Source organism: Cyrtonyx montezumae, unplaced genomic scaffold, assembly GCF_038088225.1.
Source record: "Cyrtonyx montezumae isolate F1298 unplaced genomic scaffold, pur_monq_1.0 scaffold_3, whole genome shotgun sequence".
Taxonomy (NCBI): domain Eukaryota; kingdom Metazoa; phylum Chordata; class Aves; order Galliformes; family Odontophoridae; genus Cyrtonyx; species Cyrtonyx montezumae.
Window position 1 is genome coordinate 86,932,465 of NW_027072034.1, and position 72,089 is coordinate 87,004,553.

The window sequence follows — 72,089 nt, forward strand, 5'->3', positions numbered from 1 at the left end:
TGGTGGGCAAAGTAAAAATTAAACTATTAACGTGACACTCATTCCAAGAGGTATTCATGACCACGTTGGATGGGGCCCTAGGAAACCTGGTCTGTGGGTGTCATCCTTGCCCCTGGTGCAGTGTTGTAACATGGATTCACAACTTTCAGCTGTTTTTACCCAATATGGAAAATTTCCATTGCTTATTAGGCCAGAGTGTGCAACTTTTAAAACAGTGTATGTGGAATCCAAGGAAGATGCCCTTGCACCTACTCCCAAAAGACAGAAGTGTTGTATTATTACCTATATGCTTCCATGAGGCAAAATCATTGAGAGAAAAGACAAAAGTATTCTATTACGTCCGCAGTAGAAAATTATTAAGGAAATCAAGACTGTTAACCTACTAGAGTTGAAACAGAAAGTTTTAGAACTATCACTCCTGGATTCCTTTTATTAAACTAATATACAAGTTCTTAAACTAATGTACTAATCCCTGTCGCTAAACAAACAAACCTATATCACTGCTAACCTCTAATCCTGCCTGACCAAAGTCAGTTTTTGATCTATTTCTCTCTCCTAATCCAGTGCATACTTAAACAGCTTCTTCATGAGAATCTTATGAGGGACAGTGTCTAAAGCCTAAGTGAAGTCTAGGAAGACAAAAATCACTGCTCCACGCTCAGTAATCAGGCTGCTGTCTTCCTTATAGAAACTTACCAGATCAATCAACCACGAATTCCCAGTGGTGAATACACACTGGATACTCCAGATGATTTTCATGTGCCTGCAAGTGGTTTACAGAACCTATCTAAGTGTTGGTAGAATTACACTACTACCACCTAGTGTTAAAGGAATTATGATGCTGCCATCTCCAGCGTTATTTGTTTCAACCCTAGGATTTTGCTGTAGCTGTATATGATTATCTCTTCCTCAGCCTTATTTATTAACAATTCATATGATTTGCTGCTTGACATGAGTGCTCCTGGGGTAGATCCCACTACAACTGGTTCTGTAGTTTTTATGAGTTGCCATAATTCCATCATAATTCCAAACCTGAATGACTTTCTAAGTCAACCTAATTTTCTGAGCCTGGGGTTTCTTTCTCTCCTTGATTTTTCCATTTGAGTTCTAAGCAATACTTCTTATGCGGTCTCTGCCCTGCATAAGCAGTACTTTTCCAGGTGTTTATATATACATATATAATCCAGTTATCTCAGCATTTCATGGGATTCCTGAATGAAGGTAGTCTTACTGGTAAAGGCGGAGGCAAATAAGACATTCAGTGCCTCAGCGTTCTGCATGTCATAGGAAATTAGATCTCCCATTTACTCAGCACAGGACCCACATTTTCCTCAGTCTTCCTTTTGTCACTTATGTGGTTGTAGAAGCCCTTCTTGTTGGCAGATGCAATTCCATTAGAATCATAGAATTATAGAATCATAGGATCCATAGCAATGTAAGGGACCTTTAAAAGTCATCTACTCAAACTCCCTTGCAGTGAACAGGGACATGTCCAGCTCAATCAGGTTGCCCAGGATCTGATCTAGCCTCTTTTATCCTCCATTTTTTCCTGCTTACATGACAAATCCTTTGTGTCAGGATGCCAGGCAAGCATCTCCTGAGATGGCTAAATACCAACCCCCCCCCCCCCAGTAGATGAGTACCACAAAAAGAAAGTTCTCCAGTCATTGAGCTGCAACTCAATGCAACGTGCCCATCTGCTATGTCCTTTAGATAAAGAATTTCACAACCCTTGCCCAGGACTTGCTTGGACTTGTTCACTAGCAAGCTTTGAGGCAATGGTATAAAAAATAATAATCTTCTACAATGCACATACATCATAGCACACACATATCATTGCTTACTCATCACAATTCATAGACACATACTCATGCATACTTCTTGATTGCATATACAATCATCATGTGCATACACACAATCAACATTAAACACACTTCCTGTGCATGCTACCTCATTCTGTGAGGTAACAAATAAATGATTACACATCTACACACCTGCTGTGTATACTACATTGTGTACACATAAACACATAATTTCTTACACACTTAATAACACAACCCCTATCCCTCCTCCCTCTACAGGCACAAACCTCTCTGCTTACATATATGATGCACTCTGAGCCTATATCAAGTGCACAGCACAGTAGACAAGGGTCAAACTGTTCTCTGCCAGTGTAGAGAAGGAATCCAGGATGGCCATGTGTCCAAGGTTCTGGTTCCCATCAGCTCTGTACTGTGTTAATTATGGAGGCAAAAATCTGGACCCTATATTTGTTCTTCCTCTTTTTCATCCTCCTTCTAGAGTCATCCAAGACTAATCTCTCAGAGTGATAAGAGAACATGGGAACCCTTGTGAATGACAGCGTGGATATGGGTATAGTTGAATCTGTGTTCCATCTGTAGGGACTGTGATACTTGCAAGATTTGGCCATCAGATCAGGTCATGCTCCCTTGAACATTTAGCTTCCTAGTCCCTTCCTATTTTCTTCTCCAAGCTGCAGTGAGAATACAGTCATCCTGGCTCCCAATCCAACCATATCCCAGAGTGCACCAAACATGGCATTGCTTGTTTTGTCAAGGGAAGTGATTGTCCTGCTGTACACTCCACACTGGTGAAGCCTCATCTGTGTGCAGATTTGGGAGCCACAGTACAAAAAGGAGAGTGAACTACTAAAGAGTGTCCAAAGGAGGGCTACAAAGATAATGAAAGGTCTAGAGGGGAATATGTATTGGGAGTGGCTGAAGTTCTTTGGTTTGTTCAGCCCAGAGAAGAGGACACAGAGGGGAGATTTCACTGCAGCCTATGCATCACAAGGGGGAGCAGGGTGGTAGGTGCTGATCTCCTATTTCTGGTGACAGGGAAAGTACATCAGGGAATGGCATGGAGCTGTGTCATGGGAGGATCAAGTTGGGTGCTAAGAAGACATTCTTAACCAGAGGGTGGTCAGGCCCTGGATCAGGCTCCCCAGGGAATTAATCATTGCACTGAACTTTCCGGAGTACAAGCAGCATCTGGACAATTCTCTCACATACATGATCTAAGATTTTTGGGTGGTGTCAGCGGTTTACAGGCTGGTTCGGCTTGGTTCCATGACAGCTGGGAGAGGGGGACCCAAGGACACATGCCCTGAGAAAGGGGAAGGGGAAAAGAGAAAAAAGGAAAGGGTAGATGGGCCTAAAACCAAAAAAACCTGCAGCTATCTGAGGAGGAAAGCTAATTTACTAAACAAAATATCAGAATGCAAAATAACACAATATAATACAACATAATTGGAATTGAAGCTAATAAATCAAATAAAATGAGAGAGTGTTTAAAAAACCAAAGGCCTATGCTAAATGCTGAAGGTGAGGTGGTTAGGGAGCACCCATTGCTGAACTGATCTGAAAGGGAAAGAGCCTGTGTCTTGTGACATGTGAACAGTTTTTATCTTTTCCTCTGTGCAGAAAATGGAAAAAACACAAAGCAACGCAAAGTCCTCTGTAGTACGTAGTTCCTCTCTTCTGAAACAGGTATACCCGGAGCTATTAATGATTCATGGAACTGGAGCATTAACTCTTTGACTCCCACTGCACTACATGATGTTATGATGTGGAATACCAATAACAAAAATCATAAAGCTATAACAGGTGATACTATGTGAAGACAGGACCCTAATGGGTCCCTTCCAACTTAGAATATCTTATGATTCTGTGATTCCTCTCTTCTCCCCTCCTTGCAGGGACAACAACATGTCTTTCACCTGCTGCAATCTGAGAAGAGGTTGAAAAATTACTGGTTCTCTTGTTTCTGTTGTGAGAAGAACCTCTAGGACTATGGGCACTCCTGTGGAAAGTCCATTTAAAAGGCTTCACCACAATTCCTCATCTAACCTACAAATATGATCCAGGCATGGCCCCTCCCCAGTGAGAAAAAGAACAATGGCATTTCACCTCTGGGAACAAGGGAACTGTGAATGGAATTAGTGGTTATTAACCATCATAAGGAAAACCAAGATCTTGCTATCCTACAAACAGGATGATTTTTTTTTGTCTGCCTCTAATCACTATGTAAACTGGCAAGGAGAGAGCAAAATGTCTTGGTACTCTCTTCAAATAGGTTTAAGGACTTGGACACCTAGGTTCTTATCCTTGCTTCAAGAGGAGAGAGAACTTCAGTTTTAGGACAAGGGTTAACAGACAGTACTCTCATAATTGCCTTGGCCACATGCTTGACACCAATTCAGCTGACAGATGGGGCAGTTACTCCATTAGAACAGAAAATACTTTGTGTTCTGATGTATCATGGATCATAGAAATACTGGGGCTGCAACAGTATTGTCCATATCAGAAAGGGATTTAATTGATCAAATTACTATTGAACCTTAGACTAAAACCTATTGTTTAGGAAGATCCTGCTCTGAACTCAATTCCCCAGTGTACATAATTTAGAAAAGTGGAAATCTCATGAGGACTCAGAAAGATATCCTTCCCCTTCCTGGATTGCTGCTCTCAATGTTGCCTAGTCTATTGGAATGGACAGATGGAAATATTTGAAAGTCCAACCACAGGCTGCGCACTGAAGAAACAGTGATTTGGGCCATTCTAGGCCATGCTGGGCTTATATGGATTGGTGTAAAAAATGAGAAAAAGAAGCAAAAAAAGGAGCCCAACAACAAAACTCAGGGAGCATATCTCAAGCAAACCAAGTGAGGGCAGTTTGAAAAATGTTTGCAGGTTCAAACCAATCTCTCTCTTACCAAGCCCTGTCCCAGGGCTGCCTCACATCTCTGGCAAATGGGTTGTCTCTCTGCCCCAGTAAGATAACTCCTGTCCCAGCTTGTGTCTATCAACTTTCTCTGCTGTGCACCTCCAAACCTGTCCCTAACCCCTTCCCAGCTCTGCCTGGAAAAAGAGGAAAAAGAGGCTGCAACTGATGATTGCTTCCTGGCTGCACAAACCCAGAACTCTCAGCCTCTCTGCACCTGCCCTGTGTTCCAGCTCACACCATCTCCAGGATCTCTGAAGACATCTCTCTTGTCCTGAGGACTCAAGCTGGTTCCAGTACACAGCTGTGGGGCTCCTAGTGTGGAGCAGGGTGGGAGACCATCCCCTTCTTGGCTATGACAGCTCCATTCTGACTATCAGAGCCCCAGTGATGACAGTTTATTGCCAAAGGGTACCACTGTGACTGGAGGTAGTGTGTTGCCCCAGCAAGCCTCAGTCCTCTCCTGAGCTGCCTCCTGAACATTAGTCTTGGCTTTGCCCAGTCTATTGGGATGGGGGAATGGAAAGTTTCAAACCTCCCACCCCTAGGTGCCCACTGCAGAAACACTCCTATTACCGTGAAATTGCCATGAGGCCTCTGGGCCATTCTGGGTGCAGCTTTCTCTCTGAATAGGCACCTTGTTTGATAACAGTGGCAAATATTTATTGGAGATACTTTTGTCCTATTTGCCAGGTCTGGCCAGGAGGAGGCCATACTCAAAGTCATTGCCAAAACCACTGCCGAGTTGATTATGTCTGAAGACTGATGAAAGTCGGAGCTGGTAATGGTCTTTGCCAAAACAACCAAGGTTGTTGGAAAGTCATTCTCTGGCCTCCTGCTAATGCAAAGGGCTTAAGGATACATGCCACAAAGGAGACCTCTCCCAGACAGGGAGCAGGATAGAGCTACATCTGAATGTGTAGGTTCATCTTGAGCCAGAGAGACTTACTAAAACCAAACAGTCAGAACACAGCACTACTGGAAGGCCATGGATATCTCAAGGAGTAACGAGGTACCACCAGTCAGAGGAATAAATTATTTGACAGTAGAATCAGGCAGTGGTGGGACAGGAACCAGGGCCAGGAATCATCCTTTCTCACCTGGTGAAATTTTCCAAACTGTGCTGTCCCAGAGCTCGAGCAAAGTGATTTGATATCAAGGATAGTTCTAAGATGGAGTTTGAGTGTGAAACTGCTGACATTCCTCTTGAAAGATCAAAACAAAGATACTGTCCAACAAAAAGCAGTTGGTAAAGGGAGATTAGGAGGCAGTGATAAGCCAAGATAGTGGCATGTGTGATAGCAGAAAAAACATGGGCTTGGTCAGGATATCAGGGCTGGCACAAGCAAGGCTGATGTGGCAAGATCTGGCTGTGCCCTATAAATCTAGCCCCAGCCTCAGCACTGTGCATTGCCCCAGACTGAGGTACTGAGTACTCCGTTGGAAGGAAAAAGCCATGAAGGGACAGATCTGTGCTGCAGTCCTGGCCATTTTTCTCCTAGTGCTTGGAGGCACGAAGGCAATTCCTCTGGTAGGAAAAATTGGAGGGGTTGGGTAATTCAGGGTATATGGAAACTGTTAGCAGAACTGTGAAAGGACCATGAGAGGGATGAGGCGATCAAAAGACTAAGAGCATCCTGGCTACAACTGTGGTGGATCCTAGAACTTGGAGCACTTGGGGGACCTTATTCCTTGTGCTCTCCACCAGGTCCTGATGGTTCCTACTTCTAGTCATGACAGGACTACAGCTATAGGCTGTTTCAGGGCTCAAATGGCACTAACTGGAACCAAGCTGAAGATGGTGGTTTGAACAATGGGGTGAGTGTGGAGGGAGTGGTGTGAGTCAAACCATGGAGGAAGGGACAGATCCTGTCTTTGAAAGCCAGGGTGATAAAACCTGTAAGGTCAGAAACAAAAGGTTGATTGAGCCAGGGAAACTTGGAAAGAAGATGAATTCCAGAAGGATCCAACATCAATGGTCCAAGAAGATGCTCAGAAAAAAGGTTAAGCACTCACAAATATCTCTTTTCTTTCTCTCTTTCTCTTTCTCCACTTTCTCTGCTTCTAGAATGGCTTTGGACCCCGTGTCATCTATGTGAGTATTGCAACAGACCACAGCTTCCATTGCAATTGGAACTAACAGGCAGTTGAACTTTTCCTGTGCTCTCAAGGTTGGGTATGGGGGAAGGGCCTACACACCTTCTTTGCCTAAATGTCTCCACACAGACAGAACTCCCCACATGGCCTGAGCTCCTTCCTCTGCCTCAGTCTCAGAGTCCAGGACAATCTGGGGTGGGGTAGGGACTGTACAAAGAGGTTAGATGTTGTGGCAGTATCAATGTCGAATTCTCATAACACCTTGTTCTCCCAATTTCTCAGGAACCTCAGGGTTCCCTAGGGGTGAGTATTTTCACACTCAAGCAGCCCTTCTCTCCTTACCACCCCTCACAAACAGCTCCTGGATTGCCTCTGCTTTGCACTACATGGGACAAAGTGAACCAGGAGCTCCTGGGCAACCCCACTACAGCTGTGTTTTCTTGCAGATCCCTGGCAGCCTTGATGGGAATGGTATTGGCCATCTTGTTCTACTTGCCTTTCACAGAGCCTTTCCAGGAAGTTTGTCTCAGTGCCATCTGCAGTCTGCTTTGTAGTGTGGGATAGGAGGATTGGCTCCTGCCCCTTCACATCCCTGCTACTATGCCTCTTTCCCCTGCTGAATATACCATCGTGTGTAGAATCTGGGTTAGTTATGTAGTGGATAAGAATTCAGGACACTTTGATGAAATAAGCTCTAAAATGCCAACCTACCTATTGCAAGCACTCATTGAGAATGTTCAACAACATTATTGGGGGATTTATTTGGTGCTTCCACGGCTCTTCAGAAAAATAATAGTCCTTGGAGAATCTATGCTGTACAGAGGCTGATCCTCCATTGTACGGGGACAGGATACATTAGATTCAGGAACTGGGAATTAGAAGATCATGATACTTGAGAACCAGGAACACTGGGTACATGGGGCTTGCTATCTGAGCCTCCTGGAGGGGTACCCAAGAACACTTGAACTGAGGGACTATATCATCTAGATATGTTACCTGGGAACACGGGGTTCATGAACAAGATTATGCCATTCTCAGCAGAATGGTTTAATATGCCTCATGATTTGTCTTTCTTTCTGTTCCATGGATTCATTGCAGTAACTCAACTTCCCACTCTCTAGAATGACTATGGACAAACCTAGATTTCTGTGAATATCAGAGACCATCTGTCCCTTCATTTGGTTATAGCTAGCTGCATCAAAACCTGGAGTGGCTGTGGGACCTCATCTCTGAAGCTGATGAAGATGGGTTATCAGTGAGATGGGTCTAGGCAGATCCCATTGTCAGAACAGGACTTGGGTATTTTTTCCAACCTTTATCTTCTGGCATCTGATTTCTGCCTGGTATCCTTGTTCCATCATCCAGAATATCTCAGTGCAATTGTCTTCAGTTGATCCAGTCTCTTCTTGTTCCCTTGGGCTACAATGACTCATCTCAGCTCCCTTCATTCTCCCTGGAGAATGTCTTAAACCACCACAAAAACTCTCCCTCCCTAGGTTTCCCATCTCCCTCTCCACCAAATCTTGTCATTGTGTCTTAGGTGCAATAGCTTTCCTTGTCCATGCTTCTTGCTAGCTTCCTGGATTCTGTATTTTTGGAAAAGGAAAAAATGACACGGGAAAAATGTATCTATGACAGCAATGTTAAGATTTCCAGGACATGAGACAGTTTTGCTCAACTGTTGATGAAGGTGTATCAGTTGCTCCCTGGTTCAGATATAAAGAACTGAGATTTATCCATGCATTATAGGAACACACTTCAGAGGACAGAGGGCAAAAGAGAACTTCCTTTGTGATAATTCTTTTGAGAGTTCCCATCAGTTATCTGGAAAGATGTTCTGATGAGCTTTTATATTGCCCAGGATAGCTGGGTATTTTGTTTCCCAAGAGCATGCATTTTCTTACCACCTTCCAAAACTAGGAACCATCAGGACAGTTTTCTCCATGTTCATAGCCACATCCATACCTCCCCACTGCCCACCCTAGTCTCAGACTGAACAAGAACAAACCAAGAGAAAGCACTAACAAATAAACCCACCTTTTCACAAATATCTATGTCTGGTGTTTTCATTCCTCTTGGATTGGTGGTTCTCCAAATCCTGGTATCCTGATCCTTTAATATTGGGACATTCTAATGCTTGTGAGGTTGGAGATGCTCCACAGAGAAGATCGTAGACCTGCAAACTGGGAGCTGAACAGTGCTGTGGGTGAATCTGAAGAAAGAGGCCTGAGATTTTTGCAATCAGGTTGTGAAATCAGACAAGAAAAATGGATGGTTCCAGGCCTTCAGTGTTGACCTGAGCCCTCTCATTTTGCTCAAAAAGGGATGAGCTGCTCCTAGTACCTCACCATACTCTCAGTGAAGGAATGAGTTTGGCTAACTATTCAGTGTTTTTTGCAGGACATTGGCAACCCTGACTACCCCTTTCTGGGTCATGGGAGACACTTTGGCAGATGGGTTAGGTTTCAGAGGGCTCTGTGCTTTTCATTGTTCTCTTATTAGAGAAGCAGTAGCAGAGAACTGTCAAAAAGCACACAGCTCCTGAGGACAAATGAGATTTTTTTCCCAGTGCTGGGCATAGATAAATATGTTACTCCTTCAGGAGAAGCCAGTGTGGACTCCAATATATACACAAATGTGCTCTGCGGTTCACCAAGTGAGTTGTGACATTATCAAAGTGATATAGAAACACAGGATTCAGATCTGTACCTGCAGGACCACACTGAAAAATTGCCCTAGGCAACAGTCAGTTTCTTTCAATGTATCTCACTGAGTTCAAAGTTATTTAGGAGTTCTTTGGTGGTTTAGGACCCTGGGACTCAGTTCAAAATCTCTTGTGCTCACAGAAATTCACCTGCAAGTACAGAGCAATAAATCTGCTCCAATAACAGGAGTTCTGTGCTAGTCAGGTGTTTGCCAACCGAGTAACAGAAAACTTCACGCAGCGTCTAGTGTTCTGACTTACTACTGGAGTCCCAAAAAGATAGGGGCCCAAAAAGTCCTTACATGCAATATGGGGACACCAAGTCCCAGGGGCAGTCAAGTTCTATTTTCACATATCTCTGAGGATCAGTCTGGGTAATCTGGCTCATGATTTGTAGACAGTGTGGGGAAAAGTCAAGGTCTTCCATGTTCTAGAGAAACATTCAGCATCCCCACATAACCCTTTCAATTTCAGGACACAAGCTTCTGTGAGAATTACAGGGGGAGAGACAGCTTTCAGAACAATAGAGGAACAAGAAAGGAGACTGTGGGCCATCAGCATGCTGTTTGGAGTCTCTCCTCAACTTGGCTGGGGGGATGAGGAGCAGGGTAAGGAAGCTGATTTGCTCCTAGTGTTACTCTTGGAGTTTCTGTGGGTTGTGCACTTAGGTTTCACATTCTCTTCATGCTGATGAGCAAACAAACTTGCACCTTCCTCCTACCAGGCTAAGAGCTGTGGATAGGGTCATGAATTGGGGCTAGGGCTTTTCCTCTAAGCCTGGGTGAAAACACACACAGCCCAAGGCACTGGTGAGTCTGGCTAGGGTGAGCCCATTTCTCTGAGGAGCATCCAAAGAGGAATGAACCTGTGCTCAGGTGCCAACTGCAGACAAAGAGGGACTGAGAAATGGAGAAAGAGGTCTCTTCAAGGACTCCATTCTCCTCTTTTCTCAGGACCATGTTGGGTCCAAAACTGAGGATTCAAGTGGAGGCAGGACAGTTTAAGGACCACTGAAATTCAAACTAGTTTATTCAGATCCCATAAATATCAAGAACGTCAAATAGAAAGCTTGTACTAAAGCTGTCTGGGTGCAGCGATGGAGGGCATGGATGGAGTGTGAGGAAGGTGACAGGAAGAGGCAAGAGTGCCTAACACAGCTTTAAATCCTTGAGATGCTTCAATGCTCTTGGCTAGATTTGTCCTGAGGACATTGGGATCCTCTTAAATGAGATCTAAGGCGATGACCTGTCCAACTGGCATGGGATGTGTAGCTGGGAGTCTGGATGCCTGAGTTCCCTGAGTCTTGCAGTGTAGCTGGAGCTGTGGGCAGAAAACAATAACCACAAAACTACAGGAAAAGGTTTAGATATTCTGAACCACCACATTGGCAACCCTAGTGATTCTTCCTCAGGGAAAAAGTGGACTGTCTTTGTTCTGGGATTACTTCTATATTCCCTCTTGGCAGGGACTCCCTCTTGGCAGGAGCTGTGGGTTTATGAGATAAATAGAATTCTGATTATGTGTTTCATTGCATTGCAATGATGTGTTCAGTCCCTGTATGTATTTTGGGAATTATCCAAATTGAGATTTCAGAATTATTTCCATTTGGGATTACAGGATTAACCTCACTGAGTTTAAGGGATTAAAATCATTCTTGAATGAACAGAATTATTTGCTTGGGTTAATAGGATAAATCTCAATAGGACTGTGGTATTATCTACCAGCAGAATTGTAGGACAAATTCCCAAGTGGATTAGCACACTTCAGATATGCTATCTGGACCCTACAGCCTAGCAGTCAGTTCCCAGGTTGGACCTGTGCAAGCACAGTTTTGATCAGATAGCTGAATATTTGCCCTGACAAGGAGTATAGGGTGGCTGCTGCCTCACACTGGGCTAAAGATGACATCCATTTGTCTTCCCAGGGTAGGGGCAGGTTCAGTTGCAGGATCATGGGTGATGATGCCTTCAATGGTCAAGATGTAAGTGACATCTGGGAGATACCCCATACCCCATTTTCTTCTCATTCCCCAAAAGAGACAGACAGGACACCCAACCCATCCTGACAAAGGACAAAGGTAAGGAGAAGATGGGAGCCAGGCTAACCTGAGGTATCTAGGTAGAGAAGAATATAGCCCCAGTGACTGAAAGGGTGCTGAGCTCTTCTGTGTGGTGGAGTAAGGAGCAATGGACTTAAATTGAAGACATTCAGATGGTCAACTCCAGATACTCTAAGAGCAGAAACCTGCATATTTGGACCCCACTAAAGCATCCCTGAAACCAAAGTTTTCTCTGTGAATTCTAGAAATGCTGGGAAGTGAACTTTGCGAACTCCAGAAGTTGCTGAGGAAGTGTGGAATAGATGAGTAAATGGTGAGGTGGGCTGAGAGCTGGTTGACTGGTCGTCATAGAGGGTTGTGATTGGCGGCACAGAGTCCAGTTAGAGACCTTTTCATAGCAGTGTTCTTCAGGGGTCAGTTCTGGGTCTGGTCCTGTTAAACACCTTCATCAATGACCTTGATGAGGGGTTAGAGTCTGCTCTCAGTAAGTTTGCTGATGATACAAAGCTGGGAGGAATGACTGACATGCTGAAAGGCTGTGCTGCCATTCAGTGAGACCTGGACAGGCTGGAGAATTGGGCAGAAAGAAACCAGATGAGGTTTGACAAGAGCAAGTGTAGAGTCTTGCACCTAGGGAGGAGTAACCACATGTACCTGTGAGGGATGACCTGCTGGAGAGGAGGTCTGAGGAGAGGGACCTGGGTGTCCTGGTGGACAACAGGCTGGCCATGAGCCAGTAACGTGCCCTTGTGGCCAAGAAGGACAATGGAATCCTGGGGTGCATTAAAAAGACTGTGGCCAGCTTGTCAAAGGAGGTGATCCTCCCCCTCTACTCTGCCCTGCTGAGGCCTCACTTGGAATACTGTGTCTAGTTCTCTACTCACTGGTACAAAAGAGACAGGGATCTCCTTGAAAGAGTCTGGAGGAGTGCCATGAAGATGATAGAGGGCCTGGAACACCTTGCTTATGAGGAAACACTGAGCAATCTGGGTCTGTTCAGCCTTGAAAAAGAAGACTCACTGGGGATCTGGTCCACATCTATAAATATCTAAGGAGCGTGAGGCAAAGGGACAAGGCCAGACTCTTTTCAGCAGTGTGGTGATACAGTCAGGGTGACAGCATTGGCACAGGCTGCCCAGAGAGGTGGTGAAGTTTCCTTCTATGGAGACGTTCAAGACCTGCTTGGATGCTTACTTGTGCAACCTGGTCTAGGGTCTAGAGTCCTCTTGCAACCCCAACAATTCTGTGATCCTGTGAAATGCTTTCCTCATGGGTAAAATAATACCTGAACCATGCAATGGTCTGACTATGGAAAAGAGACACCACCTCACTTCTACAGACAGAAAATTTTTATGTCATTCCTCCCACCACTAGACAGGATTAGAACACTTATGTTCTTAGCAGAACGTTAAAGGAGAAGCAGCAGTGCATGTGAATATGAAGAATATACTCTCATTCAAACATTCCAACAATTAGTCTTGAAAGCAGTTCTGAATTGAGGAATACAACATCAGCTTGCAGAAATACTTGAAAGTTGGAGGTTGGGGGAGGCATAAAGAAATATCCAAGTTTTTCCAGTCTGTCCACAGCTGAGTAAAGGGTTGCCTCTAAAAAGGCAACAAATCTCACGCAAACCAAGTGAGGGCAGTTTGAAAAATGTTTGCAGGTTCAAACCAATCTCTCTCTTACCAAGCCCTGTCCCAGGGCTGCCTCACATCTCTGGCAAATGGGTTGTCTCTCTGCCCCAGTAAGATAACTCCTGTCCCAGCTTGTGTCTATCAACTTTCTCTGCTGTGCACCTCCAAACCTGTCCCTAACCCCTTCCCAGCTCTGCCTGAGGAAAAAGAGGCTGCAACTGATGATTGCTTCCTGGCTGCACAAACCCAGAACTCTCAGCCTCTCTGCACCTGCCCTGTGTTCCAGCTCACACCATCTCCAGGATCTCTGAAGACATCTCTCTTGTCCTGAGGACTCAAGCTGGTTCCAGTACACAGCTGTGGGGCTCCTAGTGTGGAGCAGGGTGGGAGACCATCCCCTTCTTGGCTATGACAGCTCCATTCTGACTATCAGAGCCCCAGTGATGACAGTTTATTACCAAAGGGTACCACTCTGACTGGAGGTAGTGTGTTGCCCCAGCAAGCCTCAGTCCTCTCCTGAGCTGCCTCCTGAACATTAGTCTTGGCTTTGCCCAGTCTATTGGGATGGGGGAATGGAAAGTTTCAAACCTCCCACCCCTAGGTGCCCACTGCAGAAACACTCCTATTACCGTGAAATTGCCATGAGGCCTCTGGGCCATTCTGGGTGCAGCTTTCTCTCTGAATAGGCACCTTGTTTGATAACAGTGGCAAATATTTATTGGAGATACTTTTGTCCTATTTGCCAGGTCTGGCCAGGAGGAGGCCATACTCAAAGTCATTGCCAAAACCACTGCCGAGTTGATTATGTCTGAAGACTGATGAAAGTCGGAGCTGGTAATGGTCTTTGCCAAAACAACCAAGGTTGTTGGAAAGTCATTCTCTGGCCTCCTGCTAATGCAAAGGGCTTAAGGATACATGCCACAAAGGAGACCTCTCCCAGACAGGGAGCAGGATAGAGCTACATCTGAATGTGTAGGTTCATCTTGAGCCAGAGAGACTTACTAAAACCAAACAGTCAGAACACAGCACTACTGGAAGGCCATGGATATCTCAAGGAGTAACGAGGTACCACCAGTCAGAGGAATAAATTATTTGACAGTAGAATCAGGCAGTGGTGGGACAGGAACCAGGGCCAGGAATCATCCTTTCTCACCTGGTGAAATTTTCCAAACTGTGCTGTCCCAGAGCTCGAGCAAAGTGATTTGATATCAAGGATAGTTCTAAGATGGAGTTTGAGTGTGAAACTGCTGACATTCCTCTTGAAAGATCAAAACAAAGATACTGTCCAACAAAAAGCAGTTGGTAAAGGGAGATTAGGAGGCAGTGATAAGCCAAGATAGTGGCATGTGTGATAGCAGAAAAAACATGGGCTTGGTCAGGATATCAGGGCTGGCACAAGCAAGGCTGATGTGGCAAGATCTGGCTGTGCCCTATAAATCTAGCCCCAGCCTCAGCATTGTGCATTGCCCCAGACTGAGGTACTGAGTACTCCGTTGGAAGGAAAAAGCCATGAAGGGACAGATCTGTGCTGCAGTCCTGGCCATTTTTCTCCTAGTGCTTGGAGGCACGAAGGCAATTCCTCTGGTAGGAAAAATTGGAGGGGTTGGGTAATTCAGGGTATATGGAAACTGTTAGCAGAACTGTGAAAGGACCATGAGAGGGATGAGGCGATCAAAAGACTAAGAGCATCCTGGCTACAACTGTGGTGGATCCTAGAACTTGGAGCACTTGGGGGACCTTATTCCTTGTGCTCTCCACCAGGTCCTGATGGTTCCTACTTCTAGTCATGACAGGACTACAGCTATAGGCTGTTTCAGGGCTCAAATGGCACTAACTGGAACCAAGCTGAAGATGGTGGTTTGAACAATGGGGTGAGTGTGGAGGGAGTGGTGTGAGTCAAACCATGGAGGAAGGGACAGATCCTGTCTCTGAAAGCCAGGGTGATAAAACCTGTAGGGTCAGAAACAAAAGGTTGATTGAGCCAGGGAAGAAGATGAATTCCAGAAGGATCTAACATCAGTGGTCCAAGAAGATGCTCAGAAAAAAAGCTTAAGCACTCACAAATATCTCTTTTCTTTCTCTCTTTCTCTCTCTCCACTTTCTCTGCTTCTAGAATGGCTTTGGACCCCGTGTCATCTATGTGAGTATTGCGACAGACCACAGCTTCCATTGCAATTGGAACTAACAGGCAGTTGAACTTTTCCTGTGCTCTCAAGGTTGGGTATGGGGGAAGGGCCTACACACCTTCTTTGCCTAAATGTCTCCACACAGACAGAACTCCCCACATGGCCTGAGCTCCTTCCTCTGTCTCGGTCTCAGGGTCCAGGACAATCTGGGGTGGGGTAGGGACTGTACAAAGAGGTTAGATGTTGTGGCAGTATCAATGTCGAATTCTCATAACACCTTGTTCTCTCAATTTCTCAGGAACCTCAGGGTTCCCTAGGGGTGAGTATTTTCACACTCAAGCAGCCCTTCTCTCCTTACCACCCCTCACAAACAGCTCCTGGATTGTCTCTGCTTTGCCCTATATGGGACAAAGTGAACCAGGAGCTCCTGGGCAACCCCACTACAGCTGTGTTTTTCTTGCAGATCCCTGGTGGCCTTGATGGGAATGGTATTGGTGAGCAGCGCTATGATAATGTGGTAAGTACTGTGGCACTCTCTGGTGTAAATGAGGATGAGTCTGTTTGTAGAAGCCCAAGGAGTACCCATTCTGTCTTCTGCGTGTGGTAATGATTGACCCTTAATTTGTTGGACGTTTATCATTGTCAGATGTCTCATTAAATGTAAATTCATTCCTTCCTCTTGGTCCAGAGCTATGAGTACTAGACCACTCCTCAAGAAAAGAGTAGTTCTTTCTTCACCGTTGAATTTCCAAGCCAGCTTGTTCTATTTGCCTTTCTGCTCTTCACTGTGCATTTTCAGGAAGTTTGTCTCTTCATTTTTGTACACATATCATGCAGTGGGTGCTTCTGGCTTCAATGGAAGCTGTCTGTCTCATTCTTGAGATCCTGGAAGATGCTAGGAAATTGAATTTGGTGTAAAATGGAGGAGACAAGTGTACAAGTCAAGGCCTTTAACACTGAATGCATAGTAGGAATGGTGTAGCAGTGAGATGTAGGGCAAACTCCAAAACAATGGAACATGAGGAAAGAAGAGGAAGGAGCACTATGAGATACTGCAGACTCAAAAATACATGAAGATGAGGACACAACTAGACAACTGCTCAAAGCGGAGCACTTAGGGAACACTATAAAAAGAGAATGAAAAGATGGGAAGAATTGAGATTAAAGGGGAACACATTATCATGTCTCAGGTGCATGATTATTGTATTGGAAGGTGTGGAATATCTTGTAGCAATGGCATATATGGATGGGAATGCAGGTTTTAGGGTATCAGATGTTGTCATATCCTTCTCTTTCTATCCCAGATTTGTTCTGTGCTCCTTTTTGTCCATTTCAGTATAGATAAGATAGGAAAACTGCTCTACTATTGCTATTACATCCCATATATTTCAGTGGAGAGTTGTTACATAATGCCCAGTTGATCTCTCAGGGCAGATGCTGTATATCTGGAAAAGACCATATCCACCAAGATTTGAGTTTGACTATTTACTCACTTTTTGGTTTGCACTTTCAGTTACTCCTTTCCTGCCTCCTCTGCATACACAGAACCACTAGCACTCACAAATATTTCTCTCTCTCTTTCTGTCTCTCTCTCCCTTCTCTACCTGTAGAATGGATTCGAACCCCCTTTCGTCTATGTGAGTATTGCAACTGAAAACAATGCAAAAGAAACTAACAGACAGTTGCCCTTTCCCTGTGCTCCAAAAGTTGGGTATGGGGGAAGAAAACCATGAGTATCCCAGCCCTGAAGAGTCAGCCTTGGCCTGAGCTCTGTCTGCCGCCACAGTCTGGACTGGGTTTGGGAAAGAATTGATGGACTTTCAGGAAAATCTTCTGTGTTGGTCCAACTCTTGTCCACTAGGCCTTCCCTTCTTCCCCTAAGTGTCTCCACACAGATAGAACTTCCCACATGACCTGAACTCCTTCCTCTGTGGGGAGGTGGGGAGCAGGGTAGGGACTGTACAAAGAGGTTAGATGTTGTGGCAGTATCAATGTCGAATTCTCATAACACCTTGTTCTCTCAATTTCTCAGGAACCTCAGGGTTCCCTAGGGGTGAGTATTTTCACACTCAAGCAGCCCTTCTCTCCTTACCACCCCTCACAAACAGCTCCTGGATTGTCTCTGCTTTGCCCTACATGGGACAAAGTGAACCAGGAGCTCCTGGGCAACCCCACTACAGCTGTGTTTTTCTTGCAGATCCCTGGCGGCCTTGGAGGGAATGTGATCGGTGATCAAGGCTTCAACGGTAATGGGGTGTTTATGTCAATCTTTGTCTATTTAAGGTGGCAGGAAACTGCTATCACTGTTAAATAAAATGGTGTGTCTTTGAAGGGAAAGTACTGGAGTTTGAAGCAGGGAATTATATCTACACTAGTATTCTACCTCCATCATCTCCATGGTCTCTGCTAAATTATTTATTTTGTTAAGTTCTTATTTACCATTTAGTTTCAGACTCTCCCAGGATCATTCCCTCCTCAGTGCAGGAAAAAAAAGTAAAAATCTATTGGCTGGCCCCAAGTCACTCTATAATGCATCATGACTGCAAGGTACCCCAAGGTTCTGCAAGGGGATCATCTTCCTGAGCTCATTCATTTTTTGGAATGAGGGGGTGATCATGCTGCAGCTGGACTACCCAATTTAACTAAGAGTTTTAGCTGTACATGGTATTTTCAGCACTGACACTACTGTTTCTCCCTTACAGGACAGCTCTGAGGCACCAGTCCCCTATGTAAGTAAAATAAATAAATAAATAAATAAGTTTAATTGAACTTTATCACAAAGGGTACTGGAAGGAAATTGACGCTTTCCAAGGATTTGGAGGAGCGTAGAAAATCGTAATTACTTCCAGCCCAGGCCAGCAGCTCCTGGCCTTGACTGTCTCTGAAGCGTAAGACAAGAGTGGGTTAGAGAGAAAGAAAATTACAGAATCACAGAGCTGTGTTTATTCAAATATTTGAATATCACTGATTTTTTTAATCCTCTTCCTTGAATTATAGGATTCCTGAATATTTTCCATCTGATTTCAATCTATAATCCTAAATCTACCCTGATGATGAAGAATTTTGCTTAGGAATGCAGAGATCCTATGTCCTTTCCCTGGTGCAATGCAAATAAACCTGAATCTTATACTACTTTGTCTTGGACTTTTTCTTTTTTCTTATGTGTGTGAGAGAGACTTTTTCATACATTGATCCTTCTCCAGTGAAACAAGGAGACTTCTATAGACTTATTAGGCCTCATAGCTTGAGCAAACAGGTAACTTTAGGAAAGGAAGACAGAGCCCATAGAAATGCATGGTCCATTGAATACAAGTGAAGAAGTAGAGCTTCCCTTTGCAACTAGGTGTGGGGGTGGTCCTTTGAAGATAAGAAGGAAGTAAGTGTTGCTGTTGGAATACAATGCAACCCCCTAAAAATTTCCAGGGATATCACCAGATGGGCACAGACACCATCCCAACATTCTAGGATGTAATCAATTTCCTGGAAATGTAATGAATATGTATACACTACGCCTATAAATGTGTAGTTGCTGCTTCACTTGGTGTGCATGTGAGCAATCCCCATGCACCCAGCACTGCAATAAAAGGAATACCTGCTTGACATAACCCATTGGCATGTCAAGTTCATAGAATCATAGAATCACCAAGGTTGGTAAAGATCTAAAAGATCATCCAGTCCAACCATTCACTTATCACAACATCCAAACGTTCCTTGGACACCTCCAGGGTCGGTGACTCCACTCTCTGGGCAGTCCATTCCAGTACCTGACCACCCTTTCAGAGAAGTAGTATTTCCTAATGTTCAGCCTGAAGCTCCCTTGGCAGTTTGAAGCCATTCCCTCTAGTCCTATCACTAATTACATGAAAGAAGAGGCAGACCCCCAGCTCACTACAACCTCCCTTCAGGAAGTTATAGAGAGCAATAAAGTCTCCCCTGAGCCTCCTCTTCTCCAGGCTGAACATTCCCGGCTCCTTCAGCCTCTCCCCATAAGGCCTGTGCTCCAGACTCCTCACCAGCCTTGCTGCCCTTTTTTGAACACGTTCCAGGGCCTCAATGTCTTTCCTGCAGTGAGGAGGCCCAAAACTGAACACAGTACTGGAGGTGCGGCCTCACCAGTGCTGAGTACAAGGGGAAAATTACTTCTCTGTTCCTGCTGGCAACACTGTTTCTGGTGCAAGCCAGGATGCCGCTGGCCTTCTTGGCCACCTGGGCACACTGTCAGCTCATGTTCAGCCAAGCATCAACCAATACCCCCAGGTCCATTTCCACTACACAGTCTTCCAGCCATTCTGCCCCAAGCCTGTAGCATCGCCTGGGGTTGTTGTGTTCAAAGAGCAGGACGCGGCATTTGGTCTTGTTGAACCTCATCCCATTGACTTCAGCCCAGCTCTCCAGCCTGTCCAGATCCTTCTGTAGGGCCTCGCTACCCCCAGGCAGATTGACACTTTCAGCCAATTTGGTATCATCTACAAACTTACTGGGGGTGCACTCGATGCCCTCATACAGGTCATCAATAAAGATATTGAAGAGGACAGGGACCAGCACTGACCCCTGGGGAACACCACTTATGGCCAGTCACCAGCTAGATTTAACTCCATTCATCACCACTCTCTGGGCCCGGCCCTCCTGCCAGCTCCTTACCCAGCAAGGAGTGTACCTGTCCAAGCCACAGGCTGCCAGCTTCTGCAGGATAGTACTGTGGGAGATTGTCAAAGGCTTTGCTGAAGTCTACGTAGACTACATCAACAGCCTTTCCCTCATCCACCAGATGGGCCACTAGATCATAGAAGGAGATCAGGTTGGTCAAGCAGGACCTGCCCTTCGTGAACCCATGCTGGCTAAGCCTGAACCCCCTATCGTCCTGCACACATGCCTCCTGATCTCCCTCAAGACAATCTGCTCCATAACCTCCTCTGGCAATGAGGTCAGGCTAACAGGCATGTAGTTCCCTGGATCCTCCTTTTAATTGTTTATTTATTCATTCATTCATTCATTTCTTTATTTGTGCATCAGTGGAAGACACTGTGTGGCCACAGATTTTATCTAAAGCAGGTCACACGTGTGTGGACAAACAGAAACTCACAAAAAGTCTTGGAAATACTCTATGTTTTGAGATCTTCATAGAAGCATTCACCAATCCCTTGGACCTCATTCTGAGTCACATACATAAGAACACACAGAGCAGAGAACTGCAGCCAGGTGCATTCTGACTCATTCATTTACCTTGGTTGTCCCACAAAGTCACTGGTAGGACCTGCATTACCCAGTAGCACACTCAGAAGATTATGGATAGCACAGAATTCAATTCTGTTGTACTTTCACCTCTATAAGAAGCATTCACAGGATTCCAGAGACACCAGGAAAAGAATGGAGCATTTGAAATCCTGAAAAACTTTCATCTATCAACCTGGTCTAAAAAACAATGTTACAGCACAAAACTTCACTCTGAAGGCCTTTGACACGTCGGAGAAGTACTTGAAAGTTCACTTGGGTGCTAGAAGACAGTTTCTAGGCAACAAAATCAGTCTCTTCAAGTCCCAACAGCCTACCAGAAAGATACTGCAGGCCAAGGGTCTTACTGAAAGCACATTGCAGGTTCAGGACAAATGGAAATGTACAGAAAATTTCAGGACTCTGCTGCACTTCAAGATCCCTCAGAAGCATTTGCTGCTTCTTTGGACTCTACACTGGTACATTCATATGTTGATAGATTAGTGATTAGGATTTGGTCCTCTAGAGCACAGAGGTGTGCTCAGGTGCAGTTAGATATACCTACCAAGACCTTGCTGGTTCCTCTGGATGCCACTCAAAAGCACTGGGAGGATAGCAGTCTTTGGCTCTGTTTTGGGAAATTCTGGATTTTCTGGAGACACCAGTGATCCTCTGAGCTCCTATTGCAATTAGGCAATGTGGCAGTAAGATGAGCTGCACAGATGTGGACTTGAGGAAGCTCTAGAGTCCTCTGACAAGCTTCTAATGTGTATGCAGCCCTTGACTTAGGGTACTTGGAGCTTTTTTGCAGCTATCCCCAGAGTACAAAGGGTCAAGTATTCCTATTGTTTGTGCTCAGAAGAGGCCAAGGCCCAGAGCATAAGCAACAGAGACAACAGTTGCAGAAGCTCACTTAGAATGGTGCCTTTTCCTAGATCTTCTTGTGGAGTCCAGGTTAATACTGGTTTAACGCTAAGATTAGTGAAGGCATGTTCAGCCCGCCGGCCGCAGTCATCCCAGCACGGCTGGCAGTGCTGACCATCCCTCTCCAAGCTGTAAAGGAGGCGGTTCTTCCCCGCGGAGGAGTCCCGGGCGCGCGTCCATCTTGACGCACTGGCTATACACAGGGCTGTGAACAGCGAAGAACATAGTCACACTTTTGTTTTGATAAAAGAAATTGAAAATAGAATCACAGAAACACAGAATCCTTGAGAGTTGGAAGTGACTTCGAAAGGTCATCTAGTCCAACTCCTCTGCAATGTGCAGGGACATCCACAGCTTGATCAAGTGCTCAAAGTCCCATCTAGCATGGTCTTGAAATTCCCCACGGACAGGGCTTCCACCACCTCTCTGAGCAACCTGTGACAGTGCCTTACCATGTTACCTGTAAAAGACTTTCTCCTTACACTGACGCCAAGAACATCTGTGCATTAACCTGACACACCAACAAGTTGTGTCAAGCACACATTACTTTTTGGCAGCATTGGGTACATAGGGGATAGCTCCGCCCAATATACGCATCTTGGCTTATTTGCAGATTATTAGTTGTACTCATACATACTCATATATATATATACATATATATACATATATGTATATATTCTGAAATTTCATGCATATACTAAATATTTACTTGAACTCATTAACATTTTCTTAGAACTGATTAATAGAATACCCTCCCACTTAGAGCATGCACAGTCACCCTCGAGTTTCTTCACAGTGGTCACCTGGGGGCCAAGGGGGGAAGGTTGATAGTATTCATTGCTCCTAAATTTTTGACCCCAATCTCAGGAGCATGCTCAGTTACGGTGTTCACCTCCTCTCTGGAAGTGATTTTTCTGGTATTTCTTGACAGGGCCCATTTGTCTTCAGTTTGATTTTGTTTTCCTTGCTTATCTTTAACATAGTACATATGTTTCTTCCAGATACTGATGCTTGCAATATTTGAGGTCTTCATTCCATCAGTACCCAAACTAAATCTTCTCCCTTCTTTATGTTTGAAACCATTTTCCCTTGTTTTGTCACCAAAGACCCTAGTAATGAGTCTGTGCCCTTCCTTCTTCTCTTTAGATGCCAAAAGACTTTCCTCAGGTCTCCCTGGACACTTCTCCAGGCTGAACAGCCCCAGCTTTCTCAGGCTGTCCTTGCAGGAGAAGTGTTCTATTCCTTGGACCATTTTTTGGGGATGTCCTCTGAATGTGTTCACACAGGCCCGTGTCTTTCCCATACTGAGGACTCCACATCTGGATGCAATACTACAGGTGAAGCCTCACTAGCACAGAACAGAGGAGCAGCATCACCTCCCTCAGTCTGTTGGACACGATTCTTTTGATGCATACAAGGATACAGTTCACTTTCTGGGTTGCAAGAGCACATGGCTGGCTCATGAACAGCTCCCCATCCACCAGTACACCCAGGTCCTTTTTGTCAGGACTTTGCTCAGTCCTTTCATCCCCCAGCTTATAGTAATAGTGGGGATTGTCACAGCCTAGGTGCAAGAAACTGCACTTGGATTTGCTGCACTTCATGAGGTTCTCCTGAACCCTCTGCTCAGCCAGTCTAGGCCTCTCTGGATTTCAAGCTGTACCTTTGAGCATGTCAACTGCTCCCCACAACTTGAAGTTTCTACACTGATTTAAAAAAAATCATCAATTTACATTTGATGACATTTACCATGTCTCTTCATCACCAAACTTTCATAATCCTTATCTTAGTAAAATAAAATATCCTTTGATTCACAATCATACCTTATTCACATCATTGCTTTTTGTCAGTACACATATTCAAAGATGAAGTACAGAAGGAGTGAATTTTCATCAAAAAATCTCTGGTGAACACCTTAAGAACTTTCTAAGAAATATTTAAGACTAAAATATTTTGTTATATATTAACTATACTGTATATTTTGTGAGAGTTGCTCCAAAAGTAGTGTCTCATGTTTTATTATGGTGGCCCATAACATCAGAGATTCACATTCATGGTATGGCAGTAGAGACTGAATCTGCCCAACAGTTTTCCTTTACATTTTGTTTCTATGTGACTGAGGGCAGTGGAGGGGAAGTCTGACAAAATGGCATCTGACATGAAGTAGATATGAAACAAAACTGAAACCTAACCCTAAACCTTAACAATAATCTAATTCAAGGTAATGCTTAGCCTAAATAGTAGCACTAACCCTAACCATAACCCAAAGCCAAGCTCTTACCCTAATTGTACACCTCAACAAACCCTAATGCTAAATACAACCCTAAATCCCTTACAATAAATTTAACTCTAACCCTAGTTAGCCATGTCCAATCAAAATTCTTACATATTGTAAAAGGAAATAAAGTAGCTACAGTACATAGGAAAAACAGACTGGGTAAAACAGTCTGATATATTCCTGCTTTTGTCAAAAGCAAGCTCGTATGTGGGACTGCTTTTGCTCAAGGGTCTGGGCGCACTTGATACGTAATGCAGGAAGATAGGGATGTACAGAGTGTACCTCAAGGGGATTTCATACTGGATGAGAACAGTTAATGACTTGAACTGTGTGTTAGCTGCCACATAATACTGCATATTCTCACTACTGTTGCAGTAGCAATCAGACTGAAGATGAATGAATTCTGATGGAACCAGAATTGACTTCAGCATGGACCAATCAAGCATAATGCATTATTCCTTCTGCCTTGAAGGACTGTTGTGAAAGACAGAGCCCAAAGCCATAGACTAAAGAAGTTCCACAGTCAATTTAGAGAGATGGCCCATAGATAATGGGAATAATATTCGTGTGTATATTTTAAAAGGCAGGAAAGATGATGCACTGGAAAATATGGGATATCGACATTATGTAAATTACATGGAATAAGGAGTAGATATTTTCCTGCTTTCAACTGCGACAGTGTTGATTTTCTTCATGGTGTCTGGTATGTTGCGTAGTTTTGGCCTTGGGAGAAAATCAGTGCTGATAGCACATAAATGTTTTGGTTGCTGCTGTGCAGTAAGTGCTGGCCCCAGGGTCAACCTTGGCTGCTTGGTGTTGAGGGGCCACTGTAGCAGAAGGGCAAGGCAGGGTGGAGTTAGGACGTGCAGCTACAGTTCAGAGACGATTTAGGCATTGATAGGCAGGTAGTGAACAGTTACATTAGAGTTAATTATTATAGTTAAAACAAACATTGGTTGGGTTTTTTTTTCTTTTTTTCTTTTTTTTCCCATCTTTTCTATCTTCTCTTTCTGTCTTAGTAAATAGTTTTTTCTTCAGTTCACAAGTTGTTTTCATTTCCTCTTTCTCACAGTTTTGTCCCCCTTCCCAATTGAGGGGGATGCAGAAAGAATGGCTTAGTAGCACTTAGCTGCCTGCCAGATAAAACAGTAATCAACTTTTACCCAGCACTAATATCAATCCAAAATACAACCCTTACCTTACAACCCTAATTTTAAACCTTAAAACAAAAACTAACCCTAAAATAACTTGTTGCTTTGTTTTCTTGTTTGCTTCCCTGCGATGTTTTTTATATTATCTAGGTCTGACAGGTATGATATGTGCAATAGTCCTGAAGAGATGCTTAACAAGTATCTTTACAAGGCTCCTGAATTCCAGTGGTGAGTGTGCACTAATATTGTGCCATATGTTTCAGTCCAGGCACTATATGGGGAAAAAAAGTTAACAGACTGAAGCAAAATAGAATTTCCAGGTTTTGAATATGAAATATTCTTAAATATAACGTTAGAGTTTACATGAAACAGGACATTTAACATCCATGCCCTCAAAACACTTCATTTTCTAATACTTTTAAGACTTTTTAACTTCAAATATGTCAGACTTACACAAAAACATTTAACTAAAATGCCCAAGTACTTCTGTAGAAATGCTGAAATAAAGTCAGTGAAACAGAAACAATATAGTAACTTTGGAGGGAAATAGTGTTTTCTGCATTTTGCAAAGTTTTCAGAGTATATGCATTATGAACATAGTATAGGTATCTTTTTCAAATTTGGTAGAATTTGAGAGGGATAAGGAGTTTTCATGTGCCATGTTTTATCTTAGACTTTCTTAATGGGCTGTTTTACCTGAAAATTCTCTTTAACTACAGAATAACGATATGGTTTCTTTTTCCATCAATGCCATCTACAGTGTAGTGTCCAAACATCAGAAATTTTCAAGTAGACTCTTATATATTTCTGAGATCATTCTTTTGCAAAAATATAAAATAGTTATCATTTATTTACATGCATTCGGATCATCATCAGCATTATTAATAATCACTATAAGATGAATGTGTTAAAAAATTGCTCATTATATGATGTTGTTAAATAAACTAATTACCAAGCAATATTGGAAGCATGAAAATATCATCTTATTTTGACTGCTATGCATTTTCTATTTGCCCTTACTGAGACACTGTAATTCATACTTGCCATGATACAGAATTTTGACTAAATGCTACAATGAATGAATGAATTATTTTATTTTTATTTTTATTTTTTCCAAGTAGTGGAAAACTTCTCTCCCTTTTTTTTCTTTCTTTTTGTTGTTTAAGTAATTTTACTTACCTGAATGAATACTGACTTAATCCAGTGGTCTTTTGTTACAAATGTAGGAAGCAGTCATGAATTGATAATGTGGTTCTGGGAAAATTGGTACTGGAAAATCAATGAGAAGAGCAGTAAGATTTTAGGTGTAATTCAGTCTCCTATGATTACAGTGACTGCAATCTCAACTACCACTAGTTTTCTTATTAACTTAGTCTAGTGCTTCACAGATGCATCATAAAATGCATCTATTTTTTGGACTATGTAAATTTGATGGAGCATATCCTAGCAGGCTTCAAATATAGTGTACTTTAAAAAAAATTCAAAACATAAAGATACAAAGCCTGTGCACACAAAGATCTGGAATTTCCTTTTATGAGCTACATAATTCGTTTTGTGCTTTATTGCCACTTAAGAAAATTCCATTAAGATTCAACACAGATAGGCTCTACAAACCTACATGTGTTGATGAAAAATACCGTTTCTATTCTGTTAAATAGAATATTCTTGTTTCCTTATATATTCAATGGGACTATTAAAACCCAATAGATTAAAATAAATAAAAGTTTAGTTTTTCTGATCTTATATTACTGACCTTTTCCCTTCCTACTCTTGGTGGAACTGTTTTAAGTAACTGCGTTAAGTAACTGTGTTAAGTGCAGAAACAAAAATATTTAGGGAAAAAAAATGAACATTTAATAGTCATGGAACAAATTACTCAGAAGTATTGTTCAGGTACAGTTTATATGCAGCATAACTAAATTGTTGATCAGTATGTAGATGTGGATAGTGTTGACTGGATACAGATAAGATTTGTTCCATAGCAACCTATGTAGTAACCTGCATACCAAATGCATGACTGGTCTAAACGTGACACAAAGCATTTTGCCCTCTGAAATAGTTTCCTTTGCTTACCCTTAAAGTTCTTAGCATCATTTACAGCAGGATACTTATGCTCTGAAATGGACCATATATAAAATATTTTTTTCCTTTTTCTTTTTTTAATTTGGTCCATAATGTAGAACTAAAAGGTCAAAGAGATTCCTTGATCTCTCAGACTCTCTTTCCATCATGTAATACATACTAGGTACAGACTTTTATCACATTATTCTCTTGTAAATGATTCAAAACTATCAAGATCTAATAACCTGTACTCTGGGAAAGTGTGAGTCCTTTTGAGCTAGTGGAAAAAAAAAAAACAGCAACAACAACAAAAAAACAGTATTTCTATTTTAAGGCAATGTTCTCACCTCCCTTCCCCTCCCCTCTCCAGAAGACTGTAACTAGTGTACAAATAGAGAACACAGACTTCACATTCTTTTTTATTTGCCTGTCAGATGCTCATCCCCTTCCAGTAGGTACCCCTTTGTTTCCATTGTTTATACTCACTTCATAATCTGGATTCAGAGCCTGTTGTTTTGCTCATCTAGAGCTACCTTTGTATCCTGGAAAGTCTATCGCTAGCCATCTCCTGCCACATACCTGCAAGAAAAGTTTGTTTAACTGGTTCTTCTTCTCATATCTTATTTTGCAAGGGTGTCTTATCCTTTATTCTCTCATCTCACTGGCAATTTATTTCCAATTGATGTTGACTTTTTTAGCACAGGAATCCCTACAAAGGGAAGCTTGAAAGTTAGATCCCAGGCACAGTTCTCACTGCTGTGCTTGACTCCTGCAGATTGTTATGTTTCCACAGGGAATCAGTAAAAGATGTAATGAGTCAACAGGTAAAGGAAGAAAAGCAGTAGGCATGAATAGCTCTCGCTCTGACATACAGAAAAAAAACCACTGCATCTGCTTTTCTGAGACTTGTTCCACTCACAAGAATACCATTGTTAATGAGGTGGAACAGCTTAGCTGGCTGGCTGCTTTTGCACTGAAAATGAGACAGGTTCTACTTCACTACTTTTTATTGCACTGAAATATAGGGTCTGTGAGCGCTGGAGGCCTGTCTTGGTGGGGTACAATGTTCATACTATTGAGGTTTGAGATCATCAAAACTGGGTAAAGCACTGCTGAGCACATATAGTTGCTGCAATGTCTGAACTCAAACCTCTAGGTCTAGATGCTCATAATCATTCTTTTTAGAAGACAGTGCTAGGAAGAACATATGTCGTTTTTCAGAATGTGGAAGTTGATCAAATGATAGAGATACATTTCTTACCCAAGAAAGGAAAAAAGAAAAACAGATGACAGGTTAATTTTGATGTTTTTGATTTTATTTTATTTTTTATAAGCAGCAGGGAGAAGCCAGCTCCTCCAAGGATCAAGTATCTCATACTATATACTATCTCTTTTCACTTACCTAGACAGAAAATATCTTAACAGCTGTTCCTAGTTTTCTTGAAGGAGAAAGTAACTAGTTCTACTGGCTACTTCTGACCTGCTGGAACAGGGTGCTGATTACCTGGAGCAAAAGAATGCTTTTTCTTTTCTCCCAACTACGTTTTAATCACTCTGTTGTTTCACATTGCAGCAGTATTGCCAGGTCACAGCCTGAACCAATGGTTGAGCACCAGGTAAGAAGGCATGGGTAACCCAGGGAGCTCAGGGGCAAGCAATGTACCTGAGTGACTGGAAGGGGTGAAGCCTAGATCCACCCTTCCTCATGCTCATTTAAGGAGTAGCATCTTTTTGGATAGATTGTTCTCCTCTTGAGTTGTCACTGGTTGTTAGAAGGAATGAGCCAATTTTCCTTATTTGTTACCTGCTTTTGCTCTATAGTGCCTGTATTCCATCAGAAGGCATGGTCCTTGCCTTCTTTTGCCATACATGCCTGTTGGTGCTCCAGTTAGTTCATCAGCTTGTGCTCAGAAGTAGAAGACTTTAAGTGATACAGTGGCTTATGTGCATGGAGATTTACAATTTTAAGTTATATCCTTGTTATTGCTATAATATAGATGAATGTATATGAATTAATTCTCCCTGCTGTGGTGTTCAAATATGTGGAAAAATCATTTAAAAAACCTTGGGGAAAAAGAAAAAAAGTGTGTGAAAGGGCTTCTGTAAGTTGTCATGTTTACTGCTCTGTTCTAGTGCAACAATAATAACCTAATGTTATCTACTTCAGGAAAAACAAAACAAACAAACAAACAAACAAAAACTAAAACAAGGTATTTCCTTTAACAAGATGTTATATTGGAGCTTCAGGTTCCTGACCAGAGCAAAATTATATGCAAGAAATCAAATGAGTCAGATTTAGGACCAAAGGTAGTTGCTGCCTCTGGCAGAGTAGCTTGGGGACAGGTATCTCTTGCTTGCTTTGACCTTTGCCAGCATGCTGTCTTCTTTGACTTCTTTGTTGTAGCTGAAGACCTGTCACCATTCTCAAGCTCTATTTAGAAAAATGCATTGAAATACGTGATCTCTGACACCCTCCACCACCCCTACCGCTATCATAACTAATCATAGGAGATGGCTATTCCTTATTTGTCTGTAACACTGGCTCCCCGTTTCCTCCATGCTCCTGTCCCTCCACTGGGATTGGTTTAAATTTAAGGCAGTTTAATATAAAGTTATATGCCAGTTGCAGGCATGCACTTGTATCTCAGTATCTCTACAATTCTTTATTCTGTTGTTATCAGTTAGAAAATGCCTACCTCTAAGTCTTCTGTGCTTCATGGATTTGTAGCTAATATCCATCTCATTTGCTTTTTTATTTTCCAAGCTTTTTCTCCTTCACATTCTAGTTATCTCCATCAGGTTATTCAATGGAAATAAAAATCTAAAACGACTGTGTAAGTTCCTTGGCTCAAATGAATTATATTCTAGCATATTTTGTGGTGAAGGGAGACATCTAGTGACTATTTTATATTATTTAAATAAAAAGGATAACTAAGAGAACAAAAACCTCTTCCAAATCCTTGAATTATCCTCTTAATGGTACATACAGCCTCATGTATTTTCCCCAAATCCACTGACAAAATAACTTCATCAGTTCTGTGAATGGAAAAACAGTGATAAACATCACTGGCTTCTAAGCTTCCAGAGCATCTTTTCTCCTTTCCCCTGGCATTGGATTCCACAATTACTAAATCCAGAAGAATGCTAGTACAGCCAGTCTAGGTTTACATCAATGGTAGCGAGGGCACAGTTTAGTACCTAAGTGCCAACACAAATATCTTCCTCATACTATTTTACTGAAGTGAACAATCTCCTTTGAAATATCTTAACTGCAAAGTTGTTCAATAAGTGTTATCTTCAATTGAACCATCACTTGCCTGATCAGGGAAGGGGTAGATGGCTCCTTTCAACAAAAATGCTGTAATCTTGAGATTATCTGCTTCCTCATTTAGGTGCCTAAGGGTGTTGATATCTAAGCTATTTACTTATATTTCTTTCCAATCAGTAGAGAGAAAGTACCTCCAGTGGCCTATCATTTTATCTTACAAACCAGAGAACTGACCTCTGAATGTCCCCAACAGGAGAAAGAGGTGCTAAGGGAGAGGAGCTGGCTTCAAGGTGCATGCTCATCCCAGGTGCATAAAACAAAGCAGGCAAATCTAATGCTGCTGGTTTCTCAGAAACCTCCTTTCTGTAGAGAATGATTGTCCTAAGTCACCCATGAATTAGACTACTGTGGCAAGCCAAGCTACTAAAAATGCCCTTTGCAAGTGAGTTCCCCTTTCCATACTTGCTGCTCAAAGATGGCACAATATGAAATGTAAACTCACCTTCAAGCATCCTACTGAATGTACAAAATCTTAGTGCATGGTACAGCTGAGCTTTTAGGGTGGTACACACTGTAGAAGCCCATGGAATACAAGAAGCAGAGTGTGAACCAACTAAAAGACAGGGTGAACCCTCCAGAGCAGTTATTCTTGAACAGTGTAGATGCACCTGTGACATGAGGTAGCTGGAGGCTTGGCCCAGAGGTCACAAATCCTTCTCTGGCACAGCTGATAAAGACGTAAACTTAACTCTGAGTTATCATGGCATTAAGTAGCAAGATATGTACACATATATTAAACAGTTTCCTAAAGATCCTTTAAGCAAAAAAATAGCTGTATTTTTTCACAGTGCTATTCTGGCCTTTTAGTGTAGATGTGACCCGTCTAGGGATATTCTATTTCTTCCTTCTTGTCTCTGTAATGGAGATCATCATTGTTTTTCCTCTTTGAACAGGGCAGTTTTCATCAAGTCTTTGAGTACAGCTAAGTAGTTTATATCTACTCCAAGTCACTGAAGTAGAAGTAAAGAAAAATCAAGATACCTGACCTCTCTTTGTCTGTACATAGTTTGGAAGCTCGATAAAGAGCCTGACATTAGCAGGTAAAACTGAAAGTAGGAAGCTGCGTCACTTTAAACTTGTTCCTGAGAAAAAAAGGAAATTATACACATCCTTTTAGTTACTAGGGTTATTAACTGCATGACAGTCTGTTCTTGAAAGAGCTTAATGATTCAGACTGAAAAAGCCAATATCCTATTTTCATGGCTGGTCCCAGGAGGGCGGAATATTGAACTTCTTCACTTACCACCATGATAACTCCATTGACTTCATCATGAATGCACTCTTCTAATAGAGGGGGAAAGACAAAAAACAAAACAAAACAAAAAAACAGGATGTTGACTGTCTTTAATGCAAACAGTTGATGACCAACTTGCAGAGCATTCACAGGTCAGATTTAGCCCTTATTCAATTCTGCTCTTAACGATGCCCCTGAGTCATAAGTATTAGCACGCCATCTACAGCTGGCTGAAGAGCAGAAATTTCTCCAGGCAAAGAATTCAAAGATTTGGCAACATGTTAAATTATCATAAAACCAAAAAATTTGAAATTTCTCTATGGAGGAAAATCTGAAAGAAAAAAAAATGTTTACATAATAAGATCACTTTCTTTCAAATCCAAATTTAAAAATTAATTTTATTCATCATAGAATAATGAAGAAAAAAAAAAAAGAATACCTGAGATGTTTCAGCAATGTCTTTCTCCCTTCATCATTACTTTCTGGTTTCAACTTTAAATTAGCAAAGTTTAGGAGGAAGTGACTTGACAGTCACAAACTGATTTTCCTGCTAAAAAAGGTTTAAGTGTCCAGTTGATTTGAACAGAATATGAGCATACTCACAGCATGTTGGCAGATCATGTTCCAGATAAAAATTACGAATGGGTTGGAGGTCACAAATTATGAGCAAGTTGATAAAAATCACAACAGTAATGTGTTTACTGAAGATGCATCAATTGGGGAGGGGGGAGGGGGGCGGGGTGCGCTAAAAATAACAATACAAAGTGAGAATTTACAAAAAAAAAAAACCAACATCTAATTTCCTTCCATTTTACAGACAGCTAAACCTTTATTTTGACCTACTGTGGTGTGATGGGTGGGAGGAGGCCGGAAAGGATGTCATATGGGTTACAACTGAGTCCATTGTGAATGCAGACCTGAAGACATTTCTTCAAAATGGCAAATAAGGTGATTTATGCAGCAGTATCACCTAAGGAAAGAGTGCACCTTGCTTCACAGACTGCAGATGCAGGTAAAAAATGGCCATCTTAATATACTTAACATTTTTTTTCTTCAGCTGTAGGTTCTTAATTTTTTTTTAATTGAAACATCCATAATACACTGAAATCTTGTGTAAAGCATTTTTAGAAATACTAATATCTATCTATCTGTCTGTCTGTCTATTATATGTTAATCCACTTGGAAAGCTTATGTTTATTAGTAGAATGAATATTGAATTTTATGAAAAGTAAAGACTTATCTCTAAAATCCCATTATGGATTACAGTAGAGTGTCTGAAAAGTGCTGCTTCTGAAATATGGAGAAATGCAATGTATTAATACAAATTATTAAAAACTCATGTTCAGTAACAGTGCACTGAGGTCATTGGATCTATTTCTCTCTCCTGCAGCATAGCTACATTTTAAGTTTTACTTTGATTAATTTTCTTAAACACCGGAAAAAAATTTCAATTGTAAAACAATAAATTTTCCTTTCTTTTCTTTCATTCTTTCTCTCTCTTTCTCTGTGTTCCATTCTCCCTCTTCTGCAAGTTATATGTTGAGAAAAACACATCTAGAATCAATAGGTCATACACATATGACTGTATTATAGAAATGCCTTCTTCTGTAAAACTACTTTACTTTAAAACTGTATTTTCAATAAAGTGCCTTAGATATCCACTAATGGATATAATTCATGCTTTAAAACAAATGCATCTAGTTACAATTTTTTTATTCCAATAAAAAAATAGACCTTTTTTAGCTATAAGACAATTAAACATGGAAAAACTATTTCAAATTATATTCAGAAGTGATTGCATGAAAGGCAAAGCTTTCCAGAATATAAGCAGCTTTTATTCTATAAGAATAAATTCTGTTGATTTTCTTTTCGGTACTTAGTACTGAAAACATCTGTATTAGCTTTCATATGTTAAGTCAGCTTATCTATATTAGTCTGCATGATCACAACTGGTTTGCTGCAGAAGAGACAAACAGTCCAGGACAACTCCCAGTGTAGAATTACTCCATAAGTACTTACTGGAGTTGCATACACATCCAGTGTAACTATTTCTATAAAATGTTTCAAAATTTAGGAGTATAAAACTCTGCTCCATCTACATTATGTTTCATCATCTGAGATTATCCTTTGAAATCCCACCTATATTTTAATGCTTCCATTATCACTGTACTTTAGGTTGTTTTTGGCATTTCAGTGCTTGCAGTGTCGCTTAGCAGTGCACAGACACAAGGATCTTGTGCTTTGACCATGAGATTATAAACTTAACCATAAGCCCTGTTCACCTTCACCTTTGTTGCCAAAGACAAATCACAGAAGTAGGTGCCACCAGAGTAAAATTATACCAGCAGTCCCATCTTTGGTGCTACAATACTTGTCATGGCCTGAGATGCCATTTTTTGCTCTAATTCGGGTGATCTTTTCATGTGTAGAACTCCTGATAATTCAATATCCCAACTGAATTTCTTCTCTAGCTATTCCTCTCAAGAAGGGAAGACAAGTTTCTATTATACTTTGGTAAAATATGCCTAAAAATCACCATTGTAGGTTATCTTGAGATATATATAACATATTTCTCAAAGTCACCAATATTCATCTCTTGGACAGACTGTACATAAAAAAAAAAAAGAATGGCAAATTAAGTGGTCAACTAAGAAACCAAATTTCAGGCATGAACTTTTTCTTATACTTTAGAATATGACAATACGGAGTTCAGCTGTTCAATTAAAAAAAAAAAAAAAAAAAAAGAACCTTTTCATAGTAACACTAATATCCCTGTCGCTTCTGAGAATGTTGCATCCCTGTGGTGTCTACTAAGTTATTTATTTTAATAAAATTCTAACACTGTGACTCCTACACGCTGATTAACCTTGCATAAATAGATGTTTTAAATCAATCTCAAATTTGCCACCTATTGTCAGTGCATTCTACTGAGACAGAGTGAAAAAAAAAAAGTAAAATACGTAACTAATATTTTTCTTTCACGATATTATGTACACACATACACATTACACATTTTAAGGGATTCCATCTTCAATTTATATATGTGCTTGATTTCTTTAAATGGTTAGAACAACACAGCACAGGAAACTGTGGCCCTCATCTTGTGCTAGGTGCTGTGAACTCTTCTGACTCCCCACCTTCTGTGTGAGAAAGATGTTGCATTCAGTGTGACAGAGATTTAATAATGCTTAATGTGGTTTAGATGCACAATTTTTCATAAGCCTAATATAGACCTCAGGAGCTCTAGCACTCTGAGAATGTTGCTTTTCTTTAGCCAAAAGCTTGGTATTTGCCATGCTACGGTGAGGTCAGACACTTGCCTGACAATGTAGAAAGGAAGCAGCAGCTGCTCTCTTAACTCCATACATGTTTTAACTTAGATCATTGATATGGCCTGACAAAGAGCATAGTTGCTCCTACAAGACAGGAGTAATAGCTTAGAATGCCAGGTTTTCATACTGACAGATACCTCTGATAGAACTCTAGTCCTGCTTCCTTCCCTATGGACACAGTGCCCAGCTCCCACCAGTCTGTACACTGCTTCTCCTTGAGGTTCTGCCTGTTATTGCAAGAGCTATTAATCTCCACTTAGAGTCCTATATTTCGCACCATTTAAATTGAAATGAAAAAAAAGCGGAAATCAAGTGCATAAACATTATCTTTGCCTGCTTTGAGTGTGATGTCTAGCAGTAGTTTCTGAATTTGCACTGCTGTTAGAGTGAAAGATATCTCTTCTGTTATGGAGATGCTAGCTTAAGCATCCATTGAATATAACTGTCAATTGTAGGCAAAGCCTCCGAAGTTTATAAGAACAATGATGTTAAGGCAAAACAGTCTGAGCAAACAACTTTCTTTCTTCATAAAATGAACAGCTGATGTTGAAAACCCTGCTGCCTAGTCCTCTTCCAACCCAATTTGCACTCCTGATTTGCACAGTAGATGGCCACAGAGATGGAATGTGCACTTTGCCAGGCAGTCTCAAGCCTTTGGAGAAACCTGTCCTGAAGATATTTCACTAGTCTCCATTGATCCTAAAAATCTTGAAACACATGGTAAGATGTTGGCTTTTTAGTGGTTGCAACCATGAGAATCACAACCATACTTGTGGCTACCAGGACAATTGAAGGTACTCTAATGACTGTCAACTAGATATGGAAGAGGGAGACTTCCAGCAGCAAGTTAGGAACACTGTCTTCTGCTAGGTCACTTTTGCAAACCTAATGTCAGACAGTACCATCGAAAATGCTGGAGTGTCTATCACAGAGTCTATGCATAACAAGAGGCAATACTACTGTGCATGGAATTATGCCTCCCAGTAACAGAAAAGCCACAATTTATTTTGCCTAATTGTTGTCTGTCTCGAGGCAATTCTTTCACTGGAACCAGTATCTCCTAGCAGTCTGCTGATGCCAGGTAGTTTTCTGAAGGAATGGATGTACGCTCTGAGGCAAGAGTGGATGACCTCATTCTGAGATATGCAGACAGTTTGATCAAGTGAAAGGAGGAGATTTTTACAAAGTAAATCCTAAAGATAGATTTCTTAGAAGAGAGGTGATATGGGAAGTTCTTTATCCTGATTATCAGCTGATAAACTGGAGAGAAGCATCAGGAAGAAGACTGACAAGTAACAGAGAAACAAAGAAGAAACAGAAAAGGTGTAACTGGAGGAAAATCAGTTTTTCCCTGTGATTTTTAAGCCTCAATACAACAAATAGTATAAATATTCAAAATGAAAGAATTGCTCCATTACCTTGGCTGGGAAATTGTGACTTCTAAGCCTGTAGCCTCAACTCAATGGAGATGACCACTTCCACTGTGACTGGTCATACCAGTTCTGCTAGCAAAAATGATTCTTATCAAGAAATGCAAATACCAAGGACACTGATGTAAGAAATGGGAGTACCTCCTCTCCTATCAAGTGAGAATGGTCATAAATTAACATAACAACTTCTTGTCTTTATTGATGCTATTATCATTTACTTGAAGAAGGCCTGATGCTGGAAGGTAGAGGGTGCTGGATCCAATGAGAGCCACTGGTCTCAGGCAGTTTCTCTAACTGGAGCATTTTTTGTTTCTGCAGGTGAACAGATCACCTATGCTGAGGTGAAAAAGAGGTGGAAATCTGACACACCAGATACTATACCGAGGACTACACGTCAAAGTACTGCAATGCAGCAGGAAGTTTAAAATTTTTTCATTACGTTATCTGCTTTGTATATCACTGTAATTACATATTTACATGTAATGGAAGAGTTGCTTGGTGTTAGATGTCCAGAGAGATGTAAGTATGGTTTAGGCAAATTTACATTTGGATGCATTGCACCTGGGAGCAAGCGGTGACCTTATACACATTGCTGTAGACAGCACTGTGTCTCTGATGTTCACTGCATGCAGCCTGGAACACTCCAGCTCAGTAGAATCTCCAGCCTCCCACCTCCCTTCTTCAGCTGGAGTGTTTTGGTTCAGAAATGTCTGAATTTAAAAGACTGCACATTGATAAAGCGTGGCTTGTTTGTTTTACTGTTTGTCTGTTTGTTTGTTTTCTGTGGTTGTTTTGGTTGTTTGTTTGGTGCTGTTGTTTGTTTGGTGGTGGTTGAGTTGGGTTGGTTTTGTATAACTTAGCACAGAATACACTGTAACATGCTTCCAGAAACCAAATGAGATTCTCAAGTAAACTATGGTAGTTTCCTTAGGGTATAGTGCTGTAGACCAGTTTTGGGGAGAATGAGTTGTCACTGTCCATGTCTGCACCATTAAAAGGGAATGGTTCTGTGAAATATAACTATGCTTTCTCCAAGAAGGAACCAGTTAGATCATCCCAGAAGGATCCCAGAAGCAAATGAACGTGCTCCATTCTGGCACTGTGGCCTGCTGGTGGACCAGGACCTGAAGTGGAGCAAGTGGCAGATTAACTGCTATCCCATGCCTCTAGCAAGTAGATATGCACACAATGCAGCTACTCCCCGCTCATTCAGCCCAAAAATATCCCACTTTTGTGGTGTATGGAACAATATTTCTCTCCATCTTTTCTACAGATAATTTTTATCTGTTTTTTCCTGATCTCTGCTCCTGAGAGGATGCTCAGAATACATGGTTAAAGTTTGTTTTGCAATAGAGACAATAGAAAATTCTTTGTTGCTGTTTTTTGTTTGTTTGTTTGTTTGTTTGTATTTAGCAACAATTTTCATGCATTGTTTTTCATTTCCAAATGCATTTAGAGACAGTAAAGGGCAGACACTGAATTTTTTTTAGAAAGTGATAGATAATTAGGCCTTAAACAGTTATTCAATAAGTTCAGGTAACTTGTATCTGATCTTTAATGAAATGAAATTTTTAAGATACATTACATTATTTTTTCAAAAACTGGGACCTCCCCTCAAAGTAAATTTCGTTTTTCAAAGTAAAATATTATATTGGATATGAGTTTTAATTCGCATGTATGAGGTGAATGAGAGTAAGAGATGGAAAGACTATTAGCACTCACACAATGCAAAAGAACAAGCTATTTTTAGGGAAAAAAAATGTAGCTGTGGAAAGTTTTAAGTGAGAACAAATGTTACCATTGCAAGGTTAATTTAGCCTTACTAGACGTGAAAAGAAACTGAAAGTTTCATACAGTGTTTCTTATTAAAAGTGTTAGCCAGAAAGGAAAGTGGATTAAATGCTTATCTCAGTCCTGCTGTTACAAAGGTTAATCCAGTTTACTGGCTTCTTTTAAATTCACTTTGATTTTATGTCACTGAAGTTAGGATTGTACTGCAGAATCAGAAGTATTCTAAGTGATAAAATGTATGGCTTTGTTATTTCATCATCTTCTGTTTGCTGACTGCATTTTTATACTTGAGTCCTCACTTCCTTCCCTTCTTTGATTTTGCCTATGCTATCCATATTTCCAGGTTTGCAGAATCTTAGAATAACACGAGTTGGGGCCCTTAAGTATCAAATTCTTGGCTCCATAGACAGCCACCCAAAAATAAGATCATAAGTCTGAGAGCACTGCCCAGACTCTCTCGAACTCTGGCATGCTCTTTGCCATGATCACTTTCTTGGGGAGGCTATTCCTGACCTCCCTCTTGGTGAAGAATATTTTCCTGATGTCCAGCCTGAACCTTCCACGTCTCAGCTTTGTGGCATTCCCTCAGGTTCTCTCACTGGTCACCAGAGAGAGGAGATGAACACTCTCCCTCTGCTCTCCATTGTGAGGAAGCTGTAGGCCATGATGAGGTCTATCCACAGTCTCTTCTAGGCTGAACAAGCCATGGGATCTCAGCTGTTCCTCATACTCTTCCCCTCTAGGCCCTTTACCATTTTGTAGCCCTCCTTCGAACACTTTCTAATAGCTTTATGTCCTTTGTGTACTGTGTCACCCAAAACTACACAGAGTACTCAAGGTGAGGCTGTACAAGTACAGTGTAGAGTGGGACAACCACTTCCTTCAAACAGCTAGCAGTTCCGTGCTTGGTGCACCCTGGAATATGATTGGCCTTTCTGGATGCCTGGGCACACTGTTGACTCATGTTCACTACTGAATAAGGCCCCCAGATCTCTTTCAGCAGGGTTTTTCTCCAGAATCTCATCCTTAAGTTTGTATGCATAGTCAGGATTGCCCCTTCTCAGGTGCAGAATGTGGCACTTGCTCTTGTTAAACTAACTCCATGCAGTTAGTGATTGCCCAGCCCTCTAAAGTGTCTATATCCTAGTCCTCTCCACCCTCAACAGAATCAGCAACTCCTAACATTCCAATATTAAATTAGTATTGTCAGCAAAAAAAATATTCAAAATGTCCTTCTAGGCCAATATCTGGTCATTTCTGAAAACATAAAAATGTTCCTAAAATGGAGCCCTATGGAACTTCTCTACTGACTGGCTGCCAGCCTAATGTAATTCCATTTACTATAATTCTTTCTATCTGATCTGTCAACCAATTGCTCACCCATTGCATTGTGTTTTTGTCTAGCTGTATGCTAGACAAAAGGATACTGTCCATAAGGATACTGTGAGAAACAGTATAAAAAGGTTTACTCCAAAAACATAACATCAGCTAGCTTCCCTTAATCAACAAGATGGGTGACCATGTCAAAAGAAAGGAAAGTAAGTTAGTAAAACAGGACCTTCCCCTCATAAGCCCATGTCAGGTGTGACCAATGACCACATTATCCTTCAGGTGTTTTTCAATAACTGTCAACATAATTTTCTCTCTAATTTTATCAGGCACTGAAGTGATACTGACAGGCTCTAACTACCAGAGCCTTCTTTCTTGCTCCTTTTGAAAACTGCCCAGCTTCCAACAATATTTGCCAGCTTTCAGACAACCGGGATCTCTCCAGATTCCCAAGACCATTGAAAAATAACTGAGGGAGGTCTCTCAATGATATCAGTTACCTATCTGAATACTCCAGGATGAATTCTATTGGGTCTTGTGGTCTTACATGCACCCAGGTTGAGCAGCAAATCCTACATCAGTTCAAGTTTGGCTGGGAGTTGATCATTAGCACAGTCCTCCAAGTCAGGGCACCTGTGGTGCCAGAGCCTATCATCAGCATAAAAGACAAGAGGCAAATAAAGCATTAAACATCTCTGTTTTGTCTGTGTCACTCTGTGTAGGGTGACCATTCTCATAAAGTAAAGAACCAATGTTCCCTCTGGTCCTTCTATTATTGTTGACATATTTAAAAAAACCCTTTTCATTGTCCCCCACAGTATAGACCAGCTTTAACTCATATTCTTCACTGAAACATCTTTAAAGGTCACATAAAGAAGGTGCCTGCTCTTTAACAGCTAATTAAACATCCCCTATTTGGGAATAGTAGTTTGTAGAATTCCAAATTACCTATGAAAACTTTTTCAAAAAGCCTGAAGGAGAACATCATGACTTCTTTCTGAGTCTTCAGCTGTGTAAACTCAGAATAATACTCCATCACTGTTATGAGCCATTTTCTGAAGGACACTCAGGGACAAAACAGCTAGGTATATTGCTGAGCAAGATGCACTGGCAGAGCTGTGTGTCCTAGCAGGTGAACTGCACAGTAAGGTGAGAGTGCTTGCAAAACTGTGTACTGCTTTAGAAAATGAGGCCATCTTCTCAACATATAGCATGACAAAAACTAGAACTAGCCAGGTTCTTCTAATGCTGAAAATGTGACTACATTTATAAGCATACATAAATAAGAGTTTTATTTTCACTTAGTAACTAATTTATAACTAAAACTAATAAAAACATTTGCCAAAGGAAAAGTTTCTACAAACACATTTAACTGGGAAATAGCAAAAAGCAAACACAACTTTTTCATTTGTATCTACAGGACACTGAAGATATCCTCATAAACTTCACTTTCAACAGGTGTTAGATCTGTAGTTCACAGTAAAAAGGATGCTTCCCTCTCTACCTCTTCCTCCAACCCCCTCCCTCCTCTCCATGACTAATACATAATTTGGAAAAAAACTTCAGTTGCATCTGTTCATTGTGAGACCTTTCTTCCTTTTCTCTTCATTAGCAGCCTGCTCCGAAAGAGCACTCTGGTGTTACATTGCCATCATCCTGTACATCTTTGCTGTGGTTCTACTCATCACTGTTATCCTCTTAGCACACAAATGTTATTCCTGAGACGGACTATGTGGTTCTCCTGACAAACTCGGTAAGATATTTCTATCCATATTTGTATTTTCATTTAACACTTCCACACTATCAGAAGAGATGCAAGGAAGTAGTCTATCCATATGGTAAAGTCTCTGTCAAAAATTCATCCAGATAGCAATTTACAGTCACACTAGATAAATAGAGGGAATGGCCAGAAGTTGCGCCGGGGAAGATTTAGATTCGACCTGTGGAAACATTTTTTCTCTGAAAGAGTGGTCAGGCACTGGAATGGCCTGTCTAGGGAGGTGGTTGAGGCACCATCCCTAGCGCTGTTCAAGAAGCGTTTAGATGAGGTGCTAAGGGATTTGATTTAGTAGTTCAGTGGGTAGGGATGGTGATAGGAGGATGGTTGGACTAGATGATCTTGTAGGTCCTTTCCAACTGAATGTATCTATGAATTTATGAATCTATGAATATCTAGCTCCCAGCTGCTGATGCATAGTGCACTTAACTGAGCACATTTTAATAGCCAAAAACTTTGGCAGAACAGCCCTTTAGAGCAGATCTTCGATTCTGCCTCATTATTTAATCATAAACATCTCTCAGTTGTGGAGCGAAATAACTCCACCAGCCTGCCATGAAGCAAATCTAGGAAGTTGTGGGTGTAGATGGAGTGGATACTTACAATGGCTGCCCAGGCCAGGATGAACACAGACCTGCTGGATTGGCATGAAACAAACAAGTTGCGTTGTTCAGTTTGAAGGAAACCTAAAGAACAATTGTCCAATTTGTAACAGGAATGGCAAGGAATAGCTCTTCAGAGAAAGTATTCTCATCCACAACCAGTGCTACCAGGGTCCTCCATCGAAAAAACAGTGTCACCTTCATGCCAACATAGCTGACATGGGATGTGTTGAGAAAAGAACAAACATAAGCATTTATGCCTATCTCACATTAGAGCTTTGGGGGAATCTTTTGGGAAACCATTTGGGAAAAGGACACACTGCATGGAAAGCAGACCTAGTATTAACACACACTCACTCCTAGAGTATTTAATCACTACACTGTATTGCTCCCCCTGACAGCTGTCAATAGCTGTGCTGAAGACACCATCTCAGATCCTGTGACAGAAGCAGTGACCCTACCACTGGGCAGTGTTCTCCTCACTGCATCTAAATCACAATAGGAAGGGTAGTGGCTCAACAGTCAAATTTGCTCTACCATGCCTCCATCTCAAGGCATGGCACATTTCCCCATGGTCCCCATGATGCAAAAGTGCCTTCCTTTATTCAGGAGGATCACTCAGTAAGATAGTGTATTAGCTATGGTCTTTTTTTTTATTTCCAGGAAAGTCAGATCAGAAAGGCTCTGCTTCTTCAACAAAACAAGACAGAATGTTCATTATTATATAATTTCCTCTGCACAGACTTCTCTGCATAGACTTCTTTGGAAGAAGGCACGCCAACAGCCTGACTGCTCTTCAGTTACTTATTCCACGATTGTCACGAAATCTTTAGCTTTTCTGTATATGAGCAAAATATATTTTTGATATAATAATACCAACAACCACCAGATAGTATCAGAACATGTAATAAGGCACTGGTTCAAGCTACTGCATCATAAACTGGATCTAAGTCTTGTCTATACAACACAAATGATAAGGAGGACCCATTTGAAATATCACTATTATTTCACACATTACTTGATTTTACAGTAATCTGACATGTAGATAAGATTTTAGATTTTGACATAGTCAAGTGAAAAAATGCATAGATAAAACAGAGAATGTGAATGGTGGCACAAAACATTTTTATGAGATCCAGACCTGCATGACATGTTTATTGTTCTGATGGTTTTGAGTAGGATTTATAGGAGTGGGGTACTGATGATGAAGGAACTTAATTAGTTCATCAGAGAAGTCTCAGCCTCATTCTCACTCTGGCATGAATAAAATTATTCTGTTCTACTTGTTCAGAGGTGTGTCTCACAGTCACAGTATGTTGGTTCTGTCTTGGAGCAGTAATTCATCATTTATTTCCATTTTTTTCCCAAATGCTGTAGCTTCAGTTAAGTCAGTCATTCACTAGAACTAAAACACCTACGACTGAAATAAATTTGTTTGTCATTATGATTTTGGCGTCTGTTTTTACATTATTTTGCATTCTCATAGGTTCTAATTCCCCTTGGACATGGTTATATCAATAATTTGTAGTTCCTGAGTACTATATAGTATAGAAAATATTTGTAGAATTAAGTTTATCATTACTTTGGACATGTTGCTGTTGATAAGATTCTGTTTTTATAATATATTTACCAGAAATCAGTAAAGAAACTTAGTAAAGCACTTGACATACCAATGTTTGTTCTTACAGTAGTCAGACATTTAGCAAGTGTATGACTGAAGTGCTTCTGAGCTGTTGTCATGAAGCAAGGTGCTGATCTGATAAGTACTGCCTCACACTGCAGAACATCAAATGATAAGTAAAAGAAAATGGTTACATTTTTCTTGAGATTACTTGCCATATGCTGTGGAATAAATCCAGATCCAGAAAAGTGTAAAGATAAAAAAAGAAGAGGTGGCAGGAGACATTTGGACATGAAATTGACCTGCATATTGTTGTCCTTCACTACACTTATCTGATTTTAACTGGAAGATTGTTTCACATAATACTCTCAAATAGGCCCTACAACCAAATCAACTTTCCAGACTAAATTAATTAGTTCCAGCTTTCTTAAGATGCAAAAACTTTCCAGTCCTCAACATCTAAAGTAATGTACTTTCGCAAATATATGTAACCTCTACAATAGCAGCAGATACAAAAAGAGCAGCAGAAATCATAATTCCTGACATTCGAGCCCTACAAAGACAAGGTCATCATTTCAGAATGAAGTAGCATCTCAAGAAACTGAATTCACAGTTGTCATGTACGCAAGCACCGCAAAGGGATATCCATTTCAGGACTGATTAGAAACCATCACTAATTATAAGCCCAACAGGAAGTTCTGCAGATAACCAACTTTTCAGTTACTACAAGCAGATCTCTGGGAATTTCAGTGGCAGGTCCTACCATCTGAGAGGAAACCACATGCACTGCATAGACAACTGAGTAAGAAGCGTGCATATACTGCTCTGTATGCTTCTCTGTAACTCTGAAGGAGAAAAAGTAGTTTGTTTAAAGTGAGAAGTTACTAACTTCTAAAAACTGAAGTGACTCTTTGCTGGTTACTGAGAATTCAGCACACTGACTGACTTGTGGTTTTGCAATGAGTCCATTATACCATTAAGGCAAATTTAACAAACGTTAGTCTGATTTTCGTGCTATCAGTGGTTTACAGGTTGGTTTGGCCCGGTTCCATGATGATTGGTGCGGGGGACCCACGGACACATGCCCTGGAAAAGGGGAAGGGGGAAAGGGAAAAGGGAGATGGGCCTAAAAACAAAACAGCGGCAACGATCTGAGGAGCAAGGCTGATTTACTAAATAAGATATCGAAAAGCAAAATAACACAATATAATAAAATATAATTGGAATTAAAGCTAATAAATCAAATAAAACGAGCAAGTGTCCAATAAACTGAAGGCCTTACGCTAACTCTGAAGGCGAGACGGCAGCAAGCACCCACTGCTGAGTCGATACAAAAGGAAAGAGTGTGTCTTGTGACACGCAAACAGATTTTATCTTTCCCTCTGAGCAGAAATACGTAAAAATACAAAGCAATGCGAAGTCCTCCGGGGAACATAGTTCTTCTCTTCTGAGACAGGTATACCTGGAACTATCAATGATCCATGGAGCTGGAGCATTAACTCTAAACACACTACATGATGTTATGATGTGGAATACCGATACCTAAAAGCAAAACCATGACACATGCTCAGAAGGCAGAGCACAATCCTGCTATCAAAATCACGCAGTTGAGACAGTTCTTAGATACAGTTTGAGGGGGAGATAGTAAATCTGTAATGGAATCGTTAAAGACTAACTGGTCATTGCTTATATATATATTATATATGTTATACATTACACGTGACTATAAATCTGACACTAGGGAGCTGCCTCTCTCCTTTGTTCTTCATCCCTTTAGTTTTCCCTGTCTATTGTCCTCCTCCTCCTCAGCATTCTCTCTCCCTTTTAATTCGGGAATATCCTGGAGCTACAAGTGACACTCATTCCTGCTCTCCTGATTTTTCTGGCTTTTCACACCCATTTTCATAGCCCTTGCTGCTAAGCATCATCCCTTTCGTTCATGAACACAGTGAAGTATACATGAAGACTGAAGGAGAAAATTAAAAGAATGCAAACGCATCATTATAAAGATGCTTTTGATAAAACAGCCCCAAACAAATATTTTAGTACCTTCATTAAGGGAAATATAAAAACATTAGAAGACTAACTACTCCTAATATGGGGCTAACTCCAAACATTTTTATTTGGAAATTCATCACTCTCTTTTTAAAAGCTGCAGGATGGGAATAGAAGGGACAGGAGTTGGTAAGTGGAGTGAGGTACTACTGTTTATCTTTTCAACCCTGCACATCTTCTTCCCTAGATAACCAAAATCTGAGCCAGAAGAATAGTCAGTATTCAGGCCATGCTAGCATTATCCTTTCTTTAACCAATTATTGAGATAAGCTGTAACAGTACTTCTCTGGAAAGCAACAGAATGCATTTGAGATGGAAGAATTTTGTTAGAAAAAGCCCTCTTTCCTGAATTTGCCTATGTAGGAAATCATTCCAGAGCAGTCATTTCTGCAGGTGGGTGAATTTCAAGGAGAGGATGACTTGATCACAGTTGGGCCTTGCCTCCATGCCTACAGAAAATAGGAGATAAGTGTGTATTCTACCCTTGGTGGTACAGGCAGCAAGAGAGTCATGGTGCACCCCAGTAGGTCTTTCAGTCTAAGTGCTTGGGAGACTAAGGATCTGGTCCTTCCTGATCCATGAACTTCTGTGAGCTGTGTTGGTTCATTTTCAACCTTCTCATAGAGTGTGTTTGCCTGCAACTGAGTATTTGGTGTGCATGTTCTGGTGATGCAAGTACATAGCATATTGAGGAACCACCCTCTTTTCCATAATACAGACTCAGACATGGATGCTTACTGCACAAAGGTAAGAATCACCTCAGCCATGGGAAAGAGGTTGGTGACAATGAAACTCAGATTGGCTTTAGTCTCCCACTGGCATTTGAGCTGTAGCAGCCAGCTGTGTATCACATACTTGAGTGAGAAGTCTGAGCTGCAAGGATCAATAGAAATATCCCTGGCATTTCATAGACAAATCTGCTGTACTCATCTAGCCTCAGTGTCTTGTCATCTAGCCTCAATGTCTATGACAGCCTGTACTAACACTGGAGTGGAACAAACTCTTTCAAAGGGCAAGACACAAGCAGTATGAGGAGAGGATTACCTCTCTCAGATGACTCAACACAGGTATTTGCTATTAAATGTATCTCAGATTTGACACCTGACAGTAAGTCAAAGACTCCCCTTCTCAGACTTGAAAAGGTAAAACTCATGCAGGTCTTCCTAAATGACAAGATATACGGTGGTCCACTGTCTTTGAGATGAATGAGTTAACCACCAATCTGCATAGCTGGACTCTCCATATATACAATCTTCCTGAAATTGAATTTTCATTTACTGTTGCAGTAATGATCACTAAGGAGAAGGACATTCTTCATGAACAGACCAAACTCATCCTCTCTATGTCCTGTCTGTCACAGGGGCTTCTTTCAAAATAGCAATAAAGTTAGAAAAGGAGACAATACTGCTGGTTGTGTTTATAATTCCTCCAATAAAACACAAGGTAGCCCTCTGCTGTGTTTCTTGTCAGTTCTGATGAATTTAAGTCACCTGTGTTGAACTGAAAACTAGTTCTGACCCATGAAGTCTACAACAGACTTAGGCCCTAAACTCAAATGAAATCTTCTGAGCTGTTTAAGCTTATTTTTACAGTTCTGGTCCACTCAGATATGCTTCCTCTGTTTTTATGGAGGAGCAGCTGAGTACCAGTTCTGTGGGCATATAAATCCTACAGCATTTTGTTTGATTTTTCTTGGTTTTGACAAGTAAACTACTCCAATATCTGGGGGTGCAAGTCCAAGATGATACTTCTTTGCCAAAGAAAGCTTACATAGTCTTGTGCATTACTATACCCTGTTCCCCAGAGTATAGGATGGTGGGGGAGGAAATACTCTTCTAGCTCTAATATTTCTAAATGTGGTTTTGGCAAAAAGGTAAGAAAAAGCTATGCATACCTTTGATTCCTATGGATATTCTAGAGGATGATTAATTAAATCAGAATGTCTTATGACTTCAGTATACTGTATTATTTATACCCAAATTAACTAGAAGCTGAACAGAATATTAAAAGAAAAGAGAACAGGGTTATGGGGAAAGAAACATAATCTAATTTTGTACATTGTAAGCACCTATGTATGAATTTTTATATATATATATATATATTCTTTATATATATATATATATTCTTTAATATATATATATATATTTATATATATATATTAAACTGGGTAATCTGTTACCTTGGAATCTGGAAAAAAAAAAAAGGGACTAGAGTTGAGAAGCAATCTGGGAGTATAGTTTACAAACAAAATGACAACTGCACTGGCAGCCCAGAAAGCAACGACAGTGTAAGTTTAAACTCCTTCCTCCTATTGCTTTAGAATAGCTTTTAATAATCTATTTATCAAAATATAGGCAGGGAAGGCTAAAATATCCACTGCTCAACTCTTCTTCCCCAGTAGTCTCATTACTGTCTAGAACTTCAGAAAATATTGTGTAGTTCCCATAGTCAATTACGATGACAATACACAGTCAACTTCATATATTTTGTGAGGGTTTAAATGTTATGTAGGAAAGAGAAACTGTGTATTGTGTAAAATTCCATTATTACAATCTTCAGTTTGCTTTAGTAAGAATGAAATGTTGAATGATTAAATTTTAGGTTAAAAAGCACTGGAGCAAAAATGCTTTGGGGTTTCTCAGAATATTTACTTTCATTACAAGCTAAGATTAATTTTTATTTTAACTTCTTCCTACTTTCATGTTTTGTTTATCTACCAGAATACTAAAGAGCAAGATGACAAGAAACACTGTAGGAACATCTACTACAGACCACAAGGAACACTGTAAGAACATCTGCTACAGACCAACCCTCTGGGTATGGAGCTCTGCCTGAACATGTACTACAAGCAGCATGAGCTCTGTAATACTTCAGAGATTTCTGGATATTAGAAAATACATTCTGAAAAACCTGGAACACTTTTGATGAATTTACAACATACATCTTTTTTTCTTTATAATTTAATAATTCTTTGATCTGAGCATCAGGAAAATATTTTTTGATCAATCAGTATTTACATACAGAAAAATTTTCCAGCACAACTCCATACAATGAGATTATGCTTTATTAAAATAATAACTTGTTTCTACAAGTTACTGAGTTAAACGTGGTTTTGCTCTTTGCAGGTACATTAAGCACCTGTGAAGAAAATAAAGAAAGCAAACTTGTGAACTTCACATGAATTCTTTTCTTAACATTATACTTTTCTCTCAAAAATCAGTCTTTCCATAGGTAGCTATAAGTTCCTTACATTAAATGTGTGGAATCGTAATGTGTTGAAGTTTAAATGTCACTGTAGATAGCCCAGTTATTTTTCATAGAAAATGTGAGAAAAAATTATGATAACTTGTCATTTTTAATAAATTGTCTTTGAGTGGAAATTTCTTTGGTAAAATTTAAGTCATCTTAATTTTTAATTAAAGCTGGATCCATCTGATCTCATTTCACTATACACTGATAATGGCATTGCAGAGAGCTACATAATAATGTACTGTTATTTTTCATAGCTGATACTATTATGTCAGCTCATCTTGAAGTTCCTGATACAAGGACTTGAGATAAAGATCACTATGACACCAGTCCTTTGCCTCTCTATCCTTCAACTTCGTGTAGAGATAACCTGCCTCCCTAAACGTCTACGGCAGTATTTGTACTGAAGTTATGATTTCCTGCAAAGGAGCAGTCTCTCTAATCCACTTCCAAGGCTTGATTCAGCAGCTGAAGTTACTGTTCAGTTACGGAGCTGTTGCTGAGCACTAACTCTGAGACCCTTTAGCAGTAGCAGTAGGAGCCATGTTAGTCCTTACCTACTAGCAGTCCTCAACTGTGTTTAGGTGTGACAGTGATTAAAATTCTCTCAGACATGGCTGTACAGGCTTTCATGTGTAACATACTGCAGGGAACCTACTTTAGCAGGGAGCTGGAATAGGTGATCTCTCTTCCAACCTGTACAGTTCTGTAATACTGTAGAATCCAAAGACTTTAAAAACTATCCTTGACCTTTAATATAATTTTCATCTTGAATTCATATCCTTATGTATCGTCAGTTTAATAAAATTATTTCTAAGCTGATTTTAATATGTGCATTAATTATGAACTCTTAGTTCTTATAGCCAAACTGTTCCACAGCCTTTTAACTCAATGCCACTTAACTTAAAAGCTGACTTCTTGAGGATTGGGCCTCATGCTCATTCAACTGTTCTTGAATAGAAAATCAGATAATAAATAGTAAATAACAAAACATAGGTCCTAAAACCAAAGTAGTAAAACAACTCAACACAAAACCTGAGATAATAAGAAATGAAGCTGAGACAGAACTGCAGACATGTAAGCTCTGGATAGTTCTCAGCCCTGAAATGCAGCACATGTGGCTGTACATTCTCTCCATTTTTAGCAATTGCATGTGCCATAATAACAGTACAGAAATGCACAGAGAAGCATGACTTTTTTCGTGAGATTCCATGGCACTTCACAGATCACTCAGTGGAGTGCACACAGAACTCTAAATTTTCTCTTGCTTCTTATTTTAAATCTCAGTTGCAACTTGGGTTCAGATAATCATGCAGCTCCAAGACAGATGAAAGCCCTGTTACAACCATTCAAAATGTGTTGTGATTAAGAAGATGTGAATAAAAAACGTGCAGTCTTTCCAATCCTCCTTACAAGCCATGCCCCTAATTTCAGTGCAGCTGCTCTTAATAATGTGTGCAGAAAGATAATATCTAGATGGTGTGAATTTAAAGCTGCACTTTTGCAAACCAGTGGATGGTGAAACTCAGAAATTTCCACTTTCCCTAAAATGAGGGAATGCATTTCCCAGGGCACATGAAATGCCCAGCCTGGGCCTTGTGGACCCTCTCTTGAGAGGCTGGCTCTAGGTAGTGTGGCCCTGCCACCACCTGAGGTGCCCAGGAGACCCTTAAATGGCTATGGAGGAGTAAGGCCTGATCTCCCCAGCAGTTCCCAGGATCCAGGCAGGCCACAGACCATGCCGATGGAAGCCCTTCTCTTGCTAGTAAGTCTGTCCCACTTCTGGCCTTTCCCACCACAGTGCCAGTCAACAGCTCCAGTGGAACCACCTCCCGCAGGTGGGCTGGGAGAGTAGCACCAGTCTGTGTCAGTGAGCTGTATTGTGGTCACATGCTATTTGGGTTGGTGTTGGAAGGGAGCAAGCTTGCTAGTGTGCAGTAGTGTCTCCACGGCATATGTAGGCAGGGGGCACACTGTCCTGTCCATCCAGTACAGTGGACCTGGTTTGGGTAGGGCAAGTTTCCATGAGCCCCTGTATTTGGGGGTCTTAAAGCCTTGGACCAGATTTGCACCAGGATCTCCTCCCCAGCAGCCCCATCTCCACAGGTGTGGTGGCAGAATCCTGCAGACTTTTGGACTCAAGTGTGTCATGGGAAATCAGGAAATGCAGTAAGTGTCAACTCAGCTCTCTTCTGCCAGCAGTGCTTTCACTCTTCTGAAACTTGGTGGGCTAGTGAAGTCAGCTGAAAGTGTGCAAAGTTACCATGTTCCAAGCAAATACTGCTGTGCTAGCAAAATGATAACATTCATCTCCATCACTCCCCCAGCTGAGATAAATGTCATAATAGGTGAATCCTTGTTAAGATCATATCTGTACAGGAGATTTTTCTAGCTCTTGTGCCAGGTGCTGTAGGTAGCTGAGAAAAGAACATTGCAAGTGCAGTCTGGAGATTCAGGGTGCTGTTAGGAAGCACTGACAGAAAAATCTGGTGTTGTTTTTACTGTACATGACTGAGACCTCAATCAAAATAGCTCTTACTGTCCTACAATTGAATGTCTTTCAAGACAATGGAGAGTGCTAGGTTACTCAGGTACAGGAAATTTGCTGTGGAGATGAAAGCTCTGGAAAGTATGTCTCTGAGCATATGAGAGATAATTAATTATTTCTTATATTTATTTTGTACAATCATTGTTCCCATATGTCACAGTTTCTTACCTGGAGGATAGAACCACTGAAGTTGCTGGCGAGTTTCTTTTCTTAGTAACCCTCAACAAACTATAGAGGAAATGGACACACAGACCCCCAAAAGATCCATGCTGGGGGAATGTTTTATTTATGGCTTTGCATGCAGGCTCACATCACACTGTATGGGAACCTATTTTAAATAAACTTCCTACAATGAAAATCAATCATAAAAATGAGGTTAACTGATAACTGAAATGCTTTCAATGATACATCATCCCCTATAAACTATTTCTGTGTGAGTTAAAAGTTTATAGAGCCATCTCCATACTGTTGTATCCCTAAGTTGCATTCAAATCATTGCTTTTGGTTGAGTATTACTGACAGCAACTTCAAAACTGACTCACAAGAAAAAATATTCTTCAAAAATGGGATATTAGTCCTTCTCTGTGTCTTCTTTGTTTTTAATACAAGTTACTTGCATGCACTTCATCAGTCTCATACAAATTTTAATGTATTTACCAACACTTACTTTGCAGATGGGTATTGACACACACAGAAGTTGTATGCCTTGCCCAAAATGACACAGGAATTCAATAACAATGCAGACATTAGAACTGAAATACCAGTGATACAGCAGAGTATCTCCTAAATTATATTTTCCCAGTAACCTAGATACTTGGCTTTATAAAATGGGCACATAGTCACAGCAGATGGTCATGTGTGCTTAAGTGTTTGCAGGTGCTGGAGAGCAACTAGTAGAATATGGCTACACTAAATAGACTCTCTTATACTTGCTGCTGTAGGTGAAGTGATGATCAATTAAAGTAGAGGCAGGAGGAGTGAACACAGAAGTTAGTATTTCACTGTTCTGAAATAATTGATTCCTGTTACCCTTGTCATAACAGCATGGAATACTGTAGTTTTCACCATATATGAGATTACAGAGACCAGAAGGAGACTAAGACCCAAGACTGTTACAGGTGTGTAGATTTTACTTCAGAGAAATTTCAGGCTGCTAGGACCCTAAGCCGTACCAGAAAACTGGGAAAGCCATCTTAAACCCAAGTCACAGAATTATTTGCTTTCTACTCCTTTCCTTCTTTACCACCAGAGTCCTATCTTATGAAGTTCAAAGGCCTCATGCCTAATAAATCTTCCTGTAGTAATATTGCCAGTATGCCTCCAGTCTTGAACTACACTTCTGCTGTCCTAGGTCTATATCAGCAGCACTTTATTTCTTGGGACTGCTGCATAGCAGAAATGCTTTTTACTGTGAGAGGTGAGGTGACTTCTGGTGGGCTGTGTGCCCAGAGGAGAATGAATAGAGTATAGCTTTCTTGTTTTGTCACCCAACATCTGTGCACTGGCCAAAAAACAACACTGATAAGTCTGAGGGTTTTAGTTTCTACCAGCAATATTACTTTTCAGTCTCCCCACTAGCAAGAAAAACAGTTAATACTCTTTTTCTTGATAGAACAGGTTTCCAGAAGAGTTAGATTGATGGAAGGAAGACTGGGTAGTTCAGGATACCACTGTCTTCTTGTCTCTCTTCTAGATCTGACCAGAATGGTTATCAAGTTTAATTATGGATACAATTAAACTTGAACATCAGTCTGTTTCTCGTGGGCAGAGGTTTCTTCTAAAACCTTAAAAAACTTTGTCTTTTAAGAAATGTTAGTATTTTAAATAATAATTTTTTTTTATAGTTGAATACAAGTGTCACAGAGGAAGACTACTTGACTGGTACATCTCATTACCTGTTTCTTTAACCCTTCTATATGCAAATATCTTCTGCCACCAGTCTCACACATACACTCACACATCTTTAGATTCCTACAGTGGCTATGGCATATAGAGAAAAGGAAGAAAATTTTCTTAGTGTATTCCTGTTTGTGAAGTATGATAAGAGGCAGAAAGGATTAATTTATTTACAATTTCTTGCCTATTTTGTCAAATTAAATATATTTTAAAAAATTACAAGGCTGGTCTCCTAGTTTAGTAGAAAAATTTCTTGAAGCTCTCAGGGGTGAAACTGTTACTTTTAGTATGCTATATTAAGCTGGAAGTAAAAGGAAGTTTTTATCTATTTACTTTCTCTAGCTGTATGCCATAGAAACAAGATAAATTTAAACAGAGCTCCAAAACCCCATCTAACAGTATCCAAATATCCTTACTTGACACTGCTTTTATTTCTGTTTGTTGTTCAGCCTGCATGCTATTAATTTGTATTCTTGTCATAGATTCTTCAAGTCTGTAGCAGATGCAAATTCTGTTCATAAAACAGAGACGAAGTAAAAATATGTAACTGTAGGCTCTTATTCTGAGAAGGTAAAATTAGCACACTCAGTTTTTCTTACAGTTGGTGCATGTGATAAATGGCAAACTTTGCATGAAAAACTCTGCCACCCATTATTAATATTGCTGGGAGATTGTAGTACTAGGGCTAGAACAGTAGGCCTTGAACCAAAATGATGAATCTCACAACCCAGCAATATATAGCATCAGCATCCAATCATGAGCGATGTATGATAATTAACAGAATACATACCTTGGGCAAAGCATCTCATTAGCAAGAGATGTCATTTAGATAATGCATTATGAGAATGTATTAACCTTTCCTTCTTTAGAAGCATAGTGTCAAGGCCTACTAGTACACAAACTTCCTTGGTTCCTCCTTGAGTTCTGGCCAGGCTTGAGGTGGAATCTAAAGGGAGAATGAAACCAGGTGTTTCCACCTAATTGTCATTTAAACATGTATATTCACCAGTATAAAAGCTGAACCCTCTTGCAGTGCTCAAGAACCCTCACCTATGAGGTGATGAATGCACTGTGTAGGAATTTCCAGTTGCTGGGAAGGCTCCCCAAATCCTCACCACAACAAGGGCTCCCCAGAGACTGTGAAACTGGATGATGATAAAGTGTTAGGGTATTTGGTGATGTATGTTTCTTAATCACTACTGCTATTACTCATGCAGTAATAGTTAGATGTATAGCCTTGTTCTGTATTACTATTGCTGTATCATTTCACTTATTATCTAATTGCTATAAGCAAAAGTAAGGATAAACACACTTCTTTAACTTGGTGTCTGTGACCTTTGTGTTGACCCCCCCAGCCCACTGGCAAAATAGAGGGGATGCAGGAAATTCAGCTAGCCTGCCAGTTCTATTTTGTTTGCATAGTGCACCCAGTCCTACATTATCTTACAAGAGCTTTGAAGAAGAGGTCACAAAACATACATTTCCTAGAGTTCTGACTTTTCCTGTTGGTAAGCCCAGCAGCATCTCTACTCCTGATGATTAAAACTTGTACGTTTCTTCTCTTATTTAGATACCATTATAAATGGTGAAAATTGTGACCTTTTTACACTGTGAAAAAAGCATTCCAGACACTTTGTAAAGTGCCATAAACACAAAAATACTGTAGATTAAGTTTTGCTTCCATAACTTAATAAAGGTATACATTAACTTGTAACATGTCTTAGAAAAACATAGCAGGGATGAGTATTTTTGCTATGATACTACAGTGTCTAATAAAATAGCCCTGTGGTTCACAATGAAAGTACCCACATATGCTGGTGATACAAATTATGAACATTTATTTTAATATCACATATGGAGTCCTGCTGGCTATAGCAGAATTCCGATCTAAATTCATGATGAAGCAAACTATGTACAAAGTAACAATAAGTATGACGTGAGTTAGCTCCAAATAACAAAAAAATTGCAAGGATGCAGCCTATCCACAGCAATCACAGTGTTCCTGATCTTGCCACAATAGTATGCCATAGCTGCATTTTCCTTCTTCTATGCAAATGCAGAATGGTTATAAAGACACCGGTTCCTGCATGCAAACACCAAATGGTCCATACTGTGGACTCATGCTACTTGGTTTCTGGATGGTGTTTTGAGTATCTCATATCTGATTAGCAAGGGAGGAGATCAATTTTATTGTTATAAAGAACTGGTTTTGCTGTTTTGGGGTTTTGCTTGTCTATTGCTTTTTAATACATTTTTCTTATGCCAAAATTTGACTACAGCATCAGTTTGAATGAAAAATCTGCAAATGGGGGCCCATGTGAGTTTTCATTTCTGTTCTTTTTTTTCTTTATTATCCCCCTACAGCAAAATAAAAATAAAAATATAAAACTGCCTGTTGTTTTTATACAGATACTACATAGCCGGTATGTAATATCAGGGTCTCAATCAGTTTAGAAATTCTCATTATCTGGATTCAGTGATCTTTTGCCTAATTAAAAATACGTCTAAAGTGACATTCTTCCACCACGGAAAGATTATGAATTAGAGAGTGCATGAGGAAGGGTAGAAGTTGTTACTCCAAGCTCATTAATGACTAACTTCAGTCTCCTGCATCCAATTAGACTTGTCTAAATCTTCATTTTAAAATGCAGATTTATGTCAGATTCTGAAGATGATTTATTTTGATGGAAAGAAAAGCATAATCTTAAGTGTCTTTGCATAGGCTATGTAGTTTTACTTGATGTGCAGCTTTTTGTTGTTGTTTGCTTGTTTGCTTGTTTGTTTGTTTGTTTTTTAATTTGAGAACTTTGAGATGATGAAAAGGGGAGCCTGGATTTCCAGATCATTGTATTTCTATGCTTTGCTTTCAGTGTTCTTTTGTGACTGTCCTGATTTGTACCAATCTCCTTGGGCATTACTATGATCTACTTGGTAAATAGGGCATTGAGCTGCATTGTTATCTTCACTGAGTGTGTGGGAGGGTAGTATCTAGCAGTGTGACCATTCAAATGTCTTGTCATAGAGGAATCCATTTATGTCAAGGAAAATGCAGGAGGAAAAGCTCACCCTTGTAAGTGAACACTTTTTATCCAGTTCCATGATATTTTTCCTCATCTAATAGATACTGTCTTATATAAGGAAAACAAATTGATTTTACTCTGATACTCATGTGCCCCAAATTTTAAGATTCTGACATAGTCAAAGGGCTTTTTGCAAAGGTGGCATTTCCATCTTTCTGTTAGGTAAATGCAGGCATTCAAGCTAAGACAAGTATGCATTTTATTTGCACATTTTTTAAATAACTTCTGTTATGAGATAATAAAGGAGAGTGGATGAGCAGATATTCATATTATCTTGCAACAGAATGGTTCAAACCCTTGGCATTACTTCATACTGGCACAGTTGAGAGATGTCTCTGGATCTCATGATTCACTCTTACACTTCTCTTCCCATGTAGAAAATAATGCTCAAACTGAAGACCAGTGGTCATCAGCTGGCAGTTTCAGCTCAATCAAAGGAAAATTTGATTCCTAAAGTCACAGAATTTGTCTTGTAGATTGGTAATGCTTTTGTAAAATTTGCTTTCAATTCTCAATGTGTTTTATTTTATTAGAACTGGATTGCAATAAATAAGCATCAATTTTCCCTGTCCTGCTGTACTGTTGTACCTTCTTTATTTAGAAAGAGGACCAAGTGATAACAGAACCTTAGCTGCTCAACTGGGCTTAGAATTCAAATTCTTTGCAAGCTGACAGATACTCTGCCCACAACTTTGTTATAACTGTATGATTACAGTGTAATGTGGGCTAGAAATATTTCTACTGATTCTTAAAGACCAAGAGAATGGACCACTCAGTGTCACAGATAAGATGTAAGACAAGCTAACAAAACATTTCCAAAAGCAACATGGAAATCCTTTAGAAAACTATGTCATTTTCTGAGTCTATCTGATCATTCTCCTGGCCTGCTTGTCAAGTTAAAGACAAACATGGATGGAAATTTGCATCTTGTATACCACCAAAATGGTGATCACTTCAGTTCCTCAAACACAGATTAAATGAGTCAGAACTCTGAAGGGCATTGCCTGACATGTTGTTGTGACTTAACCTGGCAGGTGGCTGAGCACCACACAGTTGTTCGCTTACTATCCCCCTTCTCAGCAAGATGGGGGAGAGAACTGGAAAAAAAAAAAAAAGAAGTAGAACTCAGGTTGAAATAAAAAACCTATTTGCTTAGATAGTGAAAAGAATAATAATTATGACTATTATATATACGAATGTATTTAACAAGTGATGCACAAGTAATTACTTACCTCTCTCCAGCCAATGCCCAGCTAGCCCCCTGAGCAGTGGAAAAGAGTGAGATGAACTCCCACTCCCTTTCAGAACTTCTTCCACTTGATGCCATATCGAACTATCCCTCTGGCCAGTTAGTCAGCTGCCCTAATTCTGTTCCTTCCCACCTCCTTCAGCTCTTAGCTGCAAATGGCCTTGGTTCTATACGTTCAATGCTTAGCAGACAGCTATAAACATTGGTGTGTGGGGTCAGAATTGTTCTACTCCTAGAACCAAAATGTAGCGTCATACTGGACACTCTGAAGAAAACAATACAGTCCCAGCTGAAACTAAGACACCTGTCACCTTTTGTATCCATGTCTGATTTGGTTTTCAGTATGACTTTCTCTTTTCTGGCAGTCTGAAACCTATGCAAGGAGGGACAAGAATGTGGTTCTAGATAATAAAAAGGACCAACAGAGATTATGCACAGGACAAAATGTCCTTGAAGATGTAGGCTCCCAAAGTCGTTATAGAATCACAGAATCATTAAGGTTGGAAAAGTCTTCTAAGTTCTCCTAGTCCAACCAACAACCTACTACCAATATCTCCAACTAAAACATATTCCTTATTTATCACATTTCCATAGATCTTGAACACCTCCAGGTATATGACTCAGCCACCTTCCTGTGCAGCCCATTCCATTAACTAACCACTCTTCCAGAGTTTTTCTAAATATCCAAACTGAACCTTCTCTGGCATAACTTGAGGACATTTCCTCTTGTCCTGTGTTTGGTGATTGAAGAGTACTTCATTCCAAGCTATGAGGTCTTCCTCCAACCAGGGTCACTATCATGTGGCCATCTCATAGCTTACTTGAATTTGTTCTCCTTTTCTTCTGGAGTGTCCTTGGTGCTCAGCCTTCCTTTCTCATGCTGTTTATCTTCCTCCACAACTTCTGCTCTGAATATACTTTCTTGTATTCCCACAGGCTGTCACAGGTTCTGTGACAGATCTGTTAACTTTTTTTTTCAAATGAACCAGTCACCAAAAATTACTTCTGAATCTGAGATGTGCTTCTAACACTCATGGTTTCACATGCTATGAGTTTCAATGTCTGTCTGTGAAATGCGGAACAAACTTTCAAAAATACATTGTCAGCAATGTTTTAGGGTTTTTTTTTTTGTTTTGTTTAGTTTTGTTTTTGTTTTTACTTTTGTAGGAAGCATTTTTCCTCATCTGAGTTGGTGATGTTAGCTTTCATTTAAGGGTACACTGTCACTCATCTGGTCCATATCTGTCAGTAATAATGTACTTATGATTACATAAGTTGTGTACAAGCTGTGTACAAGGATGGGGCATAGGGCCCTTGTATATTCCTGTTGAAATGTTCTCTCACTTAGTGGTCAAAAGCAGATATGGAGGGAAGATAAGGATGGGGCAATTCTGCAGTGACACTGCCACCCACTCTAATAGTAATCTGTTAGTGACTTTCCATTTAAAGACTTGCATATTAGTATCTACTAGATCAAAGGATTTTCAGATATTTATGTAGTTACCTATAGTAGATGTAAATTTTGGACTTGTAATTCACTTTTTAATCAAGTTGAAAATGTATTCCAGTGACATTCAAAAAGTTCCAGCATTTTCTACTTTGGCTCTGCCATCTGATAAATTAATATATGCCAGAATTGCTAACTGGGAATGTCCTACACTGTAACTATAAGACAAATGTTTTAACACCAGCATCATTTTTCTAGTTGGCCACAGTTCAGAGCCAATCCCTCTGTATCTGTATGATTGTTTTCCTTGATATATGTCTCTGCATTTTTCAACAATTAATTAACGTCATCTGCTGCTTTATTGTCTAGTGACTTAGTTCTAGTTACTTAGTATTTCTTAACAGTTTGATTTTGTTTTTATTATCCTAAACAATTCAGTATCAGTGGGTTTTACACACTCCTCTACCTGTTTTTCAGGATCATTCACAAGACTATAAAAGACCATAGCAAAACTCATTTTCATATATAAATGGTCACTTTCATCCTTTATTTCTCCTCTTTATTTCTCATTCTTATCTAGAAAATAATACAATAATAACATAATAGTTTCCTTTGTTATTGTTGTTTTGCATTCTTCTTTTCCTTGGGATATTTTGAAGTATTTGAGGTAAACATTTAAAAACATATAAAAATATAAATCAGATTATTGTTGCCCGTGTTATCAGAATTCCAGCACATTGTTGAGATATGATTAACCTGGTGAAAGGTCCATGCTAACTCTTTTCCTAACATCATATTAAAACCTTACCAACTAATATTTCAATTTGAGATATTCTGTTGCATTTTTCATTAAGAAAAATTCTGATAAGCAAACAAAAATTCTGATAAGTCCTTAGTATAGGCCAGGAGTTTCTTTTACTTTTTTTTTCTTTTAACATTTTCTTGAATGTTCATTTTACATATGGTTTACATATGGATCATCAGGTGACCCTACAGTTCCAGGCACAGGACTCTTCTCAACCTTGGGAAAAAAAAAAAAAAAGAAATTAAAAAGAAAAAAATCAGACATTTCCTATGCAGTAGGAAAGATTTTCATGAATTATTCTTCCTCCTTAGAAACATAAACAGATTTTGTAAAAGTCACTAACAGTATTAAAATATTTCTCAGTGGCAAGGCTGAACTGCAAACTAAGACTTTTCAGCCAGTAACTGTTGTGTAAAGTCACAGCTGTTGCTGCCCTCCACTGGCTGAAACCTCTGATCTCTTAGTCCTCTTAATGTAATCGAGAAAAAACTGAAAGCAACTGTTTCAGTGCAAGAACTCACAATGCAAGTGAAGGCATTTTTCAGATATTGCATTAACTATTTTTGTCTCTTCAGGAGCTGATTGTGTGGAACCATACCTTGAAAAGCTGTGCTTTTATGTACATCAGATTTTCCCTCATTGCTAATGTGAGGCAGTTAATGAGAGGCAATGTTGATGTAAATAAAGATGCATTTGAGCTGTAAGACTGATAAAGACTAGTTGATAGAGGTTGGTTCTTATTTTAGAAATCCCAGATTTTTTTTCAGCTCTTGGTTTAGAGTTCTCATCTGAAATGGAATGGTAGAGCCCAGTTATTCCTCTAGGGTATGAATTGGTAAGCATTTTTATCTCTTAATAGGCATCTGGACTACAGAAGAAAACCACTATTTGCTGTATCTTCGCCTGTTGAAAAACAAAGCAAAGAAAAATAGGTCAAATTCCTCATAAAATCTGGAAGAAGTGGCTGAGTAGCAAATGTAGTATAATCATTTGGGCAGTGTGCCCTCACAGTACAGAAAGCTAACTGTATTCTGGGCTGCATCAAAAGAAGCATGGCCAGCAGGTTGAGGGCAGTAGTTTTGCCAAGCTACTCAGTGCTGGTGAGGCCTCACCTGGTGTGCTGCATCCAGATGTGGAGTCCTCAGTACAGAAGAGACATAGAGCTATTGGAATGCGTCCAGAGGAGGGCCACAAAAATAATCCAAGTGAGGAAACACTTCTCCTGTGAATACAGGCTGAAAGATCTGGGGCTCTTCAGCCTGGAGAAGACTCTGAGTTGACCTGATAGCAGCCTAGCAGTAGCTAAAGGGAAGCTACAAGAAAGAAGGGGACAGACCAGAGTCTGTGGTGATAGGACAAGCAGAAATGGTTTCAAACTTAGAGTGTAGATTTAGGTTGGCTATAAGGAAAAAGTCTTTTGCAGTGAGGGTGGTGAGGCACTTGCACAGGTTGCCCAGGGATGTGGTGGAAGCCCTGTCCCTGAAGACATTCAAGGCTTGGCTGGATAAGGCTCTGAGCAAGCTAATCTGGCTGTTGATGTCCCTGTTCGTTGCAGGGGAGTTGCACTAAATTACCTTTAAATCTCCCTTCCAACTCTAAGGATTTTATGATTCCCAGGGAGTTCCTAGGGCTATAAAGCTGACATCATATTGCCATTGTTGTGGGAGTTCATCCACAACATTATATGAACAAACATGGAAAATGTGGGGAGTTATTTATTTTTTTCCCAACAACAGCTTTAGTTTAGATTAGTGCCTTTTGGATTGTGTAGCTATGCATTCAAAGGAAGAGTGCCTGAGGGAACAGGGACAATTTAGTCCAGTTGTACCAGGAGAGGTTCAGGTTGAACATTATGAAAAAATTCTTCTCAGAAAGAGTAGTCAGGTGTTGGAATGGGCTGCCCTGGGAGGTGGTTGAGTCACCATCCCTGAAGATGTTCAAGAATTGTGGAGATGTGGTACTGAAGGACATGGTTATTGGGCATGATGGGGATGGGTTGGTGTTGGACCTGGTGATCCTAGAGGTCTTTTCCAACCCCAACGATTCTATTATTCTAAGGTTTCACACTCTTCATAGTGGGCATTTGTGCAGCACTTGCATTTTTCTTCACAGTCTCCATAATTTCCATAGTTGAATGGGTAAGACAGAAAGTAGGCCAATTGTGGAAGAAGAAAGAAGGTGGGTGCTGACCCTCCCCAGCACTGAGGACATACTCCCCAGGCAAAAAGCCTTTCAGATGCCACGTGTGAAGTAGTAAAAGTGATCACGAGGTGAAAGACAAAAAAAAATCCTCGTGGCCTGGACCAAATCTTTTTAACCAGTAATTCATATTTCTGCTTCCCAAAAGATGATTATTTTAGAGTTTTCAGAGTAAGGATAAATGAAGGAAAACAGATGCTTGCCAGTGTTTCTGCATTCTTTTTTGCTGTTGTTATCTCAAGGAAGAAAGCACGTGATATATAAACATATCTGCTAATTTGAGTTTAAGTAGACTATTTCTAGCTGTCCTCAACAGTGGAATGTCTGGATGACATTGAGAAGAGAAGCTTCATGCATGGAATCTATTCATTTCCAGGGGAAAAAGAAGAAACAAAAAAAAACATTTGAACTGAAGATACTGCAGAGAGTCATTCCTAAGGAGATAAATTCCAATGTGGCCTTTTCATAAAATCAGTCCTTGTTACCTGGCCCACCAGGTAGAATTGATACTTGGCAATTTTCTTTTTGAGAGGACTTTACAAGATCTGATCCTGCTTAAGTCAGTGACACTTCTGTATGTCAGGACTGCAGCATGTGAAATGAAATCAATGATGAGCAGAATGTTTGCTACTTTTTCTGATCCTGACTCGAGTTTCTGAATTTTGGATTCTAGGAAACAGGAGTCAGCAGAGATATAAAGAAACAAGCTGAACAATAATAATTAGCAGGGAAAAAAAATCAGAAGATTCTTCATTTGTCACAGTGACGTACTCAACCAGGACCTCTAAACACAACAAACATGTTAAGTCATGAGATAAAAGGATAATACATCATTTTATTGAACCCATGATTTCTTAGTTTGCTTTCAGGCCTTACAGGAATCAAGTATCATCTCACTGGTTAGTTTGAGGAGTATTCCCAGGCAGAGAGTTTACAAAGTGAGTCTGAATCATATATGTATGAGAAATTTTTTTCTTAATCTACTTGAGTGGAGAAAAATCCTGTGTAGTCCAGAATCCTAGCATATGAGTGATAATATCCAAAGTTTAGTAGATTATAGCTTCTAGAAGGCATATAACATGAAAACAAATTTAGTGAAAAGGAACTGTGGGACACAGAGGATCCCTATTGGTTGAGGTGTTTAGGAACTGCTGAAGAAGGTGATCCATTATGCAGAAGATGATAAAGGAGTGAACTAGGAAATTATTTCCTATTTCAAATGCTTGTACCTGGAGTCTGTGGTTACAGAATGATAATTTTTATGTAGATTTTGTAAGTAGAGCTGTATAACAGTGATAGGCATATTCTTAAATATCATAATGAAAAGGATTTATCAGTGCAAGTGATTCTGTAGTACTTTGGTGATAAGAAGGCAGCTATTATCCACAGAAACCTAGCATAAGTAACACACAAAACAGTATCTTGGGGAATATTCAACTGAACTCACTGATACTCAGGAATATCAGACTGGGAAATTTACAGTGTATGGATTTAAATAGCAAGTACATTGTTTGTCCCCTTTTAAAATGAGACTGAATTAGTCTGAGGAGGGAGAAAATCTACAGATAAGATTATTCAAGTATGGTTTGACATGATACTTTTGTCAAACCAATTTCAGACTGAGATATTTACTATTTCCTCTCATCCAATTGCTATTTCTAACACTAACATTCATCCAGAACATACATAATTGAAATTACTGATTTGACCTGTTGTTGCTGTGCTCTGTTTTAGTGCCATATTAGCTGTGCTAATTACCTAAAGGGCTAGTCTAACATACCACTGTGTTGTAATGATAGGTTGCACTGGGTCTTGTTAAAAAGAAAGTTTGTTTCTTTCACATACTGAAGCCCTGCTGCATTGTAGTAAGGAGAGCGGTGGGTTGGAATACACATGGGTAGATATTTTTCCTGTCAGTTCATAGGAATGGGTCAGAAGCTGAGTACTGGGATGAGTCAGCATGGAATAGTCATCAGATAAATATAGTTCTTGGACACAGGCTTTCATACAACGATAAGGCTTCTCCAAGGTACTTCTATCACAGCATTATCAAATTATCCTCAGGCAGATTTTATTCAAACACAAACCTTGTATCATAGAATCACCGAGGTTGGAAAACACCTCCAAGAGCATCTAGTCCACGTAAACTAATATTTCCCCATTAAACCACCTTCTTTAGTACACACCTAAATGTTTCTTGAATGATGCCAGCAATGGTGACTCAACTACCTCCCTGACTGCCCATTCTAGCACCTAACCACTCTTCCTGAGAAGAAATTATTCATAATATTCACCCTGAACCTCCCATGGCATAACTTAAGGCTGTCACCTCTCGTCCTATCACTGTTACATGGGATAAGAAGCCAAACCTCAACTCACTACAACCTCTTTTCAGGGAGATGGAGAAAGCTGTAAGGCTTTCTCTTCCTGAGGCTCCTCTTCTCCAAACTAAAAAATCTCAGCTCCTTCAGTCACTCCTCATAAAGCTGTGCTCCAGATCTCTCACCAGCTTTGCTGCCGTTCTCTGGACATGCTCCATGGTCTCAATGTCTTTCTTGTAGTGGGGGGCCCAAAACTGAACACAGTACTTGAGGTACAGCCCCACCAGATCAGAGTACAGAGGAACAATCACCTCTCAGGTCCTGCTGACTACACTATACAAACTCTGATACAAACCAGGATGCAATAGGTCTTCTTGGCTACCTAGGCACACTACTGATTCACATTCAGGCAAGCATCAATCAACACCCCAAGGTCCATTTCCCCCACATAGTCTTCCAGTCACACTGCCCCAAGCCTGTAGCATTGCCTGGAGATGTTGTGGCCAAACTGCAGGACCTGACACTTGGCCTTGTTTAACTTGATCCCACTGACCTCAGCCCGTTTATTCAACCTGTCCAGGTTCCTCTGTAGATTCTTCCTATCCTCAGGCAGACTGATACTTCCTCCCAACTTGGAGTTGTATGCAAACTTACTAATGTCAATAAGGACATTAAACAGGTCTGGTCCCAGTATTGGCCCCTGGGGAACACCACTCATGACTGCTCATCAGTTGAATTTAACTCCAATCACTACTACTCTCTGGGCTTGGTCATTCAGTTTTGTATCCAGCAAAGAATGTACCTGTACAAGCCATGAGCTGCCAGCCTCTCCAGAAAAATACCATGAGAGACAGTTTAAAAGGCTTTGCTGAAGACTAGGTAAACTACATCAACAGCCTTTCTCTTATTCACCAAGGAGTCATTTGATCATAGAAGGAGATCAGCTTGGTCAAGCAGGACCTACCTTTCATCAACCCACGTTGGCTGGGCCTGATCCTCCAGTTGTCCTGCACTTGCCCTTTGATCTTACTCAAGGTGATCTGTACCATACTCTTCCCAGACACTTGGGTCAGGCTGACAGGCCTTTAGTTCCCTGAATATTCCTTATGATCCTTCTTGTAGAAGAGAGTCACATGGCAAGCCTTCAATCCTCAAGGACCTCTCTGGTTGACTAGGAACACTGATGGTGGAAAGCAGCTTGGCAATCACTTCTACCAACTCCCTCAGCACCCCCCAGGTAGGTGAAACTCAACTACACAAGAGTTCCCCTGTGTTCACACCTTAATCTGGTATTCAATTTTAACATTCCTCTATAGGAGTACTGAACTCCAGATTTAACTGGAGAAAGTACTTGGCAAGACAAAACCAACTACTCATGAGGCAGTGAACAGAACTTGTTAACAGCTGCCATGGCATTAAACAATAAAGGAGTTATTACCATCATTAAAGATCTATCTAGGTATCTTAAGTGCATTATTGCTGTATATGCTCTAACTCATATAATCCTGATGCAAACTGGTAGTCCTGTTTAAACAAACAAGGAAGAGGAACTGTGCGCAGTTTATACTGGTTCTTTGCAGATGCTGAAATGGGAACAAGTAACAGTACTGATAATGGTGTGTCACTGAATGCCTTCAGCTCTGCCTTGAATAAATGACTTGTCAATTTCCTTGTCAGAAAATGAACTTTTCAGTAGTCTTAGTTATAGAGTTTTAAGCATTTCTCAGCTCTATAAGAAAATCTATGCCACTTGATCAAACTTCTAAGCAGGGAGTAAAACTACACAACCTTCCTCCCACATAATTTTTTTTTTGTGTTTTAAAATTGAGATGGTTGTGAAAAGGAAAGGAAAAGGAACAACAGATAGTACATTTCAAGATGAAATTCAAACAAATCAGTACTTACCAAGGTGTCTTGTGGAATTGTCTTCAGAGAACATGTATCTCTCTAGATTTTGGGCTGAAGCTACTAAATTAAATTCAGCTTCCCACAATATGAGTAAAGTAGGTTTAAAACCTTGCAGGAACATGGACATGAGGAATCTCTTACTCTCAGCAGGGACAGGACCACTATAGAAAACTGAGGAATCTTTGTGGTAGCTGGTGATTCAACAAAGGATGCTATTGCCTGTGTTATATATAGCTTGTGATTAAATGGCTTTCCCCTAAGAAAACTTTTCTGTGGAATGAATTCATTGAAAAAGTTTATCTGAAAAGTTTTACCTGACAAAAAAAGGTTCATATTTTGAAGAACTCTGAGTTAATTTTTCCTCTTATCAGAAGATATTTTCTGTGGGAAAAAAAAAAAATGTCAAACTGCTTTTAAAAGAACATTCTGTGGGGGAGGAGAAGGGAATCAAACTAGTTTAAGGATGGAACGTGTTAAATTGCTCAGAGATGTAACAGTGAGAATACCTGCAAAGTCAGGGTAGAGTACCAGGGACCCAGGATTCCCTCCAGGTTTATACTCCTGTGTTTCACTCCTCTTGCTATGGCAGAAGATAGTTGTATCCCTTAGTGCACAGGTGGGAAGTGCTCAGCTATTACAGAGTGACATCATAACTAGCAGAAGCTACAATGCTGAGTGTTTCATTCAGTTCACACAATGCATGCCTATGTAGTATTCTGCTGCACAAGGCTTTGCTTTGTATAAAATGCACAGGCTGGGCTCTGATCACTGCACTTGTTTAAGGTCCTGGGATTATTTTTCTTTGCTATACTCAATTTGCTAATCCAAACGCTGACCAGACATTACTGTGGACAAATGGGCTCCCAGTTGCTTCCACTGGCTATCGGTATGTCAGCAGGCTGTAGTCTTCACTTTCTCCATGAGCTGTTGTTCAGTTGATGGATCACAACTACTAGTTACTGGGCCTCTGAGGGGAAGCTGAGTTTCAGCATTTTATGGGTGATTCTATCTATAAGCTGGTCATTGTGTATGCAACATTTCTACAGGGAGTCTTGTACGTGGAGCTAAATTGCTACATTTATTGTGCAGATATGTAGACATTTCCCATGCATTAAAAAAAAAAAAAAAAAAAAAAAGACAAGCTATAAGGAAAAATTCCTCTCCAAGAAACCATGCAATGCAGTCTTTTGGATCAAACTGAAAACAGCACCAGGACACCAGTAAAATCCCTTCACAGAAATGAGACTACACAAGCCATTTCTAGATTACAGGTTTAATCTTCGTTATTCCTCGACTTTTACTGCCACCTATTGGCTATAACGGAAGGACACATTGGCTCTTAAACAAACATTTTTGCTCTATGTATGCATGTAAGAGCTACAGGTTTTAATATAAACATTTCTGCTGCACTCGGAAGGATTGTCTCCCTTTCCCATTTAAATCACTTTGATTTACTGTTAGCTTTTCAGCACAGATAATGAATTACTGGTGGCAAAAACAGATTTTGGCAAGTAAAAATTACTGTGAATTGTTTATTTTCAAAATGTGAATAAAAATAAATCACTGAAATTACACAAAAATAAGAAAACCACAACAGTTCTCCAGCCTATCAAAGTTCCATAGATGCCAAATATTCTTGCTAAGAGCTGAGCTCCTTTTCAAGAAAGTAGAAAGGATACCTGTGTACTTGTTACCATTACCAGGACCTGGCTCAGAGAAATAAGAGAAAAGTTGTCTCTGAAGAGCAGCCCCCGACTTGAGGAGAATCTCAGAGCTCAAGCCTGTAGACAACTTGCTCATTGATATGGAGCCAACAGCAGGCATGCATCCAGTGTTTTTTTTTGCCAGCAGGAGCAGGGAGGTGATCATCCCCCTGTACTCAGCTCTGGTACAGCCGCACCTCGAGTACTGTGTTCAGTTTTGGGCCCCTCACTACAAGAAGGACATTGAGGCCCTGGAGCGTGTTCAGAGAAGGGCAACAAAACTGGTGAGGGGCCTGGAGCACAAGTCTTATGAGGAGCGGCTGAGGGAGCTGGGATTGTTTAGTCTGGAGAAAAGGAGGCTCAGAGGAGACCTTATCGCACTCTACCACTTCCTGAAGGGGGGTTGTGGTGAGAAGGGGGTGGGCCTCTTCTCCCTGATAAATAATGACAGGACGAGAGGGAATGGCCACAAGTTGCGCCGGGGAAGATTTAGATTAGACCTGAGGAAACATTTTTTCTCTGAAAGAGTGTTCAGGCACTGGAATGGCCTGCCTAGGGAAGTGGTTGAGGCACCATCCCTAGCGCTGTTCAAGAAGCGTTTAGATGAGGTGCTAAAGGACTTAATTTAGTAGTTGGGTAGAGATAGTGATAGGAGGATGGTTGGACTAGATGATCTTATAGGTCCTTTCCAACCTTATGAACTTATGAACTTATGAACTTTAAATGGTAAATAAATATATATGGGGAAAAAAAAAAAAACCAGCATGACTGTTGCCACCCAGTTCAGTGCTTGACTGAACAGATTCCTCACCTTGATAAAGACCTTCCAGATGTACTTAATACTCGGTTAGAAAAACATGTTCTATTCTGCATTCACTTTATACAACTTAATCCATATGCCACTTCATGAATACTTGGCAGGACCAATGATAAAAGGGAACATCCAGAGAAAAAGAATGGAAGAGGAAGCCAGTGCAGATTTAGATAGGGCAGAAGGAAAGGATGGGTTCTGTGTCTGCAGCGAGGACAAGATGCAGGAGGTCAGGCTTTCCCTGTGATAGCTACCACTTAGTAGCTTAGAAAGGAGCCAAAGACACACTGTAAGGTTCTGTGGATGCATATGCAGTTCAGTTGGCTTTAAGGTTCCACTGATGGAAAAATAACACAGTGGCTTCATTAGTCTGTGGACACTAATGCTTGCACTTCCTTCAACATGGTTTCAAAATACATTGCTGTAGAGAAGGGTATGAATCATCCTGGAATATAAGCCTCTACATTGAGCTGAACCCTCTTCTGAATGATACTACAAAACAAGGAAGATGAATGAGGGCAATAGGTCAACAGAGGCATTACAGGCACTGAGTGAGCCTGAGAACAACTCTAGCAAGCTTGTGCTAAATTCCTTCCTCAGTGTCTTCATTAAAAGACACACTGGTATGGCAGTACAGTATTATATTTTAGCCTTGTCAACTACCCAGTTGTTTTTTTTTTTATACAGACTTGGGAAACAATCAAAGTTTTCAGATGTCAGTCTGTCAACAGAGAATTTTCCAGTCTTTGCTGACTGCTAGTCTGATGCTCAATCTCTTAGCCAAGAAATTCTTATTCCCTAGAAGCAGCAGCTTTTTCTCACATGCATGTCTTTCAACTCTGGCCTACAATCAAGTTCTTGATAATTCAGAAATATCTAAATAGTCAAAACAGCCCATTTTAGTCTCTCCATCTGGAATTATCCAAAATTACTTATAGGCAGTAATTCTCAGATACTGCAACCAAAGTTGAAGTACATTTTTTGTTAGAACACATCAGCCCTTTGATCCAACACTTCCTAGTACCCTCATTCCACTCCTAGTAGGAAGTTATGGGCTGTTTCATGATGAACTGTTCTTCATTTGCCATGATGAAGCAGCATAATGCTATGTAAACTACTGACACAGTCATTTGCACATTCAAATGAATTCTTTAACATTTTTACATACTCCCCTAATTTCACTTTGGGTAAAGATATTGATGAATGAAATAAAAACCTAACTTCACTGCATTCTCTTGTCTACTGGGAAAAAAAAGTCCCACTTTTAGTATCATGTTTCTTAGAGTAAGCTTGGAAAATCTTACAGGACAACATGAAGACCAAGGGAAAATGACTATTGGAGTCTGTTACTTTCCTACCACTGAAACTTTGTTACACCTTCCAAGAGAGACTTCCATAGCTTTAATGTGGAATACTCTTCAGATATTCTTTGTTTCTCTTTTATGTCATTACTATAAAGCATTCTGGACACAGGCTCATGGAGGAGCATTTTACCTTCATCTGCTGTGTCCTGAAGATATTTAGTCTATCAGCTGTTTGATTTCTTCTAGATTAAAGGACTTACAGGCTATCAATACTTTCCAATACAGTCAGTGTACTTTTTTCTGAATAGAAGCCTTCAATAACAAACAACACAACAACCACCATCACCTGCCCTCCCAGAAAAACAAAACACCAAGATACTCCAGAGCCAAAGTGGCTGGATTTTTAAAATGTCAACAAACTGACTTATTTGAAAAGTATCTGTTGATTATAAAAAAACCTGCAGTGTAAAAGTAATCAGTAAATTAATCCTACACATTTTAGATCCAACCTACATTTCAGGTTTAATCACAAGCCCATTCTTCCACAGATTCATGGGATCAAACCTTACACTTTAATGCACATTTTAATTTTGTTGTTATATGAATGCCATGATCTTAAATTTTCAAAGCAAAGGCAGAATCATAGAATCATAGGGGTTGGAAGGGACCTCAAGAGATCATTGAGTCCAACCCCCCTGCCAAAGCAGGTTCCCTATACCAGGTCTCACAGGTAGGCATCCAGGTTGGTCTTGAATATCTCCAGAGAAGAAGAGTCCACAACTCCCCTGTGCAGCCTGTTCCAGTGCTCCGTCACCCTCAATGTAAAGAAGTTCTTGCACACATTCATGAGGAACCTCCTGTGCTGCAGCTTCTGTTCATTTCCCCTTGTCCTGTCTCCACACACTGCTGAAAAGAGTCTGGCCTCGCCACTTTGTCCCCCACACCTCAGATATTTATAAACCTGGTCCCCTCTCAGTCTTCTTTCTCAAAGCTAAACAGACCCAGTTCACTTAGCCTTTCTTCATAGGGGAGATCCTCCAGGCCCTTCACCATCTCTGTGGCTCTGTGCTGAACTCTTTCCAAGAGATTCCTGTCTTTTTTATACTGAGGAGCCCAGAACTGGACACAGTACTCCAGATGAGGCCTCACCAGGGCAGAGTAGAGAGGGAGGATCACCCTCCTTGACCTGCTGGCCATGCTCTTTTTAATGTACCCCAGAATGCCATTGGTCCTCTTGGCCATGAGAGCACACTATTGGATGACAGGTTGACCATGAGCCACCAGGACACCCAGGTCCCTCTCTACAGAGCTCCTCTCCAGCAGGTCATCCCCCAGCCTGTACTGGTGCATGCAATTATTCCTCCCTAGGTGCAAGACTCTACACTTGCTTTTGTTAAATTTCATACAGTTTCTGACCGCCCAGCTCTCCAGCCTGTCCAGGTCTTGCTGAATTGCTGCACAGCCTTCAGGCATGTCAGCCAATCCTCCCAACTTCGTATCATCAGCAAACTTGCTGAGGGTGGCCACTGTCCCCTCATCAAGGTCATTGATGAAGATGTTGAATGAGATAACAAGGTAAAGAGTTTAAATGACCCACCTGTGGCAGATCATTGTACAATGAATGTTATGACAACATCAACACAGGTACCAGTTGCAGTGAACATAAGGTCCCAGTTATGCTAGCATTTGTGTAAGAGCCTACCATACGACAAATTCTATCTCAAATCCATGGTACATGATTTAAAGTACATGATTTAAAAACAGGAAGTCTGATACACTTCCAAATAGACCAGGGAAAATCAATGTTTTCCATTTTAAAGTCAATTCTTCAGCTTTGAACGTCTTTTCCAAAACTGAAAGAAAAAGGTGCCTCACAATTTCCACTTTTTATGAAGTGTCCCCAGTAAAACACCATTTACTATTAAAAAACAATTTTTTTGTATTACAGAAAATAACTTTCATTCATAACAGCTCTTGGATATGCTGTATTTAAATATTACTTTTTCCAACTGTTGAAAAAAAATATTTCCAGTTTATTGAAAGTTATTTTTTAAAAGCTTTATTGAAGTTTCTCCAAGA

General features: G+C 40.5%; 4 long non-coding RNA genes across 4 annotated transcripts; all 4 read left to right on the forward strand.

The window, feature by feature from the left end:
- The first annotated feature begins 6,164 nt into the window (after window positions 1–6,164).
- LOC136051533 (uncharacterized) lies at window positions 6,165–7,144 on the forward strand. Its single transcript, XR_010622473.1, has 3 exons — window positions 6,165–6,274; window positions 6,812–6,838; window positions 7,123–7,144. It is a non-coding gene; the product is annotated as an uncharacterized LOC136051533 (long non-coding RNA).
- Window positions 7,145–14,714: 7,570 nt separating this feature from the next.
- Window positions 14,715–17,003, forward strand: LOC136052284 (uncharacterized). Its single transcript, XR_010622532.1, has 5 exons — window positions 14,715–14,824; window positions 15,354–15,380; window positions 15,665–15,685; window positions 15,830–15,883; window positions 16,977–17,003. It is a non-coding gene; the product is annotated as an uncharacterized LOC136052284 (long non-coding RNA).
- A 578-nt stretch (window positions 17,004–17,581) lies between these two features.
- On the forward strand, window positions 17,582–18,498 carry LOC136051534 (uncharacterized). The gene is made up of 3 exons (XR_010622474.1): window positions 17,582–17,612; window positions 18,069–18,095; window positions 18,364–18,498. It is a non-coding gene; the product is annotated as an uncharacterized LOC136051534 (long non-coding RNA).
- Window positions 18,499–32,405: 13,907 nt separating this feature from the next.
- Window positions 32,406–43,261, forward strand: LOC136052285 (uncharacterized). The gene is made up of 4 exons (XR_010622533.1): window positions 32,406–32,565; window positions 36,634–36,714; window positions 41,048–41,188; window positions 42,478–43,261. It is a non-coding gene; the product is annotated as an uncharacterized LOC136052285 (long non-coding RNA).
- Window positions 43,262–72,089: the final 28,828 nt, after the last annotated feature.